A 70,960-nucleotide genomic window follows, 5' to 3' on the forward strand; every position below is an offset into this window, starting at 1 on the left:
TGAGATCAAATAGATGTCTATATGGCATGCTGCTAGATAGCATCTTGGAAAGAAAACGCTACATGAAGCAAGCCGGAGACATACTTTTATGTATCTATATATGGTTCTCTATTTCAGTTTATGCATGCTGCCTCCAAATCTGTGTCTGCTGCAAATCAGCTTTGCGAGGCATGGTTTGAGTTGTAGATGCTCCTGCTACTAAATAATGTTAAATGCTACCTAATGCATTCTCACTTGTCATCATGGATCTTCGAACCATGACCTTAAAAGTGATTCTGCCATTTCCACTTTGACATCCACTTACATTCTTCCGAGATATTAAAATTACGTTCTTGAATTTGAAATGTTCAATATCAAGAGAGAGAGATGGAGAAGATAAAGGAAGGATTGGCCCTTAACTGACAGATACAAGGGCCCAATTATTTGCATCACTTAAATAAGGCCATCTACCAAAATATAAAGGGTAGACCTAAGATTAATGCCCCAACTTTTAATAATTCACGTCCAGCCTCTCAGGTCTTGATTAAGCTATCAATCATCGTAATTGGGTTCTTAAAGTTGTAGATGTTCCTCAATTGAACCCCCCTGTTTATGTCCTTAATTTATTACTTACGTCTAACTTGCACATATTATGCATGGGAAGGTTTTAAAAGACAGACCAAATTGAGAAACGTATGATAGATTGAGGCTTAGCATGTTATCCGTGATTTGAGGCTTAGATTTTGCTGGATTTTAATTAAAAAAAAATATGTGAAGGAAACAAGAAGTCATATATTAGATATAATTAAATGAAAAGGTCTACATGTTTGAATGAGTAGCTTCTTATAGGAATCCAAATGGCGTATATTCCCCAAACACAGCTTATTTTAAACCATAATCATGCGATTAAAACATGTTTAAGTTGATTTAATTGCTTGCTACCCAAGGAAACTAATTGCCATATCCATCCCCACATACGTGTACGTATCCATGTTATCAGGACTGTGACTGTAAATTAAATAAATATGTTTAGTTCTATTGTATGGGAATTGTAGGCAGCGTGTCATAGCTTCCAAACCTCTTTGCAACTCTATAATTGAGAACTTCTATGAATCCTCATTCAAGCTGTGAACACTGAAAACATCATTTTGTATACAAGAGAAAATGAAGCTTTCAAAACTTATGGTTGTAGCTTTATTCTATGCATTTTTGGTTGGAGGGCCATTAGCCTATGGTCAGCTTACTCAAACATTTTATGATGAAACATGTCCATATGTGATCAGTATCATCCGTGGAGTCATTGCAGAGACCTTGATTTTCGATCCCCGGATCGGTGCTAGCCTCATTAGGCTTCACTTCCATGACTGTTTTGTTAATGTAAGTTGAAATATGTATTTTGCTGACCATGATCAAAGGACTTCTAGCAAAACATTTGAATATTCCTGACAGGTTGTTGTTTTTTTTTGCAGGGCTGTGATGGATCTATTTTGTTGGACAAAACTGCTACTATAGACACCGAAAAGGAAGCTTTTGCTAACAATAATTCTGCAAGAGGCTTTGATGTTGTTGATATAATGAAGGAAAGGTTGGAGGGTGTTTGTCCCGGTACTGTGTCCTGTGCTGATATACTAGCCATCGCAGCTGAAGAATCGGTTGTCTTGGTATGCTATATCACAATTGATTTCATAAGAACTCGAAACAATTGCTCTTTAATTTAAATTTTTTTACATGTTGGAACTTAAGTGGCAAGCAAATTAAGGCAAAGGGAGCTGAAATCTCAATTTACATAGATCATTTGTATTTTTATAGCATTTATTTTAACCTTCTTTATGGTTACTGCATGCAGGCAGGAGGTCCATGGTGGCCAATTCCATTAGGAAGAAGAGACAGTCTGACAGCGAACAGAACTGCTGCTAATGCTTTCATCCCAGGTCCCCGTGACACCCTCGAGCGTCTCAGATCCAGATTTACTGTTGTTGGCCTCAACAACAACACCGATCTGGTAGCACTATCTGGTAACAATTGTTTTTTCCCTTCCTCTTGAGAAACATGATCACAAAATATTAAACTGTGATATAATATTCTAAAAATATATTATCTTCTAATTCATTCAAGTAAAAGATTCTTTGATTATTCAAGTTCTGATACCAAATCAAAAACCAATCCAATCTTAAGCTATAAAAATAGTTATATATTACTCTCTACAACTCATCATAAGAAAATTATTTATACCATTATTATTCCTTTGATGACATTTTGGTGTTTTTATTCTTAGGTGCTCACACATTTGGACGAGCTCAGTGTAGAACTTTCATTGATCGATTGTACAACTTCAACAACACAGGCCTTCCTGACCCAACGCTGGACACAACTTACCTAGCAACACTTCAGCAATTATGTCCCCAGGGAGGAAATGGGACTGTGCTAGCTGATCTTGATCCCACAACACCTGATGGCTTTGATAATAACTATTTCTCCAATCTTCAAGCTAATAAAGGCCTACTTCAGAGTGATCAAGAACTGTTTTCGACTCCTGGGGCTGATGATATCATCGAACTTGTTGACATATTCAGTACTGATGAAACAGCTTTCTTCGAAAGCTTTGTTGAGTCCATGATAAGAATGGGGAATCTTAGTCCTTTGACAGGGACAGAAGGTGAGATCAGATTGAGCTGCAGAGCAGTCAATGCAGACTTGGCTGGAAAAGATAGTGTGCTTGTTAGCTCGGTTTGAAAGCCAGACCATGCCAAGAAAAAATTGAAAATAACCTCATGTATGTGTGTAATAAAAATAACTTTGCTGGAAATGAAATGTAATAATCAAAAATTCAGAATAAATATTAAAGTTACAGCTTAGTCTATTTGCCCGGCTGAGTACTCTTCAATGGAATTTCTTTGAACAGGCGTCAGAGAGGCTCTAATTTACTAATATAAATACGCAAATTATATGGCAATAAGAGAGCACTGCATTTTAAATGGCTATGAAGGATAAAGGATCAAACTAATGGAGATTGTTACCAAGATACATCGTATTACTTTGGGGGATCTTGGATCTATATAAGGGCCCAAAGATATCTTACGGAGAACAAACTAGATTTTTAAGAATCATTTTTTTTAGTTTTTTAGTTTGGTATAAAGCTTTCCTTTCTTTCTTTCCTTCTTCTCCTTGTTTATGTACACAAACATTATTTTTTTTTCAGTTAGTCAAGTCTTTCTAGCACTTAGATTTTATATAAAATCTTGATTATTACCACACACAAAAAAGACTCTAATATAAATAAATACGTGTTTAACTAGTTTTGGGATTACTTTATTTTAATAGTGAGTATTCATGATACATCTTAAAAATTATTTGACCTAGTAAGAGATCAACTACTCCTTTCTAATATTCTAAGCTATCAAACCATTTCTCTATATTTTATATATTTTATATTTAGTTTGTGTTTGGTAGTATGGTGGGGTTTAGTTAAAATTATATTTTATTTCAATAATAATTTTTACAAATATTTAATTAATCAACCCATGGCCATATAAGTTGTGAACACTGAAATTAAAATTATTCTTGTAGGAAAAATAATATATGAACATTTTATAAAAAAATATCTTGATTCATATTTAATAAAATATACATTTATAAAATAAAGTGAAATACATAACAAAAAATATTATAAATAAATAAAGTGTTTTATGTTCACACTCTTTGTCATACGGTGATGTCAATTGTATTCCCACAAAATCAAGATGAAAATATATACATTAAGGAAGATTGTGAGTCACTATCTAATAATTTTAAAAAATTAAAAATCTTAAAATAAACAGTAGTTTTAAAGAGTCATGTAAGGGGTTAATTATATATATAAAAAAAAATAACGTCATTCTTATTGCATCATTTCTTATTAAAAGTTATTTTTACTATGTGTTTTCTCTTAAATTTATTTTTTTGATTACTCTTATCATAATATTTCTTAATTTATTTCCAATTTATTTCTATTTACTTGAGAAAACATTGATGATGATGCCCAAAAATAAAAGACACAATGCGCTATTTGCAAAATTTTAGCATCATTCTTTAAAGAAGGAAATTTCCCTTTACATAAAGCTTTAATATTGATCTTAAACAAAGAGACTTATTGAAAAAGGTTAAACCAAAGTTCTAAAATTTTTCTACAAATTTATTTCTAAGATCCTATTTTCTTAAAACAAACACTTATTAGAAAAACAAAATTAGCTCTTTTATTTATTGAGTATGTCAGCTTGATAGTCCTTTTTGATTTTGGCGAGTTATAGTAGAATCAATGAACTTGTTACTAAGTTAAAATATAGATGTATAAATATTTTTTTTTAAGAAAAGAATATTTTTTTCAGATGCTAACACAAAAATAAAAAAAAATTAATTTTAATTTGTTTATGCTAAGATAAATATTCTTATTGAATGCTAAAATGATAAAAAAAAAAAATCTCTTTTTTTTTTTTGGCAAGCAACATAACTAGAAAGAATATGCAAAGAAAATTATTATTATTTTGGAAAGACTTGGAGGTGATGCTAAATATATACCTTTGATGTTATTTTTTATTACATATTTTTTTAATCCTTTTCTTTTTTTCTTGACCATGTATTTACTTAACCCAAACCCACGGATACAACCTACATAATTTAGCCCAAATTAATAAAGCTAAAGCCCAATATTCCATAAAGAAAATCTAAGCCCACAGTCCATCTCACAACCAACGGCCCGTGCTGAAAATGCCTTAGGGCTTTAAGGCCAGCCCGGTACATAAGAAAACGTACGGGCTTTCCAAAGCAGCCCAAACTTCTTTAAACAACAAACGCAAAACTTATATGGATTATTTTTTTTCATTTTTTAAGGAGAAAAGGAATTCTAGATATATCACCTTCTTAACATGTATGGATTTTCTAGTATACAAAGCTATGCTATGTCGCATCAAAAAAAAATTGAATATAATAAAAATTATTAAGATTATAGAATTATTTAGTATTTTTTATTAAAATTGACTCAATATATTAACTGTAAAACTTTTTTATTTTATTTTTCTTGTATTTAAAATTAAATTATTTCAGAATTGTTCTAATATGATCTAGTCAATTTGATTGGTTCAAAGATATCTCATTCAACCGATAAAGTTTAAAAATAAAAATAATAAAATAAAATAAATAGATGAAGTTGAAAAAAAAAAAACCTCAACCCCATGTTTCACTTAAAATTTATGGAAGTTATACTATGACCTAATTAATCCAAAGTTAACTTGGGTTACAAATAAAATGATCTAACTTCAATGAGTTCCCAAGGCCATATATATAAGCTGTGAACAATGAAATTAAAATTATTCTTGTAGGAGAAATTATCCACGGTACGTTTGTAACGAATACCTTGTCTCATATTTAACAAAATATATTCCACAAAATAAAGTGAAATACGTACATGATAAAAAAATATATTATATATTAGAAAATCTTTTATTTTATAGATATAAATATAAATCTTTTGTAGTAATAATACAAAAAATACTTTATTTGTATGCCTCAGCAATTATATAAATAATGTAATTAAATATTTCCTTAACTGACATTTGTTCAAAGAATTTTTAAGGTATATCCAGAATACTTACTATTTAAACAATAGTTTTTTTTCCACTGTATTTTCCTTCCATTAATGTATGGTTAATTAAGGTTGCGTTTATTTTTTGAAAAGTGGTTTTTGGAAAACTATTTTCTATATTTATTTGCTATTAAAAAAGTTAGTCAACAAAAAAACACTTTTCGGTTAATAAAAAATATTTTCCAGTTAATGAAAAACACTTTCCAGTCAAAGAAAAATTTAGCATGGTTTCCAGGAAAGTGTTTTCCTTTTATTTTAGGCAAAAAACACTTTCCGGAAGTTGTGAAAAATTTAGAAATATCATTATTTGTTGATTATATCAAATTTGATCTTTAAACTTTTAATTGCTAAATATATTTTGTTTTAAATATTTATTTTTTAATTTCATCCCTTACAATTTAATTTTTATATTAATTTTGGTACTTATTTTATAATTTTTATTTGTTTTTCCCTTATTATTTTTTAATTGAAATTTTTTATCTATCAGATTTGGTCCTCATTTTTTTTATAATTATTTATTTTATTTGAAATAATTTATGAAATGTTAATTATTATTATTTTAATTTCTTTATCTTTTAATTTTTTTTAATTTTGTAGATTTGATCTCTATTATTTTGATTATTATTTATTTTATTTGATATAATCTATAAAAAAAAAAAAATTTTAATTTTATTTCCATTCAAATTTTTAATTTGTAAGATTCTCTTGAATTTGTAAGATTCTCATTCAAGCAAAATGTCCTTACATTTCTAAACACAATTGGTCCATTAACTGGAAATTGTAAAAGCAGGTTCAAAATATACCAGGAGAATTGCAGTGCCTTGGTTGCCTATCTATATTTTGACACTCACTGTCAGGCCTTCCATTAAGAAAACAATTGAAGGATTTCATCAGACCGTGGTGCAAATATAGGGTATGAATCATCCTTCTACCATTGGTAACCCAATGCCAGAGCATTGCTTGCCTCTCTCTCTCTCTCTCTCCACAGCGCTTTTTTTATTCCCCTTTTTCTCTCTTCAAAACATATTGCTCACCATGAAAATCATTTATTGCATCCACCTTTCCTGGAGGTACGTTATCATTTGAACCATTACTTAATAAAGGGTTATTTTGAGACTTTGAGATAAAGAAAGAACCCCGTTTTTAGACAGAGATTCATTGGGAGCATGAAAAGAAGGTGTTTGGTTGGTGATAAAGAGATGAAGAACTGGTGATGAAGTGAGATCTGAGGGAAGAAAAGTGAAAAAGTAAGGCCAGGAAATGATAGGCTAGGGAAAAAGAAAAATGTGCATGATAGCGAGACAAACGTGAAAACAAAAGCGAAGGGAAAACCTTTTCTTCTTGTTAAAAAGTGAAAACAGGCATTGATGCCTCGGGAGAATTAGTGAGTAGATGGTGTTCTGCTGAAGATACTTGAAGAGTCTGCCCTTGTCAAAAACTAGATTTTTTGTGTGGGGATGGAGAGAGATGTCAGTCCTGTTTAAGAACTTGCGTCAACTCATGCGTGTAATTCTTTCTTCTGAAATTTGTGAACTCAAAATGCAACAATGTGTGGTGCCCCGAAGGGTGGAAGGTAACCATCTCAACAAGCATGAGTTGTAATCTTCCCTTTCTTCTGCTGATCACTCACTTTGGATTAAAATCCTTCCTCAGACCAAAGCTCTAAAGATAAAGAAAGAATTTAACTAGAAACCTGAAGTAATACGAGGTATGATTGATATCAGACTATTGGATCAAGAGCAGAAAGAAACCAGGAACTTTTAATTTATTCAGTTTCTTGTTCATCCAAGTTACAATAAAAATCAAACAGAAGTTACACAAAGGCTTTGTACTTCTGAAAAGTCAGGCCCCGGAAGCCTATGCAGAAGCACATGAAGCATAAGGTTTAGTTGGCATCAAGAGAGACCAATGACCTTGCCCGTGGCAGTGTCGAGATCAATGTCATAAAAGCAAGGCCTTGTGGGAAGCCCTGGCATTGTACTCATAGTCCCAACCAAAGGATAGATGAAACCAGCACCAATGCTTGCCCTCACATCTCTTATTGGTAAAGAAAATCCAGTGGGGGCTCCTTTCTCAGCCGCGTTGTGTGAAAATGAATACTGGGTTTTGGCCATACAGATGGGCAGACCGGAGAACCCTTGCTTACTGTACATCTCAATTTGTTTCTCAGCCTGGTTAGACATAAAGAGATGGTCAAGTCTCTAAACATCCGTCCAAGTTTCATAAATCGCAGCATTGGCAATATGCAAAGAAATTTTACAATCCCGGACGACTAAAATGAGATAGAGGGTGGATTGCTTTGAATTATCTCGCATGGAAAATGAGCTTCATACCAGGAAAAATGCACCAAAAATCTCCCACAACGATTTTTCAACACAAGAAAAGCTTAAAACCATACTCCTCTTAACCATTTCACAATTTGACAAATTGGGTGCAAATGAACTAATCATTTTTGGGTAAGAAGAGAGAAAACGAAAATTTGAGAGTGAAAATTTGAGACTAGAGGCAACTACCAAGTGCACAACTGTGCACATCATGAAATGATCTTCAGATAAAACTTAAAAGAATCATTTTGGAAATTGAAAAAATGAAAGATAATAAGATAACAAGATATGAATGTTATACCTGCTCTGAGTATTCAACACCATTAGCACCGTAGGACCTTGCTATTGCCTCTATTTTCTCTTTAATACTAATATCCAAAGGATATAAGAACTTCAATGGCTGTGTCACATTCTCACATGCCTTTTGAACTGCAATTCCAAGTTCAACCTGAGGAACACAATACAGTAAGTTAACCAATCACTCATTTGAACTAATACAGATACTCAAGAAGTTAAGAGTCAGATATGTGCCACTGTCAAAAGAGGACCATTTACCGGCTTCAATGCAACTAACCAGACAATAAGTTCATACAAGGCAGTGAACTTTTTATCCAGTGGGACATGTATTCCACGATCTGGATCCAAGACGTGATTAGAATTTTTTATTTCTTGTAAGGGATGTAAGCAGATGAGGCAGCCAAGAAGTAAGGCAGAGGATGCAAGATTTCACTTGCATAAAAATCTGCCTCCAAACACCAACGGTAAAAGTATATAGCACATGAAATAAAGTGTGAATAATATATTAGTGCTACGATAGAAGGGAAACTGAGGGACACTACCACTGAATTGATTGAGTAAGATTTAAGAAACAGGGTAACTTTGGTGTTTATATTGAGGCTGAAGTTATAACAAAAAACTTTATAATGGCTGACAGGGAAATATCTTCTGTAAAGCTCAAAACTCGGTAAGCATGGAGTAGTTCTTTCTAGGGAAAAAGCAAGCACCATGCAGCTCTACCTTCACTTATTTGGTTTCACAGAAAGAAGAGCAATGCTGGTTCAATATAGGAATGGACAAACAGGAAGAAGTAACTTACTGCTCCTTTCCCACCATGAGCATGGTGTGTACAGACAACAGCATCATATGCCCCAGCAGCCAAAGCTGCATTTCTGACTGCATTAAGTTCTGCTTCTGAATCAGTTGCAAACATGTTAACAGCGACAACAACATTTACACCATAAGCCTTTGTATTAGAAATATGCCTAGCTAAATTCACACAACCAGCTTCAACCAAAGACACGTTCTCAGTTGTATAGGCACGGTCAAGAGGCTTCCCAGCAACCACTTCTGGCCCACCACCATGCATTTTCAGGGCCCTAATTGTTGCAACAATAACAGCACACTGAGGAGTTAAACTGCTATATCGGCACTTTATGTTCATGAACTTTTCAGTTCCAATATCAGAACCAAAACCTGCTTCTGTGACCACAAACCCACCTGGTCCAGCCAGCTTCAGTGCAATCTTATCAGCCACAATGGAAGAATTTCCATGAGCAATGTTCGCAAAGGGACCAGCATGAACAAGAACAGGAGTTCCTTCAAGAGTCTGCATTAAAGTAGGGTTGATAGCATCCTTCATCAGTACAGTCAAGGCACCTCCAACACCAAGATCATCAGCTGTTACAGGGTCACCAGCCTTGCTATTTCCGATCACCATTTTACCAAGCCTCTCTCTCATATCAGCTAGAGATGTTGTGAGGGCCAAAACTGCCATTATCTCACTAGCTACAGAAATATCGAATCCTGTTTCTCTCACCATCCCCTTTTCTTCAGGACCTTGGCCAACAGTAATCTTTCTCAAGAACCTATCATTGACATCCATTACTCTCCTCCATGTTATGGAAGCTGGGTCAATATCAAGCCTAGCAAGCTTCTTTACTTCTTGTGGTGAGAGTTCCTCGGGCTTGTTCTTGGAGATACCAAGCTTCTTCAGACGCCGAAACATTATGTCACTAAAGCTTCTTTTTCCTTCTTTGTTTGGTGGGCATAAGCGGTTTAAAAGAGCCTTGTCTGACTGGGTAGACTCATGGAAAACCCGGGTATCAATAGCAGCTGCTAGGAGATTATTTGCAGCTGTTATTGCATGAATATCTCCTGTTAGATGAAGATTGAATTCATCCATTGGAATTACTTGACTATAACCACCACCTGCTGCACCTCCTTTTATTCCAAAAGTTGGTCCTTGCGATGGTTGACGAAGGCAGGTAACAACCTAGGCTCAGAAACAGAAAGAATTCCTATCATAACAACAGAGGCGCATCTGGAATTTTGTATCCGTACAATCATTTAAACCAAAGATTAAAAGAAAACAATGACAAAACACCACTGCCTACTGCAAAGAAAAATCCATATCTAGTTTCCTAAACATCCTCATGCACAAAAGGAAACAAGAATTAAAATTTCGACTTTGGCACTGCAGACATTTAACTGGAGATCAGTTTCCTGAGTTGTTGACTAAAAAGCAGCAGAAGAAATGTGATAGCTTTCAAGATTGCAAATTTTGGACTTCTCTTCTTAAGAAATTTGAAAGCTTGAGCCGACTTTACTGCTCTTTTCACCTGTCATTGCAAAGGAGTGCGAGGACAACATACCAAATTTCTAACACAGCTTTATATAAGTTCAGCTGTTTAACATAGGTGCACATATACCAATTACCAGTAAATTGAAGGTGATTGGATGTAACTAATTGGAAGTTTGAATAACAGAATGCAGGAAGTTTTCAATTTGACATTAAAAAACGTTGCAATCTATGGTTCAATTCATCTTTGCAAGCAATTCAAGCCAGAATATGTTGAGTGTTTCAACAAAAAAGTGTGGCTTTCTGATAATCTTTCTGAAACATATTGTAGTTCATGCACATCTCAGACTAGATTAGTTTGTGACACTCTCAGGCTCAGCTCATGAAGGCCCTCGCCAATGAAATGGTGCCAACATCAGATGCTGATATAACTTCTGCCTCTAGAAAGCCATGGCATGACAATGACAACAGCATGAGCCTCAGTATAAAGCAACCAAAAGAAGCAGACTTTGATATACTGAAATGAAAGCTGTATTACATCTACAACTGGTCAAGCTTGGCAAATCTACACAAAGGAATCCTTCGTCGATTGTTAGCCTGTTTCCCATTCAGATTTCAGTGATTTCAATCATACAAAGGTTTAAGACAATCCAGTAATCATTTCATATCCAATATGGTCAAATACATTGTGGCCATCCATTTTTAACTTAAACAGGAGTACCATATAAATTTAAACATGATTAGAGAGTGTGCATAAACACAATATTTAATAACTAGATTGGATGTGGCCAAATGCACAATGACTCAGCAACATCTGTACACTCCATTCTTGCAAAAAAGTGAAAAATGGTAGAAATATCTCCATAGTCATCCATCTGGAACATCGCCTGATGGAACCATAACTTTTGGAGCTGAATTTTTATCTCCTCTCTTATTTCTGTTCCACAGATACTACAAGGCACTTTCCTTGTAATCAGCCAGTACAAAACTCAGTATGAATTCTTGACTACATCATTTTAACAAGATTTTAAACCCATACTAGTAGCTTGAAAATAATGGAATACAAGTTAAAAAAATTTATCGCCCAGATAAAACTCAACAACATTGACCGCACAGAACATGGACAGTAAGAAAGGATGGAATGATAACAGTAAAAAACAAGAAATGGAACAAAACAAAATGCTACCTTTTTATCAAGAAATGCACCCAAGGCTTGACAGAGGCCAACAGTAGTAGTAGACTTTCCTTCTCCAAGTGGTGTAGGAGTAATCCCTCCAACCACCACATAGTACCCATCTCCCGATCCTTCAAGCTCATCGAGCACAGACAACAGCACCTATAAAACAAACCAACAAATCAATTTCCTTGGCTTCTTCTATAAAAACACGAAAATCTAATAACCTTAAAAAAATATATTGAATCTTTCAAAGAAAAAATCTAAAACCATCAAAATAATCAACAAAAAACTACCACAAGACAGCAAGAAAACAATCACTGGATAATAAAATGAATTGGGGTATGAAAAACTAATATAAATCCCATCACAAGAAAGGAAAAAGAAATCACCTTGGCCTTGTATTTTCCATAAAGATCATAATGTTTAGGACTAAGATTCAGGTCTTTAGCAATCTCTGATATGTGAAAAGGTTCAACTGAGTTAGCAATGTCTATGTCTGCAGGTACTGGTGACAACACCTCCACCTTCCTCACTGTTTTTGATGCACTCATTGTTTCCCGTTTCAGTTTTGTGAATTTGATGCCAGAAATTTCAAATCTGTGCACCTGCAATCTATAGCTTACACTAATATATTTATGATTGTGTTATTTACAGAACCAGTTGGAGAAAAATCATTTCACTAATGAAAGAATATATTCTAGTCCCTTAAATTTTGGCATAGTTTCACTTTGGATTATATTGTTTTGGTTTCATCAAATTGTGATCTTAAAATTCGTGAAAAAAATTCAAATTTGACGCTGAAAAAGTTAAGCAACTAAGAAAGTATAAATAATCTTGTAGTTAAATTCTATATCAACTTATAATTATTTATAATAATTTATTTATTCTTTTTAGTTTTCATTAAATAAAATAAGTTCTCACTGAAAACTAAACTAGAATAATTTTACTTATAATGATTTTAGGCTTAATCCTTGTAAATAATTATGGAGTTAATATAGAATCCAACTAACAATCAAAAGTAAAAATAAAAAAAAAAAAATTAAGAAAAAACAATTTTTCAAAGAGGCTCTTGCATCATCAATATTTATAACGTGTATATAATTTTTCTACAAATTAAGGGTCAATGAAAAACATTAAGAGAAGAGGTACTGAATTGTGACTGTTTCTTGATTTTAGGGTCTACGAGATTACTTGAATAAAGAAAATAATCCTTGATTTACGTGTATTGTATTCCTCTTATCTGGCTCAGGCTGTGCCTGAGGAAGTGGATTGCCTAGAGAGAGAGAGATGATAAAATTACAGCTTGGTTTAAGGTTGTGAGCGGGATATGTGCGTTGAATGAGGCGCTATGTGGGTCCCACATAAGGTGGGATTGGCTCTTGATTGGAGCAGTGAGGGAAAGTGCCGTGAGTTTAGAACAGTGTGAATTTAGCGGTTTTCAAGAAAAGGGAAAAAATTAAAAGAATGGAGATGCGGGGTATCGATCCCCGTACCTCTCGCATGCTAAGCGAGCGCTCTACCATCTGAGCTACATCCCCATTGGTGACCCTGCCTTGAAATATTACTAATTATCTCTAATACACAACATTGATTTTAGGTAGACATTATTCAAATATTATTGTATTTAAAAAGTGTTTTACATGAAAAATAAGAATATTTATATATCTATATATAAATCATATTTCTCACATCATCAACTTACAACATATATAGAAAACATTGTAAAGCAGTTTGAACAAGCATAATCAAATATTTGAGCATTAATAAAGAAAAAATAAGGGAAAATTAAAATTTGATGCATTTAGAGTCTGATTTGTGTACTTATAAAAAATGTTTTTTTTTTTTTTTTACTTTTGAGTCATAATTTAAAATATGTTCTCATAAGACAAAAATATGTTAAAATGACTTCAAGTTAGAAAATATTGTTTATTAAAAATTATTCAAATCAATTTTGTTTTTTTTAAAAAAAAAAAAATAGATGTAGTGCAAGTTAGAATTCATGAGTTAAAAGCTTTAAATTTTGATTAAATTAAGATTTTGAACTCAATTTTGTTCAAGCCTTGATTCAAATAAAAAAAAACTAATTATTTCTAACCAAATATATTTATGATTTTTTTTTTAAATCTACTTTTTTAAATCTCTTGAAAAAATCTCACTATAATTTATAACTTTTTAAAATTTATTTTTAAACAAAAATCATAAAATCTACCACTACATTAAATACACTTTAAAAAGAAATTATTATTAAAATTGATAAAATTATTACATAAACTTTTATGGTCTCAAGATAATCATCTTTATGCATGGTAGTTGAATGTATATATTTACATAAGAATTTAATTTGTTCTAATTTAAAAAAAAAAACTATCTCAATTTAAACTTTAAGTTATTAAATAAAGTCCTACAAAATATAATTTGTATTATTTTTTACAAAATTCTCTCCATAAAACTTTTTTGAATTAAAACTTGACCATGTTTATTATTATTTTATATTTAATTATATTAAATAAAAATAAAAATAATAAATATTTAAATTTATGATTACTTCGTTAATAAAAAAAAACTGAAGATTTAATGTTACTAAATTATCACTCTCAATAAGCTCATTAATCAAAGTTTTAAAAATATAATTTTTATTAATGGAGCTTTGACATGTCTAGCATTCCCGTATTGTAAGTGCTAGATTTCTCGTTCACATGTGTAATAATCTAGATTATCAAGTTAGGAGTGACAGGACTTCAATTTCTTGAAGCAAGGGACAGATAACACGACTTCTTGGGTCATGAGTTTGATGAAGTACTCATCTATCATGTGATAAATGAAAAAACAAGCGTCATTTTGATAGAAGACAAAGTCAAACTAAAATTTGGAGATTTTTTTTAAAAATAATAATAAAACATGTTGAAAAAAAAAATTAGAAGCAAAAAAAATTGAAAAAATAACATATTTTTGTTGGAAATTTTATTAGTTACTCCAATTTTTTGTAGCGCAACACTTGCAATAATATAATCAAATTACGCTAGAGAGCAGTGCAACCTTTGAAATTTTTTAAATTTTAAAAGATTATAGTTTAAAAAAAATAATTGAAAAACATATAGAGCAATATAAAATTAATACAAAATTACTTCTATTTTTTTTTATTAGTCTACATTGATAGGTTTTGCTCAGCTAACAGTCAAGCCAGAGTGTGGGGTTAGGTGCACCTCTTGCTTGCTTGATGTAACTTTACTACAGGAGGACAGTTCCTTGTGGTTAAGGTTTTAATCATGTACGGCAAGAACATGAATCTTTGAAGCTAGCAGGAGTTTGTAAAGGGATTTTTCTGCATGTCACATAATATCTACCTTGCTATACTCCAAGTTCAAGGAAGATTCAGGCTGCTGCTACTCGATGACAAATCATCGGAATCCGAAGAGGCCTGTTCTACCTCTGACCTGCACATCTAATCTGTTCTCTCAAGATGATGCAGAGAACATTTTCTACCAGGAATTATCCTGTGGGAATTTTCCTGTTGATAAGAATGGAGAACAATCAATTCCATACTCACCGAGGAAGCCTCGGGCTTGTAAGAAGATCCCTGTTACAGTTACCACATCTGTAAGGCATTCTAAGGTAAGAACTCACACAAATGAATCAAGAGCAAGTTATTGCCTTTAGTATTTGTGTAGAAAGCATCGATTCGGCTCGATTACTGACCAATTTCATTTGCTCTTCTGTTTGGAAATTATCAAACATGGTTTACTGAAACTTTTATGGTGAGGATAGCACTCAGATGGAAGAAAGATGATCAACGAGTATGTAAAAGAGAGGAGGATCAACCAAGGAAGCTATGGTAAAGTGGTAAGCATATATACAACATACAGATTCCGTACTTTCTACTGCTTGCTTTCTATTTAACTTGAGGTAATAACAGAGTTGGTGCAGGTACTCTATCGAAACATTAACAGTGGAACTCCTTATGCTATTAAGGTAAATACACCTCGTTATGGTTAAGGATTACTTGTTAGAATTATCCAGAATTATAATTTTTTTTCAAGCATAAGTATGGTTGAAAAAGAAACTAACCTCAAAACAGTATCGGTGAAGTACTCATCCTCTCCTGTTCATTGCTATGGATTCACTTTCTGCTAGAACAGGGCTTCTGTCCTATTAACAACCAACTAACCAGGAAGTTTTGCGATATATAACAAGATTTGCAATATTGATAGCAATTCCCTTGCTGAATACATGAAATTGATAGGTATATGGCAATATCTTTTATGGATTTTCTGTAAATCAAGATGGTAATAGGGGTGGGGGTGAAATGGCTATTGGACTTGCTCGTGGATACAGCCAGGTTCCATTGATCCTGCACTATGGTGCTTCAATTCGTTGCTTTGAGTTATCAAACATTAACATACCTATCTTCTATGGTTTGATCCCAACCAAAACATTGACATTGATTCTCTTAATATCTTGAACCATGATGAATGACTCTTTCTCTTTATTTAACTGCACATCCATCACCAGGATTCCACTGTTCTTGTAGGTTATTTGCAAGTCTCGTTTGCGCAAATTTCGCATCACAGGATCAGAAACAGCCATGGCTGATGTTCTCAGAGAAGTAAGAACCTGTGTTTCATTGATTTTTTTCTTTGTTTTCATCTGTTCTCAAACTCAAGGCCTACTTTCTATTTTGATCATGCTGTTATGTTGTTTTATTTCTTGTTTCAAGCAATATCCTTCGGTTTTTTTTTAAGATTGTTTAGGCTTTCATCTACTGTGATTCCACATCTTTAGCAGTTACTATCTTGAAGTAGCCAAAGGTTCTGAGTTGTAATAATTCAGTTATGTATTATTCAGACCATCTCTTCAAAGTTCACATCTAACTGACCAAATGACCCTTTTGCACTATACTTTTTCTTTCCCAAAACAGTGAAACACTGCCTGAACAAGGACCATGCTGTGCGATGCTTATAGAATTATGGTCAATAGTGATCTGAAGTTTGCAACAATGGCATCAAACTTAAGGCCTGCCTGTGCCTCTACCATGTAGCAATCATAATTCTTGCTTCTCTTAGTGGCTTTGTTTTTTTGGCAACTGGTTCTGATAATCAGCTGCGTAAAAGTATTTCCACCATTCTGATTTCTGGGTTCAAGTCCATTATTTCATATCTTCTGTTTTTTTTCAATTCTGCTGACTCAATGCAGTCCTTTTTCGGTCTGCCTCTTGTCCATGCATTGGTACTTACACAACCTGCACTCAGTTGTTCCTCTATCTTCTCAAGAGCACATTCTGGATTTGTTACATAAAGATTTCCTCTAGATTCAAGTAGCTTATTTGATGAGCATTTTCATTCTTGGCACTGCAAGTTTTTGACAAGTTCTGATTGTGGCCAGAGCTGCTCACTCGGTTTCATACAAGAACAGCTGATCCCCATATGCAATCTTATTCAGCTGGTCCAATCCCCATATAATTGCTGGCCAGTTGATGCATTCTGAATTTGAGTTCATAATTTAGTAGGCTTCTGAAACTGGATCTTTTTATCACCATTCAATCCATATTCTGGATCTTTTTATCACCATTCAATCCATATTCTGGATCACGCCATGGCCAGTTTGTAGTAGGAAAGTTGATGATTAAATTTTATTTTTTTTCAGGTATCCATATTGAAAACTTTGGACCATCCAAACATAATCAACCTAGTTGAGGTGATTGATGACCAAAAATCAGATTATCTGTATATGGGTACTGATAGCCTCTTCCATTGTTTTGAAGCATTTGTGTCAAGAATGTCACAAGGAGTTTTGTAATGATGCACTTCTGTCTCTCTTTTGTCATGTGGTTGCTATTATCCAGTTCTTGAATATGTGGAAAGCAGTACTGTGAGCAACATTTTGGAGACGAAAGGACGGATTGATGAAACAAGTGCAAGAAGATATTTCAAGGATGTAATTGCTGGTCTCATTTATTTGCATCATCATGTAAGTTACTTATTATAGAACACATCTTTCAGTGATGCTCCCTCCCTCTTGAAGACATGTCCCTGTCTAGCAAAAAGCTGAATCTTTCTCCTTTATTGGTAACAGAATGTTGTGCATGGCGATATCAAGCCAGAAAACCTTTTGGTCACTGCTAGTGGAAGGGTGAAAATAGTTGATTTCAGCTTTGGCCGTGCCTTTGAGGTAATGCTATTCATGATGATTCATCTGCTAATATTTTCATGATTCTTCCTTCTTCTTCTTCTTCTTCTTTTTTTGTCTGTCTTAAAATCATTTTCTTACAGTTCAAGAACTCCACTACCACTAAGTATTAATCTAGAAAATTTCTTTGGTGAAACTATATCTGATGTGTTAGACAACAACAACACTAATCTGCAGACCTACCAATAAAGAGCTACAGCGACCACATTCCGCGTGGACTGGTATTCATTTTTTAAGCTTTTTGTGCATACCTGCAACAAACTATTCTTATTTAGGAATTATAATCTGCAGGATGACAACGATGAGCTATTGAGATGTCCTGGAACTCCAGCTTTCACTGCACCAGAGTGTTGTTCAGGTATGTTCATTATTTCCAATAGCCCCAAGGTCATGTGCTGCATAATTAGTTACAAGTTATGATCATCGCCTATCTTTACGTCTCAAATGCATACGAATATCAGATCGAAAACAACATGTTCACATACTTCCAGAGTTTCAGTAGTGTAGGGTTTTGGAATTCAGGAGCTAGATGATGTAGAGAATTTGGGATGTGTAACCACAAAAATGGGTGTGAAGTGAAACAGAATAAGTTTTTTATTTTCAACAAAAGACGGTAATTCAATACTGTAGAATTATAAAGAAGCAAATCAATCACATTGCTGAGAAACAAGGATTCTTGGATTATACCAGATACAGTTTACCATGGAAAAGCTGCTGATATATGGGCTGTGGGGGTTACCTTATACTCTATGGTGCTCGGTTTCTGCCCTTTTCTTGCTGATAGTGTACCTGAAACTTGTGACAAGGTAATCTCCTCACCTTTTTTTTTTTTTTTTTTCTCGTGTGTTTCTTTTTCTTTTATGTCTACTGAAATATTAGATACCTTTTGACAGATTGTTAATAGTCCTTTACCACTTCCAGAAGAATTAGATTCCGAGCTCAAAGATCTTCTGCAAGGCCTTCTCTGCAAAGGTAACACAGGAAAGCTCATATGGACAATCATTCCTAGTTCTTATGTTCTAACTACCTAAATTCTTATGCAGACTTCTTAGCCTCTTAACAATCTTAAGCAGCAGAATCTTTCCTGCTGTTTATTTTGAATGAATTTGCAGGAATTTCTACAAGTCTTTTAAGTGTAAAAACTTTCCAATTTTAAGTTTCTCTCCTTGCTATCTTTTTGTATGCAGATCCAATGCAGAGAATTACCTTGGATGATGTAGCTGAGCATCCATGGGTGGTCAAAGAGGGTGGTCCAGTCCCTATAAACTGCTTATGCAGCTGCAGGTAGATTAGTTGACAAGAACAAGGGCCCCAGCAAAAATCATTAGTTCACAAGTCCTGTAAATTTCTGAAATTATTCATTTATTTACAAGCCACTGGCAGGCTGGTTAATCTCTGTTATTGTATACAGCAATATGTTAATTCAATCAAAAAAAGAAATCCCATCATCATAGCATAGCTAATAACAGAGAAATTTTCTAGTAGAAACATAAATAAATTACAGTGCTACTTTTAGCTAAGCACTGAATTAAGATCCATAATCATCAAAGATAGAATCTTGGGGGGTGGATGATTTTGAACCGCTTCATAATGGTGATGGGTCACCGCTGCCTAGTGGGATGTCAGAAAGAGCATCCAAGAAACTGCGAATGCTAAGAGAACGAGCAGGTTTGAAGCTGAATGATCTTGTCTTGTTCTTGGAGGAGACATTAGATGACTTTGAAAGTATTAGATACACCAAAACTTGTACAAGCACACACATGGCCAACTTGATCAAGAAATCAGCTAATGATGCCTCCTCCACCTCCATTTCTCAAGTTACAGAATATCCATTGTAGTCTTGTGATATGTGTTATCAGTCTGTGTACGTGTGACAATATTTGATTTTATTTGATCGAGTATCAAGGATATAAAAATTTTAAAAAATAAAAATAGTATCTTTTTATCGAGTTAATACTTGTTTTATATCTCCTTAAGAGTGAGTATATAAAAATTTAAAAAGATAAAAATAGTATTTTTTTTAATTGAGTTAATATTTGTTTTATATCTCCTTGAGAGTGTTTTTCGTATAATTTTGTTCAGAAAAATCTTGAAATTAGATTACATTTGAGGACGTTAATTCAAGCTTATACATATAATTTCTTAAACATACGAGCAAGTAAATTATAAATTAATTCTTTTAATTTAAATATTTAGTTTTAAAAACTAATTAATTAGTTTTTTTATCAGTGTTGTTTATGTTTAATTTAATTACATGTTATTTTAAAAAATATGTTATTTTCTCATCAATTATTTCATATAATCTGATATCTTTTTTTTCAATCTTTTCTCCAAAAACACAAAATCATGTGCCCAATGCCTTTCCTTCTCATCATGGTAATAACACGAAGATCTCTCCAGGCAAGAACCCTCCTCCTAAAACGAAAAATGCACCTCCCTGGGCTGACGGTGACCGTGGCCAGTTGGACCTTCCTCCCTGAAACTTTTGACTTTTTAGCTGAAAACAAGAAAGGAAAAGACAAGTAAATCTGGCTTGATGTGATAACACCAAAAACATCGGCTTATACGAGAAGGACTTTTTTGTATTTATAATACGGATTTCTTTTCCCCTTGTAATTTGGCTTAAATCTCTTCGAAGGCAGAAAAAGGAAGGAAATCTTTTCCTATTTACTTTCATTGTTTTGTGATTTTTTTATATAAAAAATATATTTTTCTCAACTTTTCTCTGAGCCCATAAGTAGTGTATAGTAAGTGGACAAGACAGATATGCTTTCAAGAACTTGTATTTCTTTGCAATTCATTGTCGATGCAGTGGTGGGACTGGATAGATGGCCGCGTTATGTCGGGAGTTAGGCTCAACTTCTTTTTACACTAAAAAAATATATATTAAAACGATCTTAATCTATTAACTAAAATACGGTCTCTAGTATGAGATCGAAAAAAACTTAAGTTAGTTCTTTTTTTTTTTTTTTAATTTGTCAAATGAGGTTTCTAGCCTAGTATTTCTAAATAACTAGGGATGATGTGCTATGCTATTCGCAATATACATACCAAATCAAACCACATCAACTCTAATTTTTTAAAAAAACTCAATACTAACTAAATCTGTTAAGTCCTGAATTATCCCTATTTGATTTTCACATAGTTTAATAAATATGAATAATATATAGCATAATAATAATAATAATAATAATAATCTCTGATATTCCTAGCTTGGCCTCTCCATGTTAGAGAACTCATAGAATCGCACCAAGGGGAAATTAAACTAGCAATCAACCACTCAACAACAAAATCTCCTTTCAATTTGCTTTGGATTCCTTGGATTTTCATCACAAACTTTTATTGCCTCCATAATCACAAAGCCACTAGCCAGGTAGCCAGCAGCCATACATGAATCCAAGAAAGTTGATTTTAATGTCAAAAGCCCAATCAACCTTCTTTTTTTTTTCTTCTCCCTTGACCTTCAACCCACAAAGCAATAAATGTTTAATAACCCAATAAAATTACCTCAATCCCACCATACATAATTGCCACCACCTTTTTTTCAAACCTTTAACGGTCGGAAAAAAAAACAAAACCATTGCGTGAAGGAAATGTCACCCTCGCATTGGGAAATCCAAAGTCGAAGAGAAAATGGGCCAGCACAATATGTCACTATTTAGAGACAAGACAGACCCCATTAATAAATAAGTATCAGACAACCAAAAATAATCTAAATTAATGTCTTTACATGCAAAGCTGTACACTTGCTTCTATCACTAGACATACCTGTCGCCGAGTGAATGAAGGAAATACATGATATATCCTTTATAGCTTCTTCTGTTTTTTCTTATAAAATATCATAATATTTTCTTTAATATATGGTTTATTTTGTGTCATTTTCTCGTAACATTTAAAAAAATATTAAATACTTTATGTTGTTTTATTTTATATCATTTTGAATGAATCCTTAACTTTACGAGAATCATGAATGATTAATTTTTCTCAATTTTATTTATATGCATATTTCAGAAAATATATATTTTTTCTTTATAAAAAAATTCATAACCCTTTTACTGTTAATATTTTTATTTTATGATTAAGATATTCTTAAATTATTTTATTAATTGAAATCATTTATTTTTTCCAAGTAGCTTTGACTCTTGGATGTATCGTGGTTTGCTTCTGATAAATTTTTAGGACACGCAATTTCCGGGCCCTATAATCCCGCTCACTGTGACACATCACTAGTTTCTTTGTTACATATCTTTTTTAATTTCTTTCTCGGTGTCAAATGTTCTGCAATTATTGGAAGCTTAAAGTGGATTGAATATTCAAGATTTTACATTTTGGACCTGGTGTCTTATCAGAGCTGCCACCAATTTTTGGCCAGTTTGCACTGCCTGTTCTCTTTTTTCATGTCTTCGTTGATTGTTTAACAAGTTTATAAGCTCAAATTCTCACCAGGGTGTTGCAGTTCTTGGTTAGATTTTGTTCCATCTGCTACTTTTTTACTGTTATCTTGCTCATTACTGTTGGTTTCTCGAGTTCTTTCATATACATGTGTTGATTGCTTGGTTTATTCAGGTTTATGATTGATAATGTATATCTTGGTTTGAATACATGAACTTGTTTTGACTTGGATTGAGAGCTGAATTGCTTGTTGGTAGTTCGTTCATAGTTTTCATCTGGGTAGTCTTTGTTCTCCTGGAATTTGCTTGAAAATGTACAGTTAACACCATGTTGGAATGTTAGATTTGCTGGAAACTCTGCCATTTCTCCCTTCCATTTTGAGATCGAGTAGTTGAATGCTACAATGGTATTGCAGCTGTTCTTTTGTTTAAGCTATCATCAAACAATTGTATCATGTGAAGTGAGACTGAGACTGGTGTGCAAGTTGCAGGAGCAATTTAACAATTTTGTACCCGAACCTCGCCTTTGCTAGTTGAAGATTCATTGTTTTTTGTTCATACAAGAGGAAACATGATACTGTGTTTTCAGGCCTTTTGCTGTTTTTCTTGATTTTCAGTCCTTGCTGCAAATCCAAGTTATTGTCTAATCTCCCAAGGAGGCAGATTAATTAGCATAGAATCCCTGAAAATAGTAACTTGCAGAAAGTTGATTTTGTGTTAATTATGTTTATCAGGATAGACAATTGAGGGGAGATAAAATTGTGTTCTTCATTTAGATAGAGAGACAGTTTTACTAGCATTGACGATCGAGGGGAATAATACAATGGCCCCAGGAGGCATCATCAACAAGGAAGAGATCGAGTCACGCATTGCGTTCTTGGATCATGATACGGGCCATCCGGCGAGTTCTAATGCTGAGTTAAGAGGCTCCCCTTTTAGAAAAGCTGCAACACCTTCCACTGGGAATCCTGGAAAACAATCAACTAGTAACATGCAAGACCTTCTTGATTGTCCTGTTTGCTTCACCATAATGTATCCTCCAATTTTCCAGGTATGCTCCTGTCAAAATATTATGCCATTTGATCATCAGCATTGCACTTAAAACACCAGAAAATTTCCAATTTAATATTATTATAACGACAAATTTACTAATTTCCTTGCATGTCAGTGTCCAAATGGCCACACTCTATGTTCACACTGCAGGACCAGAGTAAAGAACTCTTGCCCAATCTGCCGAGGAGAACTAGGAAATATAAGGTGCTTGGCTCTGGAGAAAATTGCTGACTCAATAGAACTCCCCTGCAAATACCAAAGTATGGGATGTTGTGACATATTTCCCTACTACAGCAAGCCAAAACACGAAAAGAACTGCAAATATCGCCCATACAACTGCCCTTATGCTGGAGCTGAATGTTCTGTCACCGGCGACATCCCGCTCCTTGTCAAGCATCTCAGAAACGAACACAAAGTTGACATGCATGATGGATGCACCTTCAATCACAGATATGTCAAGTCTGATCCCCGAGAAATCGACAATGCCACATGGATGTTAACTGTAAGATATCTCTAATATTAATACAATCTGATTCTCCTATGTGATTGATCTTTTGAAATTACAAACGATGAGACTAGCCTGAATGATGAGACTAACAAGTTAAAACTCCGAAAACTTTCTATGACTGCAGCAATTCCTTCCCGTTTCATCTTTTGTTTCTCCAGTAAACTCATTTTCAAATAACTATTTTTTGTAATTAAACCATAAGATTATGTGCAAAGTTATCAGGAACGATGCTACTGAATGGCATTGTCTGCCATTTTTCATCTCCCAGCATGCTTAGGTAAAACCATTTGGTAGAGCAATAGACGTTAAACATCTTCGTAGTCTGCCCTGTCTGAACTGCACTTTGATCTGTAAATCCTAATGTTCACTTTCTCCGACAGGTTTTCAATTGTTTCGGCCGACAGTTTTGCTTGCACTTTGAGACATTTCATCTAGGAATGTCACCTGTTTACATGGCCTTCCTGAGATTCATGGGTACAGAAGATGAGGCAAGAGAATTTAGTTACAGTCTTGAAGTAGGTGGAAATGGTAGAAAGCTTACATGGCAAGGAGTTCCGAGAAGCATCCGGGATAGCCATCAGAAAGTTCGAGACAGCCAAGATGGACTGATCATTCAGAGAAACTTGGCACTTTTCTTTTCTGGAGGGGAACGGCAGGAGTTAAAACTGAAAGTTTCTGGACGGATATGGAAAGAACAGTGAGATATAACATAGAAACTTAATGTGCTCGGAAAATAAATGGAAGATAGGAAATTTATATGCACTGTAAATAAGTAGCATAAGTTGCTTACAATTTTAAGAGAATTAAATTCGTCTATATGACAGGTTCAAGTGGGCAGCTATCTTTTTAGATTGATTTTACGTTAGTTTTTCTACTTTGGGGTGGTGTGGAAATTGTTTGAGGATAGGCGATTACAGTAAAAACTAGAAATTCTAATAATATCGAATAAAAAAATAAACTATGAAGAATACTTTTTTTTTGGATTTAAACAAATATCATAAAATGAAAATGAAAAATATATATATTTTCTAAAAAAATCTCATGCGTTAGTTTTCTCGAGTGGGGAGGAATTAATAATTGAGTTCAATTTTTAGTTAAAAATTATTTTTCATTGATAATATTTTTTTTGTGTGATTTCATCATGGTTTCCTGATCTTTTGTTGCATGTCATTTCACCATGGATTTCTAACACAATATTTTTTTTTTTTTTGGATTGACCAATAGTAAATCTTTAACATAACATATTTGTGTCCAAGATTTCGTATAACAACAAGAAACAAAATATTAGTTCCTGAACTTCTTTTTTTTTCCCTGGAGGGAACCCTTACATTCCTTCTTACACAAGCACATTATGTTATGCAAGCTTTTTTTTGTAATCATGGTTGTTCTTTGGCACAAGGCATAGCAAAATAACCATAAAAAATTGTTGGGGTTTGATCAGTAGCGGAGCCAGAATTTTTAAGACCAGGGGGCAAATTAATAAGAAATATTATATGACTTTTTAATATAACTTTTCTTCGAAGTTGATTGAGTTACATAACTTAAAATTTTAAATGATTTTTTATCCTTAAGGTATTTACGCTTGAAATACTTGTCTAGTGATATGTTAATTTTATTTATGAATCTGCTGGGTTTTTTTTATTATTATTAGTGTCTACATAATAATTAACACAACTACACAATAATTCGTTGTTAAACAATAGTCAGTTGAGTTATTCAATAATTCTAGATCTTTCATATGAAATTCATAGCAAAATACACATCAATTCATCAAAACTTATTTCAATTCATATCTATATGCATATAATAAGTATGTTGATTAAATTATACTTAATCATTTCTAGACATTTAAATTATTTATAAACACACACGAAAGTTATATGAACTCACCAAGTCAAATATATGAAACAAGTTTTAATACTATATTCTAGTTTCAAATAAGAGAAAATGCTGAGAGAGAGAAATTATAGCTTATAGAATTTAAACTTGTGCCTCTCCTAACTCCAAGCATCTCATTAACAATTAATTACAAACAAATATGTAATATAAAATGACAATCAATATATGTACATTGTAAATTAAGAGACTTCAATTAATAATTAATCCATGATTATAATGAATTAAGAGATCTCGGTTAAATAATTTCAATAATATACTCTATCAATACACTGAGATGTTAAAAATAATGGTTTTGTATGAATATTAATTTATTCATTTATAATAAAAAAGGAAATATTTAATTAATTAAATTAGTAAATTCAAACATTTATTTTGAATACATTCATATCAAAACCCTTAAATTATTATAAACCCTAATGTTTTTAATGACTAATTATAAAAGAATATAACTAAAATTAGATAATGAAATAAATTAAAAAAAAAAGAAGAAGAAGAAATTTACCTCATAAAGCAAAAAAAAGAAGATAAATTTGCATGGAAGTGAGAGAGGCATTCAATAACAGATCAAAATATAAAGAAGCTCTATGTTAATTAGTGAAAGAAAAAAACAATTTGAGTGAATGAGCTGTACATAAAAATTTTGCGTCAATGAGTTGTACATATATATTATATTAAAATATAATTCAACTATAACTTTCCATTTTTTTTTACTTTTTCATATATCAAACTCTATCAACCTATTATATTAATTTCCTAATATTAAAAAAATTAAGGGGGCAATTGCCCCCTTTTATCCCTACATGGCTCCACCACTGGGTTTGATAACAATAAATGCAAACGTGGGCAAAAAATAAAAGGGTTTGTTACATGTCAAAACCATCAACGGATCAAAAAAAAACACCATAAGTATGAAAGATACAATCAAAATATTTAGTTTTTATTCATTTTTATCTCTACACTTTCTATAGAAAAAACTAGAAAACCCTAATAATACTGAATAAAAAAATACTCCCTTTAAATATAATTTTTTTAAAAGCATCATAATAAATAATAAAAAAATAAAAATTATAAAATTAACTAAAAAAAATATATTTTTTTTTAAAAAGCTCTTACATCAATCTTCTAGAACTAAAGAACCGATCGTTGATTTCAATCTTCAATAAAAACTATTCATTATTAAGAATATATTTTTTATTTAAGAGTCACCTCTATCATAAATTTTTAATATTTTTATGCCGGTCATTCTATTATATTATAAACCTATAATATAATATCTTTGTGTAAAACACCTCATCATAAAATCTCTACCGCAATATATTTATGTGCCCGTCTCATTATAGGTTTCAATAATACAAGATATTTATATGAGTTGTCCCATCAAGAGTTCCTCTTAGACAACATCTTCTGGGTTATTATATCATAAATTTCACTGCCAAGATTTCAAATGACTGCAACTAATGGAAATGAAAACAATACAATAGTTTTCAGAAGTCTTTTTTTCCGATGAAAACCTTCTTATCTTCTCCTGTATAAATTCATGGTGTTCTGCAATCTTTTTAAGTCATGATTATTTTATAGCATATAATAAAGCAAAATAACTATTAATGATCTTTTGAATTCGATACTAATTAACGTTCGATGAAAATGAAGGATAAAGGGAATACAACCAAAATATTTAATTTTATACTCTGCAACATCAAACCCACAAATTGACATGGTATCTGGGTTATGGACTTCCTCGGCATTTGAGGCTCGGATTCGACATTCAATTGGGAATAGTTGACCTGTTTCGCTAGAACAACTCTCAAAAGTCAAAACCCAGCCCCGCCAGAACTTGGGTTGACTGGCCACTGGATTCAATAAGTTTGATAAAATATAAACCTGGGATCGAAAGCAGCTTGAAGAAGTCTTGAATCCTCTAGCCTCTACAAGACAAGGGATTAAGACCAGACTCGATCTTGTTACAATCTGTACCTATTTTACCAATCTGGAAAACATGAACAGACATTAATTCCCCCCTCAAAAATACAGTAAAAGGAATATTTTGGTTTTTTTACTTCAAATTTTAAAGTAAGCATCATGGAAGATTTATTTGTACATATACATTGAATTGATGTAAGGTTGTGCTCTTTAGATCATCTATGAAATATATTCAACACTGATTTAATGTATCATCCAAGGACCTAGGATTATTTGTTAGGGGTGGCCAAAAATAATATAACAATATATAATATTCATTTTAATTTATTATATATGAGTTGTGAAAAAAACCAGCATGATTTAGTTTTATTCAAATAACTTATTACAAATATATAATGTAAAAAGGTTTGGAGCAATATCAAATTAAGTCAAAGTAATGAAGTTAATTTCATCTTCATGATGTATCCATCACTTTAATGTTGTTGATCGTTATACCTATCAGATATAAATATACAAAGTATATAAGAAACATTAGCTTAAAGCGAAGCATTATTTTATGTTTGATAAACTTTGAAATAAAGTAAAAAATAATAAAGAATGATTCTTACATATTATTTTAATTATGTTCGTTGTTCTTTCATAGAATAGAAATCATCGATTATAATATAAATTGTGAATCTCTCAACAATATTTTTTTTTACTATATAGACAATCAAATAATTTGCAAGAAAATCATCCTCCATCCGATTACGAAGTCTTGTTTCAACAATTTTCATCGCTGAGAAAGCTCGTTCAGCTGTCGAAAGAGTTAAAATAAACCGAATCAACCTGTCAACTAGTGGATAAATATTTTTCTTTTTTTTTTTCAAAAAAAAATCAATTTTTCTTATTTTGTTCATGGTTCAACATAAAATCAAAACATATATCGTGAGAAAAAATTGATAATTTTAATGGCTCTTCTAAAAACAAAACAAAAAAAATTTAAGTATAATCAAAACAAACCAATAAAATATGTCTAATTAATCAGAAAAAAAATCATTATCAAGAATTCAAAAAAAACAATTGTTAAAACTAGCCGATTTTAAAAACAAAGAGTAAAAAATAATAAAATTATATTAAAAAACCTCATTAAATTCTTAATAAACATCTAAAAAAATAAAAATATATTTTAAATTTAAGTTATTAATACCCAATTACCTTATTTTGTTTAATAAAAAATAAATAAATTAATCGGTATCCTACTTCAAACTTTCTACAAAAAAATTTTATTTGTAATTTTGTTTTGATCGGGTGCGCTACAGAAATTTATCTTATGGCCAGAAGGAGAGAAAATGCAGCAAAACCACATTGATAACTTTATATTTTTTATTCTTTCCACGTAGGCATATAGGTAGCATAAAATCGAGGCAAAGTTAAAGGAATTCAAAAGTAAAGCAGAAGATAACAAATATATTTACTGTATACAGGACCCATCTTATTAAATAATATGACAGCTCCTCACATTTAATTACCAAATATAATAAAAAAAATATCTTGCAGGGGCCCGGGCCCGGGCCCCTGCTTGCCACCCCTCATTCTGCCCCTGGGTGTTCGGACATACGAGGGAGTTGGTGTTGTCTTCGTGATGCTTTGCTTCCTAACAGAGCGCAGGATTTACAGTGTCAAAAACTGTCTCAAAGGCAGGCTGTCCATGCTTTGAATAAATCTCCGAGCCAAATTGAAAAGAAGAGAACCAAATAACTATTAACGGTTTAATATTTAACTGGTTTGTTTTTATTATTAATAGTTAATTTAAAAAATAAAATAAAAATATATAACAGTTAAATTACACTTTTCATGTTAATATTTATGCTGTTTGGCTTGTCATGGTGACAATGCATTGTAAGATCAACCGAAAAATATTCCTTAAAAACAAACAAGGGAGAACGGGACCCACTTATCTCTGTCATTTATCTCAAACCTAGTGCATGTCATCATTACCTAGTGGCCCAAAAATAAATATTCAGCCTCACTCTTGATGAGCTTCACAAAAAGCTAATATACATTTTGTGTAGATAATGTACATTTTGTTTTTTTCCAACACAAGAAAAATATACAGAGATACTTAAGGCCACGATTTGATGTACATTTTGTATTTAATTTAAAGGCTTAGATAAATTATAAGGTCAATGACATGTGGGGCACTGCCCCATTTCATGCCACGTTATCTCAACAATTATATTTTTTTCGTATATAAAGGAACAGCTAAGGCTTCCTGCCCTCCTCCATACAATCATGATCCATGGCACAAAAACAAAAAACAAAAACAAAAAAACAAAGGGGGTGGGTGACCACTCACCATACCAGCTTAATTGCATTATAATTAGACTGTTTAAGATGAACTTTGTTTAATATAAAAGGGCAATGGAAAAGCCAACCTTTGGCTTTTTATAAAATAAAAATGCAATTCGAGGCAGCTTGGTGATCCCAAGAAGTTACACAATATTAGTTAATTATCCAAGTTGATAAAGTATCTTTTATTTAAAAGTATATTAAATAATATATTTTTTATTTTTTAAAATTTATTTTTATATTAAAATATGTTAAGAAAAAAAAACAACGGCGGAGTCAAACAGCCTTTGACTTAATTAAATTTAATAAACTGAATTAATATAATAATATAATTAAAAAATAAAACATCAAAAAAATCACCACTCACAATGTCTCACTGTTTTGTCTTGTATCGGCATAATCGTGTCATTAATGGCAAAACAAGACATCAGATTGCATACTATTTTATTATCTTGTTGGATTCGGATTCGTGTCTTCAATAATCAATGCATCAGACTTCAATAATGTTGTTGTCGGTATGGGTATGAGTGATTATTTTCTTAGTGATTTTCAGTATTTGATCGGCTGTTTGCGGCGAGCTATAACTTTTATATATATTTATATATATATATATATATATATATATATATATAAAATAAAACTTATTTGTATAAAATAAAATATAAAGCATTCACAAATTAAACACAAAACAAAACTTTTTTTTTTCCAGCTTTCAAAATTAAAAAAAAGGCTTGAAAATCTTGTTATCTAGAGCATAAGATCAAAATAAACCGGGATAAATGAAAAAAAAAAAAAAACAAGAAGCCCAACCCCCCAACAAATCAAAAGCCAGAGAATGAAATCAGGAAAAAAAACTATGATACAAAAAATTATAATTAAAAGAATGAGGTTGAGAATCAAAATAAAAAATAAATTAGAGAGTATAAAAAATTAACATTAGAGTGTTAATTAAATTGAAAAGAAAAAAATTTTAACAAAATAAAAAGGAAATCAAAAGATTTTTTAACAAAAAAACTTAAAGATTGACTTGGATTAACTTGATTTTTTAACAAAAAAAACTTTAACAAAATAAATTAACTTGATTTGAGATAAAAAAAAATAAATTGATTTATGATTTGATTGACTTGGATAAAACTTAAAGATTTTTTTTTAAAAATCAAAATAACATTATGCTAGTCATGACCTGGGTTGAATCTTGGAGAATCTTGGATTTGGTTTTAAAACAATGGTGTAAAAAGTTGATTGTAAAAAGTGGATCTCCAAAGTTAATGTGTCTAAAGTCTAAACACATAAAGTTCATGTACCCAAAATAATATCAAATCTTTCCTTTTTTTTTACTTTTTTTGGGTCATTATTGTTTCATATTATTTTAATGAATAATTTTTAAAGCAAATTATAAAAACAATTAGACGTGTTAAAACTCAAATCTTCCACGTGGCACTTGCCCACATTAGTCCTAGCAAGGAAAAAAAATAATGACCATGTTTTTTTTTAAATTATTAATTAATAAAACAATTCAGTCAATAATAATAGGTCAATTCTAATAATTCTCTCTCTTACATCTAAATACTGCTAGCTTCTATTTTGCAAGAAAGAGAGTGGAACACCAGAACCGGATCGATAATTTTATCCATTGATGGAGGATATGAATTCTGGTTATTTGAGTCCTAAAGAGCCATTGTTGAATGTTAATGAGCGTTGTGGACTGGGTGGAGGTAACTCGTACCACTCACTAAAGACTGGATTTTTATCAAGATTGCCCGATAAGGTTCGGACTGTTCTTGATGTCGAATCTTCTTTTCACTTTAATGTCTCTAAAACTAAAGGGCTTAGCAAAGGTACGTAGTCTTGCACTCCCTTTTTCTTGCTTTCCTTAAAAGTTTTGTTTGGTTGCTGAGCAAGTCTGAGAAAGTGTAAAAAGAGATGGAATCTGTGTTGTTTTTTTACATATAAGATTACTTAAACGTTAAAGGGTTGTTGTGTTTGTGTTATTTTTGTGGATAAAAAGCTAAAAGCTTAAGATTTGTTTGGTTACTGAGAAAGTGAAGGAAAGTGAAAAAAAGAATGGAACTCGCTGTCTCTTTTGTTGTTGAGGTGGCTCCTGAGAAAGAGATAGCTGAAAAGTACGAGGGTTATTGAGCAGATGTGTTTTTATGCATAGTAAAGGTAAAATGTTGAGGACTTGTTTGGCTGTTTGGAAACTAAAGAGAAAATGAAAGGGTAAAGAGGAATTTTGATCAAGTTTTGTTTGGTTTTGATTTTTGCTCTTAAAATGCTGTTTAATTTATTGGAAACCAAATAGGGACAGGTTATATATGTTTGGCAGTGATTGAGTTCTTGTTTGTTGTTTTGGCGTTTGTAGATGAAAAGGAGTACTACGAAAAACAATTTGCGACGTTAAAATCCTTCCAGGATGTTGATACTTTGATGACAACTGATTCGAGCGATGAAGAAGATGATGAAGAACAAGTGCAAGCTGAAAAGGCTATGAAGATCTCTAATTATGCCAACATTGTGCTTTTGGTGTTTAAGGTGACATCACCAATGCTTGTTTTTCAGATAAATCGAACTTGAAAGAAGTCTTTTTTTTTTTTTTTTTTTGCCTTCTTCAATTGCATGTTCTAATGTTTGTTATATTTCTAGTTTTTAAGCTGTTGAGATTGATAATTTGTGTAATGTCCAGGTTTATGCTACAATAAGGACAGGATCCATAGCAATTGCTGCCTCCACATTAGATTCTTTGCTTGATCTCATGGCTGGTGGGATACTCTGGTTCACTCACATATCCATGAAAAACATAAATATCTACAAGTACCCTATTGGAAAATTAAGGATGCAGCCAGTGGGAATAATCATCTTTGCTGCTGTCATGGCCACTCTTGGTAATTTTGTCGTGTTCCATTGATTTTATTTTTTTTTGTCTAATGATTGTAAAATCAATGATTTATGCCAAGTAGAAAAGGGAAATCTAGACCATAGATTATATTGATAATTTTCTTCTTCCATCTATCACAAATCCAAAATCAATTGTTTGTTAACTTTTCTTAATGCTCATAAAGTCTCGGTGGAATAAGAATTTTGGTAACAGTTCACTCCCATAGTAATGGAGTAATTTAGGCTGCTTGAAAATTGGTTTCAGAAAACTATTTTTTAAAATTTTTTTTATATTTATTTATTATTAAAAAAGTTAGTTAATGAAAAATATTTTTCAATCAATAAAAAATTTAACTTGGTTTTCAAGAAAGTATTTTTCTTTTATTTTGGACGGAAAACACTTTCTGAAAAATTATAAAAAAATTAGAATTTAACTTTTATATCAAATTTAATATATTATTTGCTGATTATATCAAATCTAATACTCAAACTTTTAATTGCTATATATATTTTGTTTTGAATATTTTTTTTTCAATTTCATCCCTTAGAATTTAACTTTTATATTAACTTTGGTTCTCATTTTTATAATTGTTATTTGTTTTTTCCTTATCATTTTTTAATTCAATTTTTTTATCTATCAAATTTAGTCCTCATTCTTTTGATTGTTACTTATTTTATTTGAAATAATTTATAAAATGTTTATTGTTATTATTATTTCTTCATCTTTTAATTTTTAATTTTTAAGATTTTATCTCTATTATTTTGATTATTATTTATTTTATTTGAGATAATTTATGAAATTATATATTTTTTCAATTTCATTCTCATTTAAATTTTTAATTTGTAAGATTTCTTCTCATTATTTTAATAAACTTGAAAAATATAAAAAATTAATAAGTTATTTTTCAGTTTATTTTTTATGACATAACCAAACACTAGAAAATGTTTTCCAACTTTATTCTTCATTATACTACCAAACGTTTAAAAATAATTTATTTTTTCAAAATTTATTTTATAAAAAAAATTACTTTCCAACAAACAACGGTAAGAGTTGAACACCTTAGGTTTTCATCAATTTTGCTTCTTTGAGTGTGTTGTGGTGTGGAATCGTAACAATCTTTCTTCACAGGTCTTCAGATACTGATCCAAGCTGCTGAAGAATTAATAAAAGATGAAACACGTAAGAAGATGTCTTCAAATCAACTGTTATGGCTTAACATAATCATGATAAGTGCTACTGTGGTGAAACTGGCACTTTGGATTTACTGTAGAAGCTCAGGAAATAGTATAGTTCGTGCCTATGCAAAGGTTTTTGGCTCTACTTTCTAAATATTTTGCTTTCTATTATTGAGCTGTTAATTATCACTTTCGTAACTTAAACCAATTTTCATGTTCAGGATCACTATTTTGATGTGGTGACGAATGTGGTAGGATTAGCTGCCGCTGTTCTTGGGGATAAATACTACTGGTGGATTGACCCTGCTGGTGCTATTCTTCTTGCTGTTTACACAATTACAAATTGGTCTGAAACTGTCATTGAAAATGCAGGTATCGCTCTTCATTCCTGGTTTTTTGGAAGGAGCGGATTAAGTGATGCACAGATAAGCTTATATCTGCCAACATTTTAAGATGGGCTTCTTGGTGCAGTTTCTCTTGTTGGGCAAACAGCTCCACCTGAAGTCCTGCAGAAATTGACATATCTTGTCACAAGGCACCCTCAAGTCAAGCGTGTAGACACAGTCCGTGCTTATACCTTTGGTGTTCTTTATTTTGTAGAGGTAAGCATGCCTGCTTAGTTTGTGATTAACTAGTTCTTGTTGAGCGAATTATCTTGCAACAAGGGCTTGAAAATAAAAATAAATAAGTCTGCACTGCATGTACAAGCACTAGTTAGGCCTATAAAATTCGATAGTCAATGAATCTTCTTCCACTATTCTGATTTGAACTATGAACACTGAAATTTTTTGTTTGTCACGTCTCATTTTTCCTTACTCAAATCTTGGGAAGCTCACATGCGTGGCTTTAGCACTGCTTTCTGGTCATTTTTATTCAGCAAACATTTGAACGTCTGTTTTACATGCATGATTTAACATGTTGTCCTGCTGTTGACCAATGAGATTTTCTCTTCTATTTCACCCACTCGAAACAGGTTGACATTGAACTTCCAGAGGAACTGCCTCTAAAGGAAGCACATGCTATTGGAGAGACATTGCAGGACAAGATTGAAAAACTCCCGGAGGTTGAGCGGGCATTTGTTCATCTTGATTTCGAATGCGAACACAAACCAGAGCACTCTGTTCTCAGCAGGTTACCCAACAGTTAGCCTTGATCTGTATATAAATATATATAGATAACATCATGTGTAAATTGCGCACTGCTTTTGATTTCATTTACTGTTAAATATTTGGGATCCATTTTGTCATTTTCACTGTGAATCTGTTTAGTCCGAGAGCCCTGGTTTTGTATAAGTGGTACTTGTGGTGTATTAAACAGAGCAACCGTTTGTTTTCTTGCAAGGCAGCTAGGTTGATACATGAAAGTTATGTTGTTGTACATTTTTGGCTGATGGTTGTGGCACTTTCATTGTGCGCTTTGATGCTCTCTGTTTTTTACTTTCTTCAAACAGTACAAGCACAAACTTTGTTATGAAACTAAAAAGCCTACTTTCTTAAGTATACTTTTGTTTGCTTTTGTCATTACCAAACTGTCTCTCTTGGTTAACATCTTAGCTAGTCATTGATGAGCACTTGTCAAAATTTAGATCCTTTTGTGTCAAAACAACGGAAACCACATGGACAGGGACCAGTTTTCAAAGGCTTGATAGTCTAGATTTTTTTTTTTTTTTTTCCATGTGATAAAGAATTCGATGTTGGACTATGGGTCCATGACCTCTTAACATGAACAAGAGCCAAGAGTTCTAGCATAAATAATTTACCAAGCAAAAGACGAACCTCTGATTATAGATGTTTCAGCTGGAACTGGAACCAGTTGTGTAGATCTAAATGGAGGGGAATTCAGGTTCTGGCCCGAAAACACCATTGTTGGTGAGTGAAGAAAAGAGAAGCAGGAGACAGAGTAGAAGGAATTCAGTGAGCTCACTGGGGACTGATTAACGATGAACCTAACTTGCTGAAAAGATTTCTTCAGATCAGTTATTGTGGTTATATGCAATTATGCAAACTGCAATAGCAGTAAAGCTTGCCGTTTAACTGCAGAAGCTCAGGAAACGAGACTGTTCTTGCTTATGCAAGGGTTTTGTTCCTGTACTTGTCACAGACAAGCTTCGTGTCGTTTAGTACTAGACTTCTGGTTATCAATTCTAGCTAAACCAAATGTCAATGCCCAGGATCACTATTTCGAACGTGGTAGGATTGATTGCAGCCGTTCTTGGCGATAAATCCCACTGGTGGATTGACCCTGCAGGAGCCATCCTCCTTGTTGGAGAATATATAAATTCTTGCAGAAAATTGCAGTTTCTAACAATGCTGTCCTCACCGCTTGGAGCAGCTTCACTTGTTGGAGAATATATAAATTCTTGCAGAAAATTGGCATATCTTGTTGCCAGGCACCCTGAAGTCAAGCATATCAACACGATCCGAGCTTATGCTAATCTAATAGAAGAATTATTCATCTACATTGATAAAAAGTTTATTAGTGAATATCAAAATACATATATTTTGCTAAATTAATTTTATCTGAATATCTAAAAAAGTTTCCTTTTTTAGCATGAAAAGGTGCATTTCTTTGTCTTTTTATCATTTAATTAAGTATCTAAAGGAGATGAACATTGAATATCAGCAAAGTAATCAAACAAATTTACATTACCAAGTATAAAACAAATCAAAATAAGTCCACAAAAATAAAAATAGTTAAAAAAAAATCCAATAAGATTTCCCATAAAATTCATGATGAATCCAACCCGTGCAAAGACAAACGACTACTTTTTAAATATCAGGAAATTAAATTAAAAAAATTATGTAACAAGTATTAATTTTTTTTTATGAATTAAAAACAGAAATCATTGAGCCCAGTTAGCCATACATCCCGAGCCCAGCTTGAAATAAACATAAAAAATCTCGTCTCGGTAAGGTATTTACATGCAAAGCCAGAAGAAACCCTAAGGACGGCAGGAGGAAGCAGGAACGATTAGCTTTCCAACAAAACCAGAGAAAAACAAACAAGAAAGCAGGTTATTATCTTGACCAAGACAACAAGAGAGACAAAACACTATAGCGAGGACTCAATAGATGTCTTGTCCATGTCACCCCCCTGCTGCTGTGCAGCCCCAAGGCAAGACTTTCTCTTAAACATCAAAAGTATTTATGACAGTCTTTTTTTTTTTGAAATTAAAGCAGCTTGTGGGTCTTCTGTCTCTGCAGAAGATGTTATGAAGAAATCTATGGTCGTCATGACATTACCTATGAAGAACATGCTCTTTATACCAAACAGATCAACGAAAGTGATGTAAGTTTTGTTTATTCATGTGATTTTCAACACGGTCGACGCAGAAGTACAGAAGAAAAGGAAGTGTCCAAGATATTTGAAATTAAATAGAATTACTGTTAAGAACAGTGGTTTAACAGAACTATTCCATGGTTATTTAAAAAATTATGTCTCTTTGTATTTAATTATCATATATTAACTAAAATTTTATAAAAATTCATGATAAAAAAAAAATGATTCATTGGAAATATATTAGAGTTTTGTTTTCGACGTATCTAAAACCATTAAATTTTTTTTAACAAAATGACTCTAGCTATACCTTAAAAGACCATCAAACATGATAATAATTTATTAAGTATTTTATTCATGGTTAATTACAACCTCATTTAATGTTTAACCTCATTTAATGTTTTTTTAAGGTGCAGTTATAATCAACTCATGAAGATTTTTCTAGCAGTATTATATATGTAAAAAATAGAGCATTTCTCTTCTTTTTTTTTTCTTCTTCATTTCTCTTTCTTGTCTATCATTTTTTTTAAGCTATTAAATCTTGGAATCTCATTTTTTTTACTATCAATTTTTATAAAATTTTAAGTTGAATTTTGTTTAAGTTAATTAATTTTTTAACAAATATGTACTGAATAACTGCTATTTGCTGTCATGTATAAAAAATATTCTAAAATGCAATTGCAATTCTAAATAGTTTTTGTGTATAAAAACAATATTTTAAAATGCAATTATGTTCAAACTAGTTATTTTTCAAATAATTCTTGAACTTGTATTATTGTCCCAAAAATTTTAGTAAACTATATTATATATTTTTTTAAATGCCAAGTTCATAGCCCACTGTCTGTCATCATGGATTAGTTAATGTAATTAGTCACCAAATATGCTCTTCCGTTCATCTCAATGGTTGCTTTGAAAACTCGAAAGTTTTTTTTTTTTTTTTTTTCCGATTTTGTGAACTGTTATTAGACAGTGGTATGTTGGTGGTTCCATTGGTTAGTCTATGTCACTGTCAATCGTTCACCTTTTGACTTTGGTTACGATTCTCCACTGTCCCCTTTCAGATTCAAATGTGTTCATCAAATCTTTTCACTGTTATCTTCATGATTTGCAGAGTTGATTGAGATTTGGAAATTTGAGGAATCTTGACTGAATTTAAGCCTGTTTTCAGAAAAATAATTTTTTAATTTTTTTTTTATAATATTTAATATTGTTAAAGTAAGTTGGAAAATACTTTTTAATATTTGATTATATTATAAAAAAATAAGCTAAAAAAATAGTTTATTAATATTTTTTTTAAGTTTATTAAAATAATAAGAAATAAATCAAATAAATTAAAAAGTTGAATGAGAATGAAATTAAAAAAAAATCTAATTTTATAAATTATATCAAATAAAATAAATAATAATCAAAATAATAGTGATAAAATATAATAGATAAAAAAAATTAAAAGATGATGAAATTAAAACAATTATAATTATAATTTTATAAATTATTTTAAATAAAATAAGTAACGATCAAAATAATAAGAATTAAATTTGATAAATAAAAAATTTTAATTTAAAAAATAATAACAAAAAAGTAAATAACAATCATAAAAATAAAAACTAAAATTAATATAAAAACTAAATTAAATCAAATTTTAAGGGATGAATTTGAAAAAATAAAAGATTCAAAAAAAATATATAGCAATTAAAAAATTTAAGGACTAAATTTGATATGATCAAAAAATAATATGATATTTTTAATTTTTCAAAATATTTTTCTATTTAAAATAAAAGGAAAACACTTTATTAAAAATCAAGTTAAATTTTTTTTTGATAAAAAAATATTTTTCATTGAACAAAAATTATTTTTATTAATCAACTTTTTTTAATAGTAAATAAATAAATACAAGCAAGTTTCAAAAATGTTTTTCCAGAACCATTTTTAAAAAACAAACGCACCAATCATTGGCTGGGTGCTGGGATAATCTGATTCCTGAGATGTGGTGCTCTTTTGTCATAGTCACCCTCTTGTTCTTACATCCCAAGGTCTTGTCAGGAAAATATAAAACCCAGAAATCGTAATTCTGATCTTAATACAGAGGAACCTGGCACTTGCCTATACCTGCAGCAGTTCATGCCATTTCCAGGCCACCAAGCCCTTCTCTGCCCAGGTGACGATGATGCAAGAAGGGTGTCGCATAATATTGCTTTGTGTCTTATACATGGATAAAATGTATCCTCTGCGGTGTGAAGATCATCCATACTCCATGGATTTTGAAAAAAAAATACATCTTCCAAGGTGTCAGGATCACTCCATAAGCCATCAATGCCATGGCAAGCATTAACACAGTTTTAGTTAAAATATTAACAAATTTAATATTTTCAAAACAAATATTGCCATACTGTGTTTTTTTGTGTCCAAATATTATACACCAAAAAATATCTATTAAAAAATATATATAGTACCTGAAAGTTTGAAAACTTCAATTTTTGAAGTTTTAGTTAACAAATAGACAAGTTTTCTGGTTCTTGGCCACCCAAATCCAAGCTTAATTCTTAAACATCTCCACAAAAGAGTGACCAGTGAACTCTTCTTAATCTCCTGGGGAAGGTTAATGAGCAATATAATTGAAAATGTAATCATTACATAGCATGATTTGACCATGAAAATATAACCCTAAGTTACAAAAACTTCAAAAACTGATTAATATCAAGAAAATAAAAAAAAATAAGTAAAAGAACAAAACCAAGAAAAAAAACCAAATTAATCAATTAAAAAATCCTAGAAAGTAAATCGGTTTTGGTTTTAAAAATCTATACAAAAACAAAAGAAAGTATAAATATAAACTTTTCTTCTAACCCTAGAGACTAAATAAAACCCAGCCCCACCTCCTCCAAGCTTTCTCTCAATTTCTGTTTGGTTCTTGAGAAGAAGGATGATTTTCGTAGAAATGAAAGGGTGAAAGTACTTGAAAATGACTTTATTTAATGCTTTTATATTTTTGTTCTTTTATTTATTTTTTTATATCATGAAGGAGAATTGCAAGGTCAAAGAGGAAGCTTGCTGACAATGTAATTTTACCATTGATGAAGCCCAAGTAAAATCTTTGGACTTCTTGTTGATGTTGTGAAAAAGTGCAGCCCTTCTGCCTCTTCATGTTTGGTGTAAAAAATGATGGATGATGGGGTTAACATGGATCTTCTAAACCAATCTCTAGTTTATCCATGTCATGCTAAATCCTGGCAGTGTAGAAATGCTTGACTTTATTATTTAAATCTCGAGCATCTTCATTTTCCAGACAGGCACCATACTGTGGCTAAAGAAGCTGGTCAAAGTTTAGTCCAGTCTTTATTTTTCAAAAATTTCAACAAAGTCCTTAAACTTTGTGATTAAGTTTTGAAAGAAAAAACCAAATCGAATCAATCTGATCTGTTTGAATGATCAGTTCAATTCGGTTCATAATTTTTCAAAGATATAAATTTCAATTTGGATAGCTTTTTTAACCCATAACCAAACCAAACCAAACCAAACCAAAAATACTCACCCCTAACCTAAGTTTAAAAATCAAAGGCACTAAAGAAGTGCAAACTAAGAGCTAAATTTACAGCAAACATCATTAATATTAATCATACACAAAACTGCAATTCTCTTTTGCTGCAGCTAAAGCTCTCTTACTCCAATTTGTACAATTAACATGAGAAACTGAATAGGTCGGGGGGGCGGATCCTTTTTGTTTGTTTTCTTGCTCCCTGCAATTTGATATTTTAAGAAACCGTCCTCCCATAGCACAAACACGCAAGATAGAGGTTCTTGGCCCACTTTTCCTGTACATTAAAATAAAAACTCGGGTGTGATACTGTCTAGTAATTCATTTACCATAACAAAAATCAATGATACAAATTTGTTATGCAAACAGTGTATATAAATTTCATACTGCTCACGTCAGCAGAGGCAGCAGTGACCAAAACTAACACCGGTCAGATATCAAAACATGAGAGATGCACACACAAGCAAGAAATTGTTATGCAAACTTTCATTTCTAGAATTTGTCACAATACAAAATTGCATGCCACAAAAAAAAGAAGAATCATGATGCAAAATTTTTTATAATAGCCAAGACACAATGATCATGCGGTGGAGGAACATCACAATTTTACAGCATTAGTGATGAGAAAATCAGTTTAGACTTGTTTGTTACTGCATAATGATTGTAGCAACCAGGAAGGAAGCTGCAGTCTGCTTCTGCAACAGAGGAGGATTCCAAGTATGTCTTCCATGATAGATATAAAGTACACACCCATATTCAGAGGATTGGAGAACATGGTCAACAGCTCCAAACAGCTCCACAATCAAACAGAATGTATTACCTTAACATGAGTGCTTGGAAATAGAGATGTGCGTAAAGTTTCCTGGGTTTCATCTCCAGGTTTGCGCTTAGGGACACTCAAGATGAGAGCAGCTTGATCAAAGGTTGCAGCAGTTGATGTAATTCTAAAGCCAGTATCCCATCTTCTGTGAATGCCCTCACTTGGATACAGAAAATCAAGCTCCACAACCTATTGAAGCCAGTGGCAAGTGAGACACAGAACCCACTCGAGTCAGAAGCAAAGTTACATGCAAGAACCATTCAACTGTTGCCCAAGAAAACATAAACTTTTTATAAAATGATGATACATACAGAAATAAGGTTTAACTAGAACAATCTACAGAGAACCACAATTTTGCATCAAAATACTTGGGTTTAAAGAAATGGTCAAAGGTCAATCTATTTTAGTACTTTGGTTCTAAATCAATGTCTGTTGGCATCCATAACCATCTAAATAGCATCTATCGAAGAAACACAATTTCTTAATCAATGTTAATTTCCAACTAAATCCGCAATATCACAAATAGAAAGTGAAATCCAGAGGGCATGGCAAAATGGACTTTCAGGCTATGAGGTATTTAACTTAGAATCAACAGTTCAAGTTTAAACAGATTGTATATTTATTTTTAAATCAAGCTTTCATTTGAATAGCAACAATTTTCAAAAAAAATAAAAAAGGAAAACCAAAAACTAAAATGTCCAAGGTGAATAGATCTCATTCAAACCATGGAAAGTTTTGTTGAACTCTAAAAACTCATGGGCACACAAACATGCAAATTTGCGGGAATAGCAGTGGCTGCTGCTTTTTATATATTTGCAATGGACATATCCTATGAGTAGATTTTAATTGTCGAGATCACAAGAAAAATCTGACCTGATCACTGAAGCCTGCATTGCGTGACATGACAACACCCCAGCGGGTTCCAGCAGTAGCCATTGAAGTCACATAAAACCCTTCTCTCCACTTCTTGTTTATCCACTTAAAGGGAAAAGAATCACTTACTTTGTAAGACTGTTGAGTGTATTGAGTGCCTGCATAAATTAAAACATCACTTTGTTTTAGTTGCCAGAAGGAAATTTTGCTAAAAGTTGCACCCCAGCAACACCCAGACCATAGCAAGGCTCAGTTTCAAAGGCAACAACCATAGCTAAGTCATTGCGAACTGTTAAATTGTGGCCCAAAAACTAACAAAGGTTATGCAGTAATACACAGAACTTATGAGATAAAGCAAACCAACCTTTGGACATCACCACGAGAGAGCTTCCATTGTTAGAACCAGCGATGGAACTGATGTAATAGTTCTTCTCCCATTGTTCCATTATCCATTCCTATTATTTGGGATCAATTTTGATTATTGTTTCTATAAAAAATTACTTAAATGATTAGGAAAAGAAAACCTGAGTACAGTAACACATGCATATATAACATATTTCCATGTAGTGTTTTAAGTTTATGTAGTTTACCTTGTGTAAGAAAAAAGGTGATAGTTCATAAACTTGGCTTGTAAAATTAGTTCCAGCATCCATTATTAATGCCCAAAGATTGGAAGAAGATGCAACACAGCTTATAAGCAGACCATCAGCAATTCCTCTCTCCACATGTTGACCCAGCCTTCCATCAGCAACATTATAATGGTACCTATGTAAAGAACAGACATGTCATCAGGCCATGTCAAGGTCAGGAAACCACATTCAAAAGACAGAGGGTATCTCCTCAGAAGATCTGTGCAGTGAAGAAAGGATGGCGCCCAGTATTCTCAGTGTCAAGTTTTTTAAGAACACAGGGGAGAGAGGGAGAGGGGGCAGAAGCCACAGGAGTGCTTCGCCCTTGCACCAATAGCTAAACAAGAGAGCACCAGATCTGAGACCAGGTGGCTGTATAGAGGACCATACAAAGTGTGAGACTCAATGGAGTTATAAAAGGATTGTTTAAACAGACAAATGAAATGTCGATCATTTTCTTCGTAACTTTGCTTGGTTAGGCTTGTAGCAGTCCTTTTAGGAAGCCACTTCACTGTTACAAAACCAAAACTCTTTATTTAAATACCCAGAGTTGCATGATTTCTCGTCGCCTCAAATTAATGAAGGGTAAATTAGCATAAAAAAAAACATTGCAATTTTTTAGAGGGAAAAGAAAGAGAAATAATGAATCAAAACATCGTACCTCTGTTTCATTGGTGGCTTAGCATTGTAAATAGAAATCCATTGCGTAGCAGGAACTCCAAGACGGACTTTCTTCTTAGGTTGCCCATCATCTTCTTCCTCCTCGATATTCAGCCTACCACGTTTTTGACCAACTTGACAAATGATCTGCAAAAGGATATATAATTATTCACATAGTAAGAGAAGATAAAAGTATTACTTCCTCGTGGATTTGAGCTCTACCCCTACCTTTTGAGCACCTTCTGTGTTTATTGGTCTTATAGCTGGATTTGGTCCTATCAAGCTCTCAAACAAAGATATTAACTTTGAATAGTTGGGCTCCTCGTCAAATTTCATATTCACCACGATTTCAAAAAACTGTCTGAAAGCAGGAGGACAGAAGCAGCACAGCATCTCTGGAGATGTTGCCATCTTCTTTTTGCAAACCAAGAAGGACTTATTGTCACCCTAAGGTTTGTTTAACAAGAAAAAGTAATAGAGTTAACATATCATTCTAACAAAGAAAGGCATGAGGATGGCATACTACTCTTTGCAAGCATGTGTGTTTTGCATGTATTTTATATACTCATGTTCATGGTACATGTGCTTGTGTGTATATCCTTGTAGTACCTGGTAGCCCTGCCATGGCAATCTGCCTTTGTGAAGGAAGATGAGTGTATAAGCAAGAGATTCAAGATCATCTCTCCTACTGGCAGTTCTTCCCAAATGAGCATGAACACTAGCATATCGAACAGTTCCCCTAAAGAATCAAGCAGAAAGGTATCATGAATAATGGTCAGGGTCATATTTTGTCCACAAGACTCAAGAAGAAATATGATTAAGTCCCACCTAAACATATCAGGGCGCTGATCATATTCAACATGTTGTCCAGTACTGCTGTCTTTCCACTTTGTTGCTGCAATTTTGGACAATGATAAGACATAAGGATTTTTTTTTTAAATAGCAATAAGAGTACTTCAATGATTAATGACTTTGACTCACCTAATCCAAGGTCAACAAGAAATAACTTCTTCTCTTGATGTGTAGATGGCTGACCAAGTAAAAAGTTTTCAGGCTTTACATCTCCATGCACATAGCTAAAATCGAACAAGGTTGCATAATTCATAAGTTTTTCACAGAGAAAAGTGGAACGAAGAATTAATAAAGCTACCAAATGAATATCCTTATGACATCATAAGTTTTACCAAGAAAACAATTTGATACACAACTAAATAGCATACCCTCTTGAGTGCATCTTCTCCAAAATTGAGAGAGACTCAGCTGCAATACAAGCTACCATTTCTGAGGACATCCTACATCAAAAAGGAATGACAACCAATCAACACATAGAACAAGGAAAGCAAATCAAGACATGTGTCTTGCGGGAAAAAAATGTCAGCTTAGAAATAAAAGAAACACCCTACTCTTCCACAGTCTTTTGGCAAGGAATAAAAGCATAAAGAACAAACCAATTGGATAAAATAATGCATACAGGGAGAAACAATAGATACAATATCAGTTGGCATAACATGATTTGTGGTAAGCATAAAAATAACTCCAAGAGATTTACCACCCAAAACCAATTCCAAGGAAAAGAACATCTAAATCAACACTGTCCATACACACCGAAAATACTGAGAGAGAGGAGGGGGGGGGGCATATATATATGCATGAAATACTCACGTCTGCCCAGAAGAATTCCATACATCCCAGAGGCTAGGGCCCAACATGTCCATAACCTGAAAAACTCATATGCTGAAGTTAAACCAGGAAATATAATGAACAGATTAGAAAGAGTGAGCTTGCAGATCATACCATTACATAATAGTCTCCTTGCCTTCCTTTATAGTGTACTCTTGGCACACCATGACTACCACCAAGTGTGCTGTCAAACAAAAACACATTGCAGAATCACTTAAATATTTATGATAAATCTGAAAGCACCACAACAACAACCTAAATTAGAGGGAAAATTTACGTACTTGTAAACTTGCCATTCATACGGAGGGCCATAATTACAGCCTTTGCTGTTTCTGTGCTCAAATTTCAGGGCCACCTAGAGGAAACACACATAAGGAAACAGAAAATTAAAGCAAGATTAATTTTTTGTATGAAATAACACGAAATAATAGCTAGATTAATTTTACCTCCATGGCACCAGAACCCGTCGCACGTTCATTTCCACCATTAGCACGACGACCAACAAACACCTGACCAAAACCACCTTTCCCCAACTTCCTTTCTATCCTATATAAAGGTGACCCTCCCACTTGAACCTTGGATAAGAAAATAATAAACACTCTATAATTACCACAAAAATAAAAGGCAATATTAGAAGTTGAACATGTTGGAGAATCAATTAAAGTCAACTTCAAAGTAAACAAAGTGTTTTTTTTCATGATTTATAATACCATGCATGCAACAACAAAACAAAGCCATGAAAACAAAGCATCAAATTTCAGCACAGGCTTCTATACTTAAAAATCTTGAACTAATAAATGCATGTACTGAACAATCAGCAACTGTCCTCAACCAATAAAAAAAAACTCAAAACATTTCCAAAAACAGTGTAACATTCCCAAAAAGTAAAAAATTGAAAATCTTCACTCAAGATTTCAGAAACACTAAATAAAATGGATATTAAACCCCCATGAAACCATCCTTTTGTAGCTACAAGAATAAATCACCAACAGCAATTAATCAAAACCAACATTTGAAACCATATTTCAGCAAATACCACCACCCAAATTGAGATAGCATCCAACCAACACAAAATCAAAATCCCCGAAAAAAAAAAACCATTCATTCAGCTGACATACCACTACATCGCCATTACTTCAACAACTTACAACAGCAACAACAGAAACCCGCCATAAAAACCACATTTTCACACAAAAACATCCCATTTTAAACCGAAATGACCAAAATTTGACCCAAACTCCATATATTAGCAATATCACAACAAAATAAAGTAAACCCAGATGACAAAGCATCAAATTTGCCAGAAAATGATTAAAAAAAAAAAACAAAACAAGCATACCTTATCAGGGAAAGGAGCATTGTTCCCCTCCTCTTCTTGGCCAACAGCTTTATTAGCACTTAAACCTCCACTATCATCAGCCATTGGACCTTTCAATCTTTCAACTTTCTCTTCTTCTTCAAGATCAACCAGCAAATTCTTTCCTTTCTTATCGCTCTCTGATATCAAAATTACCCTTTTACCCTCCTCCTCCTCCTCCTCAACTCTTCTATTACTATTCCTATTCCTATTACTATTATCACCTTCTTCTTCCTTCTCTTTCAACCTTTTCGCTTCCAATCTTGTTCTCGGTCTCTTCTTCGCTTCTCTAGCTACAGCAGCACGGGTCTTCACGTATTTTCTCGCAACTGGAGGGTCTGTTTGCTTCTGTTGTTGTTGATTTCGCGCTAACCTTGCGCGATTTCTTCTAAGCTCAGGCATTGCTGATTAAGCCCATGCAATCCGTCCCTTAAAAACCCTAGCACCACTATTTTGATTATCATTATAGTGAAATCGAGCTAGAATCCATGGGTTGCTTCAAAAAAAGGACTGAATAGGGTTTTATGGGGTTTAGATTGCGAAATTGAGGGTCAATTTGATGAAAAAAATGAGAAAAATTAGAGTTTTGAAATTGGGGATTTTTTTAGGGTTATGGTTTGATTGGGAGAAAAGCGGAAAGAGAGAGGGGTGGGGTGGGGGGTGCTGCGAGAGAAAAAGAAATGGTGGAAACGAGTGGGAAGGAAGTTTTGGGTCGGTGGTGGTTCGCTTGTTTGGTATGGACGCGACCGTGTACGCTTTTGAGCCGTGGAGCCACGGTTCGGTTAGTTTAGTGTGAGCCTCCAAGGGTAGGTTCGGATCTCAGATGGCAAACGAAATCTTTTATGAGATGGCATATCTATTTTTAATTATTGTCGTTCATGAGGCTTGGTGTCAAGCGATGAGGTTTATGAGATGATATATTTGTATTTAATTAATCTTATTCATAAAGTGTACTGGCAATTACGATTGTTTTGCTTACAATATTTAATGATATTCAATGAATATAAAATATGATAAAAGAAAAACATTACTTAACTTATTAAAATAATAAAATAAAATTTTTAGTATGTGTTTAAGTAATTATTTATATTCATTTTAGTATGTTTTTATAATGCAGTGTATAATATTTTTATAAAAATATTATTTTTTAATTTAAAATATATTAAAATGTTTTTATTTATTTATGATATCTTTACATATAAAATAATTTAAAAAATAAGTTGACCAATACTATACACTCTTGAAAGTAGACAAATTTATATTTGAATTTATTACTTAACTTAAAATTAGACAAATTTAAAATAAGTTGATATAAATAATTATTTTTCTTGATATTCTAAATTTGAATAATATAATTGTTAATACACTTATATTTTGAAAAAATAATATGTATTTTAGTGGTTTTATTATTATACTATGTAATTTGTTGACAAATTTATTACTTAACTTAATAGTTTTTAATTTCTTTATAAATTTAAATTTATTATTTCATTATGAAAAATAAATATTTATATCAAATAATTCCACCAACGTTCAAAAAACATCCATAGTCCCTCAAATCCCTCCCTAACTCTTGGGAATCCATGATTAATGTTGATTAATGGGGTTTTCCGGGAGGGGATTCTATGCCTTTATTATAAACCAATGCAGTGTAATGTGATGTGATGGTTTTAATAAATGATAGCTTTATTTGACAACAATTTATTAAATATATGTGTGTGTATTTTAATTTTTTTTTACTGAAATAGGTAAAAACAAAAAAGAAGTTACAGTTGAAATTGTTGAAGCATAAATTAAGTTTAATGATTTTCAGTTAATAATTCCTTAATGTTGGGATAGTTTGTTAATGCAGGATATCATTTGAATTAGTCTAAGATTTCTCACCATGTTTTTAGGAAGTAATAACGTGAAGTTTGTTATTTATGTTTCTTTCTGTAAAGGCTTATATATACAGCCATTCGTTATTGAATAAATTAAGCTTTTCATTCTTAAACACCGAGAGTTAACAAGTGGTATCAGAGCCTCCATCACAGGAGCCTGATTGAGTGTTAGAAGAAACTACTGTTTCTTAAACAAGAGTGAGTGAGTGATACTATTATTTCTTAAACAAAAGAGAGTGAGTGATATATAAGACAAAAGGCGGAGTGAAGAATTATGGCAACATAACACAACAGCTTTGTTCAACCGGCGATTCCAAGATTTGATGGTCATTATGATCATTGGGCTATGCTCATGGAGAATTTTCTCAGGTCAAAGGAGTATTGGGATTTGATAGAAAACGAGATCCCTGCAGCAACAAAAGACACAATAGAAATACAACGTAAGCTAATAGCAGATTTGAAACTCAAAGATTTAAAAGTCAAAAACTATCTATTCCAAGCTATAGATAGACATATTATTGAGACCATTCTCAATAAGGAAACTGCAAAGGCTATATGGGATTCAATGAGATTGAAGTATCAAGGCTCTACCAAAGTGAAACGTGCTCAACTGCAGGCTTTAAGAAGGGAATTTGAGATTCTTGGCATGAAAGAGGGTGAGAAGGTCAATGAATATTTTGCCAGAACATTGATCATTGCAAATAAGATGAAAACACATGGAGAAAAAATGGAGCAGAGTGTGATCATTGAAAAAATCTTAAGATCAATGACTCTTAATTCAATTATGTTGTGTGTTCAATTGAAGAGTCTAATGATCTGTCTACCATGACCATAGATGAACTTCATAGCAGTTTATTGGTGTATGAACAGAGAATGCATGGACAAAAGGAGGAAGAGCATGTTCTGAATATCATTAATTCAGAAAATGATAGAGGAAGAGGTGAATACAAGTTTGAAGGAAGAGGAAGAGCTCGTGGGACTTTCAGAGGAAGGAGTCGAAGCAGAGGTGGTAGACAGTTTTTTAATAAAGCTCTTGTGGAATGTTTCAGCTGTCACAAACTTGGTCACTATCAATATGAGTGTCCTCGTTTTAGAAATGCTACAAACTACGGTGAGTTGGATGAAGATGGGGAGATGTTGTTAATGTCATACATCAAGATGAATAATTTAACAGCACAAGAGAATGCATGGTATTTAGACTCAAGGTGCAGTAACCACATGTGTGGTGTTAAGAGTTTTTTCTCAGATCTTGATGAAAAATTCAGATAGTCTATGAAACTTGGAGACAACTCAAAGATGATGGTGATGGGGAAAGGGAAGATTAGGCTGCAAGTGGGTGGCATGACTCAAGTAATTACTGAAGTTTACTTTGCACCCGATTTGAAAAACAATCTTCTGAGTGTTGGCCAACTTCAAGAAAAAGGTCTCACAATTCTTATTCAAAAGGGGATGTGTAATATTTATCATCCACATAAGGGACTTATTATGCAATCCAGAATGTCAACAAATAGAATGTTTGTTGTGTTGGCTTCAACAATGCCTCAAGTTACAACATGCTTTCAAACTGTGACTGAAGACAATTCATATATGTGGCACTGTCGATTTGGACATCTGAGTTTCAAGGGATTGAGAACTCTTATCTACAAGAAAATGGTGAGAGGACTTCCAGATCTCCAAGCTTCATCAAAGGTGTGTTCAGACTGCATGGTTGGAAAACAACATCGTGAGGTTATTCCTAAGACAAGCCTGTGAAGAGCTTCAAAACATCTTCAACTAATTCATGCGGATATTTGTGGACCCATCAAGCCTGAATCACATAGTCATAAAAGGTACTTAATCAACTTTATTAATCAACTTTAGTAGAAAAACCCGGGTTTATTTCTTGTTAGATAAATCTGAGGCATTTGATGTATTTAAGAAGTTCAAAGCACTTGTTGAAAAAGAAACTGGTGATTCTATTTGCTGCTTACGAACTGATAGAGGTGGGGAATTCACCTCGTTGGAATTTAACCAATTTTGCAGCACAAATGGAATCACTAGGCAGCTTACTGCCTCTTATACACCCCAACAAAACGGGGTGGCTAAGAGAAAAAATCGCATTGTCATGAACATGGTACACAACATGCTATCAGGCAAAGAAATTCCTAAGGAGTTTTGGTCTGAGGCTGTCAACTGGGCGACACATATACTGAACAGAAGTCCAACTTCAGCTATCAAGGAGGCGACACCTGAAGAGGCCTGGAGTGGTAACAAACCTTTTGTGCATTATTTTAGAGTTTTTGGATGCATTGCTCATGTTCATATTCCAGATAAACAAAGATCAAAGTTGGATGATAAAAATGAGAAGTGTATTCTGTTAGGAGTAAGTGAGGAGTCCAAAGCATATAGGTTATACAATCCGGTTTCAAAGAAAGTGATAATTAGTAGGAATGTGGTATTTGTCGAAAATGAGAAATGGGACTGGAAAAGAAGCAATGAAGAGACAAAACTTGATGTATTAGAGTGGGGTGATGAAGAAGAAATAAGGATGCAAGAATCTGGAGAAGGTGAAAATGCTGAGATTGAGGAAGCAGACAGAGTAGATGGTGTGAATGCTGAGGCTGAAGAAGTTGTGAATGCTGAGGCTGCAGAAGTAGACAGAGGAGTTTTTAATTCTCCATCTAGAGACTTAAATGCACATGCAGAAGGTTCTTTAAATCCAGCTCAAGGGAGGACCATAAGAGAGCCTGCTTGGATGCAAGATTATGTGTCAGGTGAAGGACTATTAGAGACAAATGAGATTGAAAATTTTGTAATGTTCATTGCTTCAGAAGACCCTGTATGCTTCGAAGATGCTTTTAAAAGTCTGAAGTGGAGAGAAGCAATGAAATTAGAAATCAAAGCCATCGAAGAGAATGAGACCTGGGAATTAACAACATTACCAGCAGACGCAAAGAAGATAGGAGTGAAATGGGTGTATAAGACCAAACTTAACGAGAAGGGTGGGGTTGACAAGTTTAAGGCTCATCTTGTGGCAAAGGGCTACTCACAACAACATGGTATTGATTACAATGAAGTGTTTGCTCCGGTGGCCAGATGGGATACTATCAGAATGGTCCTTGCTCTTGCAGCACAAAAGAGCTTGTGTGTGTATCAATTGGACGTGAAAAGTGCTTTCCTGCATGGAGAATTAAATGAAGACGTATTTGTTGATCAACCACAAGGGTTCACAAAGAAGGGAGAAGAACATAAGGTTTACAAACTCAGAAGAGCCTTGTATGGACTCAAGCAAGCTCCCAGAGCTTGGTATAGCAGAATTGAAGGGTACTTCATTAAAGAGAGTTTTGAGAAATGCTACTGTAAGCACACATTGTTTGTGAAAACCGAAGATGGAGGTAAGATTCTCATTGTAAGCCTGTATGTAGATGATTTGATTTTTACTAGAAACAATGAGGATATGTTTGAGAGATTTAAGGATTCAATGAAGAAAGAATTCGCCATGTCTGATCTTGGAAGAATGAAGTATTTCCTTGGTGTAAAAGTTATACAGGATCATCATGGAATATTTATCAATCAAAAGAAATATGCTTATGAAGTGCTGGAGAGGTTTGGGATGTTGCATAGCAACTCAGTAAAGAATCCAATTGTTCCAGGATCTAGATTGTCGAAAAATGAGGGAGGAGCTGTTATAGATTCAACGATGTTCAAACAAATGATAGGCAGCCTTATGTATCTAACTGCTACCAGGCCATACTTAATGTACTCTATTTGCTTAATCTCTAGATATATGGAGAGGTCTACTGAAATACATTTGCAAGCTGCGAAGAGAATTCTAAGATACTTGAAGGGAACAGCTGAACTGAGAATTGCTTACAAAAGAGGTGGAGAAGAAGAATTGGTGGGGTTTGCTGACAGTGATTATGCAGGCGATATTGATGATAGGAAAAGCACTTCTGGCTACGTCTTCATGCTTGGAACTGGACTAGTTTCTTGGTCCTTAAAGAAGCAACCAGTTGTGACTCTGTCTACTACAGAGGCTGAATTCATTGCAGTAGCACATTGTGCATGCCAGGGAGTTTGGCTGCGACGAGTTCTTGAAAAGCTGGGACATTTCCAGAGCAAATGCACAACCATATTCTGTGACAATAGTTCAGCCATAAAACTGTCAAAGAATCCAGTCATGCATGGGAGGAGCAAACATATAGATATAAAGTTTCATTTCTTACGTGACTTGACAAAAGAAGGAATTGTGGAACTGGTGCATTGCAGCACACAAGATCAACTTTCTGATATAATGACAAAGCCTCTGAAATTGGAAGCATTCCTACAGCTACGTGACAAACTTGGCATGTGTTCAAAGCAAGTAAACTGATTGCAATTCTGCAATTTAGTTTAAGGGAGGATATGTTGAAGCATAAATTAAGTTTAATGATTTTCAGTTAATAATTCCCTACTGTTGGGATAGTTTGTTAGTGCAGGATATCATTTGAATTAGTCTAAGATTTCTCACCACGTTTTTAGGAAGTAATAACGTGAAGTTTGTTATTTCTGTTTCCTTCTGTAAAGGCTTATATATACAGCCATTCATTATTGAATAAATTAAGCTTTTTATTCTTAAACACCGAGAGTTAACAGAAATTACCTTAACTTTTATGTTTACCTTCCCTTTTTGTTCTCCCAGATGCAGAACAAAGCATCAAGTTCGAAAAGTACAAACTAGTAATGTATGTGCTTAATTGCACAGCTTAACCGTTCTCTCTTCACTTCCCTTTTCCTTGTATGCATTGGTGAGTTCTAGTTTATATCTTCTCATTTTATTGAAATTGTTGTAGCTCGGATGATTCCGAAGAGATCGTAAAAGCTAGATGTCACTACACACGGGCAGACGTTGAGGGGATCATCTATGATCTCTATCATGATGCTCATGTCCAAGTGAGTATTCATCTTCTCTTGGTTTCTTGAGTTTATATATATATATATGTTTTAACTCCACCTAAATGATTTTCTTTTTCTACCGTGGCTTATGAGAAGGGCGTTCAGGCACAATTGGAAAATAAATTATTTTTGAAGGATGCAACATCAGATCTACCTGCGGTTAGTTATATTAGTTGTTTATGTTCTTATATTATATTTGCTTAAATTCATGCATTTCACTGTTTAATTCATCTTAACATAGTTAGGTAACCAACAATGAAATGCGGGACGAAATGCCATATGGTGGAACTCCCACGACAGAATTTCAGCGTATGATTCGATTGAAGATATTGAGTGAGTGGCTTTTTATTACTTCAATAAGTTCGTATCTTGATTGTTATGTAAATAAAGATAAAGATAAGTTTGGTTATTATTTTAAGATGGAAGAAATGAAACAATAGAAATAAAAATGTGTTAGATTAAAAAGATAAAAACAGAGATATGGATATAAAAATAAATTTGTTTTTGAAATAATTTTAAAATGAATTTTTATATTTTTTAAAACAAGAGATACAAAAGGAAAATATCTTGAGAGATAATATTTTTTTATTTATAAAATATCCTTGCAAAAAAATTTTAATTTTAAAATTATTCAACTAAGATATGTAAGGATAAAAATAGTTATTATTATATTTTAGAAACTCAACTCGAAAGTCGATACAGGATAAAATAGAGGTCATTAGTCAAAGCCCAAGTCATGAGACGGGTTGACTAGAGTTAACATAAAAATAAAAGTGGTTATTGTTATAGTTTTAAATCCGATTTGGAAGTCGATCTAGTGCAAAGCCTGGGTCATGAATGAAGTTGATCGTTGATCCAAGTTAATGTAAGAATAAAAAATATTTATTATTATAATTTTAAAATTCGATTCATAAATTAACCCGTGATAAGATCCTTGTGATGTGTTAAGGGGGTTAACATAAAATAAAAGTGATTATTATTAAAATTTTAAAAATTATTATTATTATAACTTTAAAACTGGATTTTAGAACCAATTAGGGAAGGTTTGGGTTCAGAGTTAAGAGGATCAATATATAAATAAAAATAATTATTATTATAATTTTAAAACTTAACTTGAAAATTAAACTAATCAAGGTCCCGGTCTCTAAATGAAAGGGTCAATGTAGTTGCAGTTCCTATAGTTAAGGCTCTCACATACGCTTTAGGGAGAGCATTTCAAGGATTTGCTGGCGATGATCCTTTGTTTAGTTTGCCAAAAAAAATTCCCTACGATTATTGAAGATCCTTCCTCATCTGAAGATTAATTGTAAACCATACTTATAAAACACGATTTGGGGTAAAGTCTATCTCACAAGTTTGGAGAATTTGGTTTTATCCTCGTCATTCAAATTAATTTATTTTTATAACTATGATTTTTGACATGGTCAATGCCTTATTATTATTTTTTTTAACCTAAATCAATCTAGATTCAAATCGGTCGAGTCTAGAATTAACCTATTGGGTTCGGTTCACCTAGGTTTATAACCAAGTTGTAAACACTCAGAATAGCTATTTATAACTTCTTTCACTTTCAATTTATTTGTATCAAACAAAGTATCTCTGATTACCCATATACCATTGTTATTCAATTAAAAGGCTCAGATTGTTCACTTGCTTATTTTGAAATCAAAATGAACCATGATGAGGGTCTTCTGCTTTTGCCCTTAATCTTCATATCTCCTAGAACAAACAACTCTGGGACTCCCTCTCATCTCTTGCCATGAAAATGTAGTGCACAATCCATACTGAACCAGTATCTGTCTGGTGTCGAAATTGGAATTAAAGCAGTAGAAGTTTTGCATTTTGCACTATCAAATTAGGCCCGGCCAGGGCCTAAGCCACTGTTACTTGTTTAGAAAAGTCAACTTGGTAAAATTGAAGTGAATTAAAAGTAAACTTACAACTTATATGTTTGAAAGTGACATTTAATTGGATCAACTTCGGATTTTTTTTTAAAAAAACAATATTCTTTTAGTTTATTTTGTTAATATTTTTTTATAATATGATATTGTTTTGTAATAAATCTAAATTAACTCGTTGATTCGTGGATTGATCTACCTTCAACTTATATGTTTATGGAGCGGAACGATGAAGAAGGGGCATTGCCGGTGATGATGATCTCTGGTGAGATCATATCTTACAGCTTCAAGAACAACATGTTGAAGAAGATTTTGAGTTTTCCTCTTAAGCATGCTACCTGCTATGCTTTCAACTACACTGAGACATTATCTTGTGTTTAATGGTGTATATGTTTGTTGTTGTCCCACATCTTTTGAAATTCTTTTCAGCTTCAGTAATGTAGAATTCAGGAAATTAAATGCATGTGTTTTCCTGTTATCATTTTGACACTCAGAAGCAGCAAAAACATGCTTTTACTGCTTTTGATTCTGTCAACCTCCATTCCCAAACGGTGTCTAAACCTTTGATATTGCTTCCATGCTTTTCATGCTTTCAATGGTTGTGACTTGTGAGCATATATTGTACATGTAACTATAGTTGTTAGACCCATTTCGGAACCTAATCTAAAAAACAATGTCACCAAGACAATTCGACTAAATTATTTTTATTAAAATGAAATTGATTTATTTTTTCTAAATAAATTCTTAGAGTTAACTCAATCAAATTTGAACCCAGTTAGCGAGGTAAATCAAGTTGTAGATTAACCCGATTAGATCAAAGATCAACAGGGTTTAGTTAACATTTTTCTATTAACTTATTTACCCGGTACTAACAACTGAGTTTAGTTAAATTGATACATGCCTTCATAAGGGTGCTTTTCTGTCTAATTTTCAACCAGAGTTTACATTCTTTACTTAAAGAAATTTCATCCTTGAAATTCAAGTGACATACCTAAATCTATAAACAATTTAGGAAATTTTTGCCTCATCTCTTATTCTCTTTTCATGTTTCTTTCTCGATTTATGAACTTCGTTATAAAATGAGGATTTTCTTATTACGAAGATTTTGTGAAATTTTACTTACCCCTGTAAGAAAATAGAGTATATATAGGACAAGAGTCAGAAATGCAAATAGTTTTCACCACTAAAATTTAATTCAGTAGTGGATAGTGAGCCCCCCACAACAAACATAAAAGGACGAGAGAATCTATGCATTATATTCTGCCACACACCATTCACTCCTCAAAACTCCCCACTGTTTTGGCTAGGACTTCAAGCAAGGATCATTCATTAAAGAGTTGTTCTTGTACTCATGGCTTCAGCTCCAAGACCAAGACCTCCAAATTTCACCCTCTCAGAGCAATGGGTCCTAATGGCAGCCACTATATTCGTCTGTGGATTCTTGGGTTACGTAGTTTATGATGCAGTAATGGCCACAGCATCTGAGATGCTACAAAGGTTACTGGTCATCTCTCCTTTGATTCTGATCATTTCAGTACACTGGCTCTCTTCAGGCAGCCAGTTTAACATTCCTATTCCAGGGTCCGAGCCTGGTGCCATCCATCGAGCTGGAGGCTCACCTTGGGGTCTAGCTTTTGTGTTGCTGCTTCTTTTCTTTCTCATATCTTACCAACCTTCCTTGCTCGGCCTTTTCTTCTAGTTTTACACTCATGTCCAAGCATAGTTAAGAATGCTTTGAGCTGGGTGCACTGTTCATGTAAGTTAGCTTCGACTAAATATTGGTGTAATCTTATCTGGTTGGTATTAATCTGTGGTTTAATGAAGTAAAAATGCTCTCTTGTTAATTATTTTCACACTACCACAGCAGGAATATAATGAGCTTTCCTTGTTTAGCTGCCAATTTCATGTGAGTCTGCTACCTGGAATTCTTTTTAGCATGTTGTGAAGAAACTAATACTGAAGGGGGTTTCCATTAAAAATCTGAGGTTTAGAACACAACTAGATCATTGATCCTTGTTACGCTGCCGATCGAGTTAAATATTTCTTGATGTTGCTTATGTTTTTATTCTAGTGAAAAAAAAACTTGAACTGTGTGAGGATTGACCCGGTACAAACTAATTAAGTTTATGGATCCAAAAACAATTCATACAACTTGTAAAAACATAATTTGATCAAAAAAAATTTCAAGATAATAGATTTTTTTTAATATTAAGATAATAATATGTTATCAAAATAAGCATAATTCTTAATCAAACCGATGTAAAAGGATGAAATTAAAAAACAAATCAATTAAAAAATAATTTAAAAAAATGACTCAAGTTAATCAGTTAAACCCGCGACCAGAGTTATAAAATTAAAATAATCTTATGAAAAATAAATCAATTAAAAAAATATTTAAATTAATGTAAATCAATCCACAAACATATAATTTAGATAAGATTGAAATAACTTTATATAAATAAAAGTCTTGCAACTCCATGTCAAACTTGCACAACCACCAGATTTTAATGCTTTAATAGTAGAGGATAAAATGAATGAGAAGTGTACATGTCCTTTGAACCACAAGAATGGAAACTTTTTTGACCTCCTCGGGCATGACAGGTCCCTGTCTCTCCCTCTGTAAGTCTTTCCTCTTTCCTTATTAGTTGTTTTTTTAGATTGTGTTTTGTTAGTATATATATAAAAAATAATAATAAAAAACGTGTTTGTTTGTTTGAAGGGATAAAAACATATAATAAATTTATTTTTATAACAATTTTAAATAAATTTATATCATTTTAAAATAGAAATGCTAAGCCTACGATATGATATGGGACTCGATGTGGCAAAATTAACTCTGCCTAGCTGGTTTCTCTATCTCATGTTATTTGAAGTAGACTATAGATTTGATTGTGTAAATAAGTTAAAGAAGTACTTCATCTTTTTGAGTGTGACCAGCCTTTATATGGTACACAGAGGTACCAATAATTCATTTTTTTTTAAAAAAAGGAGTGCCAATAAAGGGTAATGGAGGAGAGGACCTCCCTGTCGTACAATCAAATTCACACCTGCCTCACCCTCAATCAATCCAAATAATACAAGAATTAAGATCTCAAGCACCTGTAAAAATTAGATGTTTATTCAGTGTAAAAATGTGATTAATGCTGAGTGTTTGAATTATCTATCACATTGTTTATTCATTGGTAACCATTGTTTTAAAACTTGATTCGGATTATTATTATGTTAATTTAAAAGTTGATCTATTCAAGTTTTGGGTCGGTCTAAATTAAAAAAACAAAAAAAAATAAAAAAAATTAGTTGGTTTGATAAAAATTTTGTATCAACTCGGTTAAAAAATAACTACCAACTTATTGATTTTTTTAAAAATTTATTTGTTGGAGTTGACATTTTTTATACGTGATGTAATTTTAAGATTATGATGATAATTATTTTATTCAATTAGCCAAAAAGCTTGTGTTTTGAGTTGTGGTATTATAACTCTAATGTATTTTAAAGTTTCATTATTTTTTCAACCATGAATATTTGAGAATATTTGAGGTTATTATTATTCATTGCATTTATACTTCTTAAAGTATATTGATGATTATTAGTTGAGTGTCATAAATAATATCTTACTTTCCTCTCTAATCTCTTACATTTAAATTAGCATCAATGATTATGGATGGGATGAAAATCAAAACTTTTAGTGAACAATCATGGATGGATGTAATTCTAAAAAAGAAAAAAAAATGTATGTGAATGGTTTATCAAAAACTGAGAAAATGTTATGCTCCTTAAAATAAAAAATAAAAATAAAAATTATCAGTGGCAGTCACACAATAGTGTCCCTTCTCTTTTCTTTTTTGAGATAACATATATAATATGAATATCAATTGAGTTATGGATTTCTTTAGCTATAAAACTATAGTTCTTTTTTTTTTTTTAATTTGTTTCAAGTACTGTCGTAAGATATGACAAATTGGAAGGTAAGATTGGATCACTAGGCATCTAAAATATAGAGATATTCAGCAATTTAGGAGAGAGTAAGATCTGCTCTGGAATGTTCTCCTAAGTTAAAGCACTATTTATATTATATAAAATTAATGCATGATTCGAATAAAATCATTTAATATACACATCAAGATCTTGAAAACCACTACCAAATTACTAAATGAATTAACCTCAAAGAAAAAGGTCGTACAAGTTTGTAACATTTAATTACTATTTCAAGATAAAAAAAAAGATACAATCAAAATAAATTAATAAAATATGTTCGTCTATATATATTTCATGTTTTAAAAATATAAAAATTCACTTGAAAACTATCATAAAAATAGATAAATTTAGTTTGCATCTTTATTTTCATCTTTTTAAACAAACAATTTTTTTGTCTATAATGTTTTCATCTCTTCTATTCTAAAATAAAAGCCAGGATATAAATATTAGTTAAGCTACAAACTCATTATATATATATATATATAAACACCACAATTAAGATGAAATTACTGGTAGTATGAACTCATAAAGTGAATCATTTCATTACAAATTAGTAATACAGTAACATATCAACACCACAAAATCAGGAAGACTCGAGAATAATTATAGTGTCTTCCAATAATATGACAAAAGCACTTGAGAAACAAGAATACAGAAGCAGGAGCAAGTCTTGCACAACAAAATGAACAAGGCAAGCCAGCTCTCGCTATTACACGACACCCCCTCTTGATCATATAACATCACTTTGTATATAAAGGGAACCACCGTTCATGAAAAGAAGACTGGTAAGAGATCATGAAAAGGAGGAACACAAGCAAAAGAGCAACTCCCCATGGAGACCCTCCTGCTCTATGAAGCGAATCTCTCTCAGGAAATGGCATCAGAATCGGGAAATTACTTGATAAGCAGTGGACAACAAGGAGTAAAACTAGAGGAGAAAGCATGAGGAGCAATTTTACTTGGTTTATCAACTCCTCAAGCTTGTTCTCATAGTTTATGTACCATGAGAAACATAGTATGGAGAAGAGTATGGAGATAAAGAAGAACAGGTGAAGAGGCATGGAGAAGTAGGAAATATAGTCTAAGTAGGAGTGGTGGTTGTAGTACCTAGCCATGCTTAGAGAAGAATATCACAAAAATCTCTTGAAAGAGATAATGGAGGAAATGTGGGGATTTATTACGTGGGAAAGGTGTGACTTAAGAGAGAAGGATAATTTTTTAGTGTATTTTCTAGAGTGGACTGGATTTTGCTTCAAGAAGGAAGGTGGGCAGTGACCTCGGTTTTTATAGCGAGGAGATGAGGGATTCTTTTTGATGATTTTTAATATTTTGGAGATGGTGTATACCCCATACGTCCTTGCAAAGAGAGTGAGAAAACTCTCTGACCCTTCACATTAAGAAATGGAATTCTTTTCTCTTTTGCTTGAATAAACGAGTGTAAAATCTTTAGAAGGTCCACTAGGAAAAAGTGTTGTCAATTCACATCCGAAACTATAAAGCATTAGCAACATTCCAAAGCACTTGTTTTGCGCTCTCTCTCTCTCTGTTTTTTCTTTATTATTATTATTATTATTATTAATGAAGAAAAGATTTTGAAGTATTTTCCCTAGCCATTTTGTTTTTTTAAATATTTGTTTTGCTTGCATAAAAGAGCATTTTAGAGGGGGAAATAATGAAAAAAAAAACAAGGTTTTCACGGTATTAACCCTATATAATTTTGAATCGAGTCATTAAAATTTTAATTTAGTTAGATTAATCAAGTTTTGTCTAATTTAATTAAATCTCCATCTAAATTAAGTTCTTGATTTTAAAGTTTTGAAATATACCAACACGATCGGATAATGTTTAACACCTATCTATCAATTTAACAAATTTTTTAATTTTTATCTTGAGAAGTGTAGATTAATTAGTTAAGATATGAGTTTGATCTCTAGAGATCATTAGTTCGAGTCTTACAAACCTTAAAGTCACTGGAGGCTTATATGATCATTAACTTCAGGATCCATGAGATTAGTCAAGATACACGCAAGTTAAGCAAAACATCCACGTTAATCAAAAAAATAAAAAACAAATTCTTTAATTCTTTAATGTTCAAAGTTGTATCAAATTAATAATCTGCTAGAAAATTATTATGTGGATAATTAAAACAGGAGAGTGCCTAACACCGCCCTTGGGAACTTATTATATATAAAAGATCGACAAGCAACTTCATTTACAGGTAATAAAAGGGTCATCAAAAACCATAAAAAAAAATTGAAAAAAAAAGTGTGCATGTGTACGTAGCTCTGCTTGAATCATAGGGATTCTCTCTTTTTGCCTACCCATCGAGATAATACCAAGGACGGTTTGTATTTTTTCATGGCAGAGATTCTCAGTCTTGAAGGTCTGAACCAATTGGAAAGTGCCACCTACTACCGACCATGGACCATAACGTGGGTTGATCAGAAAAATAATGAAGCAAAAGCATAGAATTTAGAGAAGCAGAAACGAAAAAGGAACATATTATTGGGAAAGTTGCGTGTAGCCATGGTGGTCCAAATCAGCTTTGATAGCTTTATCTATCCTCTTTAAATTCTTAGTAGTAAGGAAAGGGATGTGGATATTCCTAGTTTATGAGCTTGTATTCTTTAATATGCTAGCTAGATGAAGTAGGATATCTCCTCCTCTTTATGGGTTTTTGCGTTAGGTTTTAAGTGTTTTTTAAAATATTTTTATCTTATTAATATTTTTTTTTATATACTTCCATGTTTTTTTAAAATGTTTTTATAAGAACAAAAATGCATCAAAACATTAATTTGATATATTTTCATATAAAAACATTATTTTTTTCTAATATGAATTACTAAACATTCATTTAACATTCTAGTTTGATTCTTATATATCATTCATTGAAGATGAATCATGATATCAATACATGAATACATTATAATAATGTTTTATACCCTAATAATTTACATTTTTGTGATATTAATTTGAAGATCCCTTGGCAATTAAAAATAATAATTTAATATTGAAATGAACCCATGACTCTAGATCCTTTCAGCATCATCATCAACATGATTAATGAAGTGATGGTCAGATGAATCTTTATGTACATTTTACATGGCATTCCCATTTGGTGTCCTCCCATTTGCAAGCATGTAACAAATATTATTTTTGAAGGCCCACATGAGATTTTTTTTCCCAAAATATTCCAAGCGGCTCTTGAGCCAGACTCCACTAAAGGTCAATAATGAAGTTCAATTTGTAACTAGAACTTTCAAGATGACCAATTTATTCTATCTTTATCTCCATAAAGAAAAAAGAAAATGGATTGTTCCAAATATTTCCTAAATCTTCTTGAAGTGCTTCGTCCCCCTTGGGTCTTAGGCAATGATTTGCATCTCAATCTCTATTATCACATGATAATTATATATGATCTAATAATTCAACTTTCTTGAAGATGGATTCTCTGCTAAAAATTCATGATACTTTATGTTGGTCTTTATATGGGATTTATTATAGGCTGCTGTGTGCTGGATTCGCAGGAGCTTGAAGCTAAAAAATTATGTTTTCCAAGCTGTGTGATCTTTGATTCTGAGTAGACCTTGAAGAATCCAATTCAACGGGGCTTAAAGTGAGATCGAAATAAGTTAATTTGGTCGGCCAAGTCTTCGATCCAACAAGATGGGATCCAGCTTGAACCTTATTAATAGGCCTGATCGAGGCCCATAATGTTCATGCATGATGTTAAATGCAATGTCAATTAAGCGAAAACAAGGTGTAATTTATAAACCCCTTTTGTGATTGAGGGTGAGTAAAGAAGAATAATCTCTTTACTTAAAAAGTTTTGAAGTATGCCTACTATGACTTGTTTTATTTTATCTGGATGGTTAGTGATCCACGTGTTGACGAATCTTATCAAGACATATCTAGACACAGAGACTTTTTAACTGCATGATTTTTGTACTGGAAAGCAAAGACATGTATAATAGGAGATTTGAATTTTTGATAATTCTCAAGGAAAATTAAAGGGTAAATACATAATTAGGACTGAGAAATATTGATTTCTAAATAAATTGCCCGAAACGAAGGCAATTACACCAGCAGCATGGAAGTAAGCATCGAAAGAGGTCAACATTATTGAAAATAGATTGTCGAACCTCGTAAATTAAAGCAATTATAATCAAATAAAAACCAAGCAAAAGAGGTAAGAAAAGGACCCAGTCATCAATAATGAAAAACGTAGACATTATACTCAACCGTAGCATCTCTTGTCTTGAGATCAACCATGTGAGTTCTTGCCTGAACATAACCTCTAGCAAACCGGAAAAGTCCACTTCCTCCGATCACTGGCATCTCTCTCACCGTCGAGAACACGTCGTTCCTCCCTAGAACAGTGATAGTGCTACCATTATACTTTCCTTCAATAAAAGCAAAGTTCATGGCCATTAACAAGCCAAGATCTTGTTGTGATGCCTGTGCATAAAACCCTTGCGCCTTTCCTACCAACCTTGAGCTCATTTCTGGCCCTAAGGTTAAAGGGTTATCGATCATTCTCACAAACCCAAAAGCTGTTATTGAAGTGTTCAATGGTGGCACAACTTGGATGGAACTAGGGTTAGGGCCTGTAAGGATGTCATGCCAATATAATTTGAAATGACTGAGCTTTTCTTTCTTGAGCCCTAATAGCTTCCGGTCCATGCTCCTCACAAATTCGTGATCTTGATCTCCATTGACCAAAATTGTGGCAAAGGAAAAGATGAGTGAGAGAATGATGAATTTGGGAGCAAAGATGGGAACTCTAGCCATGGAGTGAGATATGGGAATTGAAATTTTTTTGGAAAATATTTTAGTGGGGTGATGATGGAGAGGACTTTAACTTGTGTATGCCAAAAACTTCTTCTATATATAGTGGATTTTGCATTAAATCATCTAGAATTAGTTAACCTATTGTGCCTATTATATTTTACTCTGTCATCATTTATTGTTACCAACCACAAACTCCCAGTGATTTTCACTTCAATTAATGTTGATGTCTTGACGATGTCAAAAAAACAAAAAAAAAGAAGAAGAAGAAGAAGAAAGTGGACTAGTTGGTTTTTGTCCATTGTAAAGGATTTGTCAAGTATGCACTCCAATTTAATGGAGTGTTATTGAGATCCGTGAAGACAATAGCTAGTGCCAATGGCTTCTTGGTTTGGTAAAAACTTTCAATCTCATATCCCTAATGCTTAGATTGATCAAGTTCTTTCAATCCACTTGATTGCAAACAATACAATGACCTCTCTCTATAAGGTAATTAAAAAAAATTAATCACAGTTTGTTCACAATATTATAACCCACTTGGATTTAGATGATGAAAAGGCAACGAATACAGGATAAATTTGACAAGGGATTATATTTTCTGAACTGACAGCCGTAGGGGCTAAATTGGCTGATGGGTGGATTGCAGAGATGTATATGGCTCGTTTCCACCAAACATTCCGATGTGGGGTTAAAGCTGAAGAAACGTACTAGAATGTGGCGTTATAGTAAAATAGATCGATGTTGCAATAAAAGCAGATCTTGGTTCATCTAGTCTCAAGAAAGTAAAAAAAACTCAACCTATCCTATGCTTCCTCAGCCAAATTGCCTGTGTTGTTTTACTGTACACATCTTTCTTGTTTCCTTTCTCATGTTTCACTGTGGATTGTAATATTGAGGTTTTTGAAAAAAAATTATTTGATACTCAAATTTTGTTTTAGCTCAATTAATCTCAAATTAAAACCTCACTTTTTTTTTTTTTTTTAACGGGTGAGGGTTGAATTGAAAGACATGAAACTGAAATACAAAATGATGGTAACCGATAGAATAATCAAAATAGGAATCATTGAACCATCTAGGTGGTGGCCCAGTTGTAAGAGCTTGGGACCAAGAGGTTTGTTCCCTTTGTGGTCTCAGGTTCGAGCTCTAGGTTGCTCATATGATGGCCACTGGAGGCTTACATGGTCGTTAACTTCAACGCTCGTGGAATTAGTTGAGATACGCGCAAGCTGGGCTGGACATCCACATAAAAAAAAAATAGGAATCATTGATGTATGTTCTACTTTTTGTTGCCGGATTACGCTTGCATTAAAAATTTAGCTCCACTGACAGATTCGACAATGATACATCGTAGTAGGAGCCACTGGCATACTATTCAGAGATAAGATGTTGCATCTTTGGTGAGTGGAGAAAACTACCTTTCAATCAATTTCACTAATTTCTTTCTTATTTAATAGTTCCTTTCAGAACGATCTTGATGTTTGTATGCGAGAGGAGCTACACATAAACTATAACATGATGTTTTCTTCCTGGAAATGCCAGAAGGCACCTGATTGCCTCGGGCATAAGTTCATGTATGAATTCCCTGGCTAGTTGGGGCATGTAGTTTAGTCAGCTTTGGCGTTCTTATCACGAGATCCTACTGGATGTCCCAAGTCACTGTCCTCTTCTCTATTTCTTGTCCTAAACCCACTATTCAACATCCCATTAATTCAACTTTGATTACCTTGCGCGAGTCATCAGATTGATAATTACTAGGATCAGATGAGTTCGTGGAGCTGATATGGACAACTTGATCAGTGATCTAAGGCCCCTACTTAATAAAAAGGTCCAAAAATCAGTAAGATATATTTATTAATTATGTTTTATAAAATGATAATTGCTCCCGTTTAATAAAAGGCTCTAAATACAAAATAAAAATTACTCTAGACCTCACTTGTTACATATATATAAAAAATTATATATTTTTAAATATTTTAAATATTTTCATTTATAAATCTGTCCAAAACTCTATTCCTCTTAAATCAACTCTAGATCATGAAAGGAAATATTAAGTAATTTGGACTCAGATTTTAACATATTAGAAAAATAAATACTTTTATAGAGAGCAATAATCCTAGATATGATTGAAGAGTTTACTTTGAGGGAGTTATAGCTTATGACCAGTGTTATTAAACCCGGACCGGCACAGCGGGTTGACCCAGGATCCGGCTGATTAGGGGCTGGACTGGTCCGGGTTTGTCAAAATACCAGTCAATTCAACGACTCGGTCAAACTCAGTCAACCCGGCTGATCAACTCGTGACCCGGGTGAGACCCGTTTTTTTTTTATGTGGGATTTGAAACCCATTGGTATATATACCCTATGTTCCCAGGAAAAAAATTATGTATTTTCAATGTGGGATAAAAAAATCTTTTGGTTTAAATACTTCAACTTAAAAGGATAACATAGTATATTTTTAATGTGGGATTTGAAACCCAGTAGTATATACTATATATACTTAATATTCACAAGAAAAAAATTATGTTTTTTCAATGTAGAATTTGAAACCCAGTAGTATATATACTCTATGTTCCCAAGAACAAAGTTATCCTTTTACAATGTGAGATTTGAAACATATTAGTTTATATACTCTATATTCAATATGAGATAAGAAACTTTTTTTGTTTAAATACTTCAACTTAAAAGCTTAATAAAATATCTTTTTAATATAGGATAAAAAAATTTTTTTTTTTTTTTTAAAACTTCATTATTTACAATATGTATAGCCTATATCTATATGGATTTTTTTTTTAATTTTTTTCATATAAAATATTAAACTTTAATTTTTCCGGGTTGACTCAAGTCGACCCATGAAACCGGGACCCGATCCCTTGACCGGGTTAATTTCGGGTTGGGTTTAATAACAATGCTTAGGACATGAAGAAGTGGGGGAGGAAGAGTCCAAAGAGAAAATTAAATAAATAAATAAATAAATAATAAAGGAGAAGCGGGAAGAGACTCGCAGAGGCTGAAGAAAACAAAGGGGCTGCTGTGTTGATCTCGACCTGGTGGGTATGGATGGTGGGGAAGGGATAGATGAGGGGCGGCTGCTGGAAGTTTTGAAGAGAAAGGGTTTTTTTTTTTTTTTTTAAAGGTAATATTTATATTTACATGAAAATATAAAAATAAAAAATAAAATCACAAGCTTACTTGATTTTACTGATTTTACTTGATTTTGATTTAATTTTATTGGTTTTTAAAATTTTAAAGTTGTTTTTCACATTAAATATACAAGTTATAATTTTAACAAAACTTTTGCAAATGCTCAAGATATACAATGAGTGAAGGAACTTGATGACTTGATGCATTTCAAGTGGTGAGTTTCTTCAAGAGTTTACAGCTTGAATCAATCAATCTGTCATTGTAGGTAGCATTCTGGGAATTCTGATACCTTTGGGAAGACCAAAGACCAAGACTTTTCTAGTTTTTTGAAATGTCCAAGGACATTATTGTGCATTAAAGCTCAAGAAACTTACTAGAATGTGGGCCAAAGTAGATCGATCGATATTGCCCACATAATAAAAGCAGGTCTTGGTTCATCTAGTCCCAAGAAAGTAAGAGCTCCATCCTCTCCGATATGCTTCCTCAGCCAAATACAATAAATAAGTAGGACCTGCATGGAAGTTCCCATCAGGCAACAATGGTTCTGCTGCCTGACCCTACCTGAGCTTGCATAATTTGTTATCGGAAATTCGGTGTGAAGCCGTGGAGATTACGTTAGAAGAGCAAAAAGGCCCGGAGCAAACTGAGGGAGGACACCGTAAGGGAGTCGAAAGTCAGGCCTTCCGGAGAGACTTCCTAGCAATTATCCATCATAATAATACTACTTTTGACATGTTTATTGCCTTCTTTTTTAACCATTATAGTATTCCGTAATAAATGTGCATAGATTATTGGAAAAAAAAAAAAACTTTAGTTGACTTGACTAACAAATTAATTTAAAGAAAATAGAAAGTATTTTGAATTAAATTTATTGTCACAAGACTATATACATGCTTGTTTAGTAATATGATGGAGGTTTTTTTTGTAAAATTATTTTTAATAAAAAAATCAATTGAATAATTTTAAGAATTTTTTTAATAATTTTGATATTCATACATCAAAATCATTTAACAATAATTAAAAAATAATGATAATTTTATGATCTCAACGCATTCTCAAAACTACTTTTAACTGTTTACAATCAGATTACCAAATGGAACCTAAACCTTTTTCTTCTTGATCGGATCTTAAACAATTTATTCATATTTTGGATTTGAAAAGCTGGCAAAATAAATTTTTTTTCTTTTCTGAGATAGTGTTTCATCTTGAATTTAAATCTCAAACAATAACATAGAAGGTAAATATAGTTACCGTGTAAACTAAGATGTCAAATTGTGACACGCATGTCCTAAAGCTTCGAGAGTAATAATACTAGTCGCCCTGCTGTACTTGGTGGGAATTGAACCAAAAGCCGAAGCATGCTTGCAAAAGTCATTGCGAAGTAATGTATGACTGTGTCGTTTGTTGCTGAAAAAAATAAGGCAAAAGGTAAACACAACAGCATCCATGTAATTCAGGGTGGTAGATTTTTGCGGCAGAAGTTTTGCGGTAGAATTTTTACTTTCTCATTATATATTCAAACGTGAATATTTTGAGCTTCTAATATTAAAATCAAGCGACTCAAAAACTCAAATTCATCTACACATGTAGGATTACAACTTTCATGAAGGATTGAAGGTGAGATAAAATCGTTTTTACAGAACAGAATCTGGCAGCAATCTGGTTAGTAAAAAAGGATCTCTTGATCTGATTCAAAAACTGACAAATAACGAGCATCCTGATATGACTAAGAGTATAACTTATGAATAATGACCAGCAAAATCATGATGGAAAGCAGAGCCTTTAGTGCAAAATTCGGGTCAGAATCCTGCTTGCGACAGACTTCTCTACTTTCACTTTGAAATATTCAAATAGGGATATCTTAAGTTTCTGATATTAAAATCAAGCGATTTAAAAACTAAAATTCATCTACACGTACATGACTACAACTTTTATAAGGGATTAAGAATGAGATAAATTCATTTTGAAATATAGAAATTGGTTGCAACCTAGTTGGTCAAAAAGGATCTCCTGATTTAAATCAGGAAATTGACAATGCCAAGCCTCTTACTTTGACTGAAAGTCTACCATAAAAATGGCGAGCCCTATGACCCAATAAAGGTGTAGGTTAATTCTTCAACATGTTATGAGTAACAAAATATAGCTAGAATGGTCGGATATTGCACGAAACCAAATCAAAATCAAAGCTTAAATTGGAACAAAAAATTGCGACAACAGCAAAATCAGTTTTTCAGTGCAACTTTTGAGTGATTTATCCAACCTTAGGAACCAGATAACAAACAAATGAAATTAGCATTTTAAAGACTCCAAATTAGCCTAAAAATCCTGATAATTTCAGCAGCAAGAGGAAAGGATAATGAGAACAGATACCAGTTGAAACATGGTCCGAAAAACATTTCCTTCTCCTTTATTTTTGTCAGATTCCCAGTACCCTTGAACTAAACTCCTTTGTTCTAAATATTTCATAAATATTCTTGAAGTTCTTCGTCCCCCTTGGGTCTTAGGCAATGATTTGCATCTCAATCTCTATTATTACATGATAATTATATGTGATCTAATAATTCAACTTTCTTGAAGATGGATTCTTTGCTAAAAATTCATGATACTTGATGCTGGTCTTTATATTGCATATGAGATTTATTATGGGCTACTGTGTGCTGGATTTGCAGGAGCTTGAAGCTAAAAACTTATGTTTTCCAAGCTGTGTGATCTTTTATTCTGAGTAGACCTTGAAGAATCCAATTCAACAGCGCTTAAAGTGAGATCGAAATAAGTTAATTTGGGCTCTCAAGTCTTCGATCCAGCAAGATGGGATCCAGCTTGAACCTTATTAATAGGCCTAATCGAGGCCCATAATTGAGGCCCATAATGTTCACGCAAGATGTTAAATGCAATGTCAATTAAGCGAATCCAAGGCGTTTTGTGATTGAGACTTGAGCTTAAAGTAAAGCCCGTGACTAAGATAAAAAAAATGCCCCCAATAATTCCTTTTTCCAGGAGCTTTCCACTCCACTCGTTCATGATCATGCCCGACAAAAACAAAATGGTGAGCTTTCCTTAAGAAGGGCATCTATTATTTTAATAATTGCTATTCAACTAATCAATTTGATGATTTATCAATTTAAAATATAGATTTGGGATGAGTTTGGTTAAACTTGCTTGAAAAAAAAAATTTTGAATTTTTATATTAAAATCATATTTTTTTTAACTTTTTTTTAAAAAATCTTCAAATAACATTAATTTTTATTGATCCAACCAACTCAAGTTGTTTTAATACCAAACTTATGATACAAGTCTTTAATCAAGTTATGAACTAGGATTTTATAATTATACTTTCACCTCAAGACTAAATGTGATAATAAAAACTTGAAAGTTAAGATAAGACATGATTATATATTTGCTTTAGGTGCCTGAATTGGATTTGAAATTGTTAAATAAAATATATTTGTATAAGAACGATTTTTTAAAATATTTCTATATGATTTTAATGTGAATATTTTAAAATTATATTAATTTTTTTTATTCTC

The 70,960-nt window shown here is 32.7% G+C and overlaps 6 protein-coding genes, 1 non-coding gene and 1 pseudogene across 8 annotated transcripts; 4 read left to right on the forward strand and 4 right to left on the reverse strand.

Annotated features, from left to right (window-relative positions):
* Positions 1 to 2,839, forward strand: part of LOC118059342 (uncharacterized) — a 9,946-nt pseudogene extending 7,107 nt beyond the window's left edge.
* Positions 2,840 to 7,337: 4,498 nt separating this feature from the next.
* LOC118059288 (formate--tetrahydrofolate ligase) lies at positions 7,338 to 12,318 on the reverse strand. The gene is made up of 5 exons (XM_035072126.2): positions 12,065 to 12,318; positions 11,685 to 11,834; positions 9,017 to 10,192; positions 8,222 to 8,368; positions 7,338 to 7,767 (listed from the first exon to the last, which is right to left on the reverse strand). Exons 1-5 carry the CDS (start codon positions 12,224 to 12,226, stop codon positions 7,492 to 7,494), a joined length of 1,911 nt encoding a protein of 636 aa, XP_034928017.1. The 5' UTR covers positions 12,227 to 12,318; the 3' UTR covers positions 7,338 to 7,491.
* An 822-nt stretch (positions 12,319 to 13,140) lies between these two features.
* TRNAA-AGC (transfer RNA alanine (anticodon AGC)) lies at positions 13,141 to 13,213 on the reverse strand. Its single transcript has one exon. It is a non-coding gene; the product is annotated as a tRNA-Ala (tRNA).
* A 1,640-nt stretch (positions 13,214 to 14,853) lies between these two features.
* Positions 14,854 to 19,301, forward strand: LOC118059337 (serine/threonine-protein kinase GRIK1). The gene is made up of 11 exons (XM_035072189.2): positions 14,854 to 15,287; positions 15,441 to 15,515; positions 15,600 to 15,644; positions 16,204 to 16,278; positions 17,316 to 17,403; positions 17,515 to 17,639; positions 17,745 to 17,840; positions 18,150 to 18,216; positions 18,549 to 18,664; positions 18,752 to 18,830; positions 19,046 to 19,301. The coding sequence occupies exons 1-11, from the start codon at positions 15,066 to 15,068 to the stop codon at positions 19,144 to 19,146; spliced, it is 1,089 nt and encodes a 362-aa protein (XP_034928080.1). The 5' UTR covers positions 14,854 to 15,065; the 3' UTR covers positions 19,147 to 19,301.
* Positions 19,302 to 21,929: 2,628 nt separating this feature from the next.
* On the forward strand, positions 21,930 to 24,626 carry LOC118059339 (E3 ubiquitin-protein ligase SINAT2). Its single transcript, XM_035072191.2, has 4 exons — positions 21,930 to 22,320; positions 22,984 to 23,300; positions 23,418 to 23,804; positions 24,191 to 24,626. The coding sequence occupies exons 2-4, from the start codon at positions 23,073 to 23,075 to the stop codon at positions 24,509 to 24,511; spliced, it is 936 nt and encodes a 311-aa protein (XP_034928082.1). The 5' UTR covers positions 21,930 to 22,320; positions 22,984 to 23,072; the 3' UTR covers positions 24,512 to 24,626.
* Positions 24,627 to 31,512: 6,886 nt separating this feature from the next.
* On the forward strand, positions 31,513 to 35,387 carry LOC118059338 (metal tolerance protein 4). The gene is made up of 7 exons (XM_035072190.2): positions 31,513 to 31,798; positions 32,323 to 32,492; positions 32,644 to 32,842; positions 33,964 to 34,142; positions 34,232 to 34,382; positions 34,482 to 34,612; positions 34,984 to 35,387. The coding sequence occupies exons 1-7, from the start codon at positions 31,597 to 31,599 to the stop codon at positions 35,155 to 35,157; spliced, it is 1,206 nt and encodes a 401-aa protein (XP_034928081.1). The 5' UTR covers positions 31,513 to 31,596; the 3' UTR covers positions 35,158 to 35,387.
* Positions 35,388 to 40,827: 5,440 nt separating this feature from the next.
* Positions 40,828 to 47,622, reverse strand: LOC118059289 (casein kinase 1-like protein HD16). Of its 2 annotated transcripts, none has more exons than XM_035072127.2 (16): positions 46,820 to 47,622; positions 45,927 to 46,055; positions 45,762 to 45,835; positions 45,595 to 45,664; positions 45,463 to 45,518; positions 45,021 to 45,092; positions 44,782 to 44,876; positions 44,629 to 44,695; positions 44,410 to 44,539; positions 44,029 to 44,247; positions 43,802 to 43,947; positions 43,102 to 43,276; positions 42,876 to 42,966; positions 42,512 to 42,669; positions 41,639 to 41,827; positions 40,828 to 41,095 (listed from the first exon to the last, which is right to left on the reverse strand). In XM_035072127.2, the coding sequence occupies exons 1-16, from the start codon at positions 47,237 to 47,239 to the stop codon at positions 41,036 to 41,038; spliced, it is 2,151 nt and encodes a 716-aa protein (XP_034928018.1). In that variant the 5' UTR covers positions 47,240 to 47,622; the 3' UTR covers positions 40,828 to 41,035. The 2 variants fall into 2 exon arrangements, with proteins under 2 accessions (XP_034928018.1, XP_034928019.1); XM_035072128.2 differs by having other exon boundaries at positions 45,927 to 46,080; positions 46,820 to 46,987.
* Positions 47,623 to 63,468: 15,846 nt separating this feature from the next.
* LOC118059292 (dirigent protein 22) lies at positions 63,469 to 64,379 on the reverse strand. Its single transcript, XM_035072129.2, has one exon. It carries the CDS (start codon positions 64,293 to 64,295, stop codon positions 63,714 to 63,716), a length of 582 nt encoding a protein of 193 aa, XP_034928020.1. The 5' UTR covers positions 64,296 to 64,379; the 3' UTR covers positions 63,469 to 63,713.
* Positions 64,380 to 70,960: the final 6,581 nt, after the last annotated feature.

Source organism: Populus alba, chromosome 14, assembly GCF_005239225.2.
Source record: "Populus alba chromosome 14, ASM523922v2, whole genome shotgun sequence".
In the NCBI taxonomy this organism is placed as follows: domain Eukaryota; kingdom Viridiplantae; phylum Streptophyta; class Magnoliopsida; order Malpighiales; family Salicaceae; genus Populus; species Populus alba.

Excerpts from the sequence above, each read along its gene's own strand:
- LOC118059338 (XM_035072190.2), top strand. The coding sequence starts at position 31,597 with ATGGAGGATATGAATTCTGGTTATTTGAGTCCTAAAGAGCCATTGTTG. Across the intron at positions 31,799-32,322 it reads AACTAAAGGGCTTAGCAAAG|ATGAAAAGGAGTACTACGAA; the intron begins GTACGTAGTCTT and ends TGGCGTTTGTAG. Across the intron at positions 34,613-34,983 it reads GTGTTCTTTATTTTGTAGAG|GTTGACATTGAACTTCCAGA; the intron begins GTAAGCATGCCT and ends CACTCGAAACAG.
- LOC118059289 (XM_035072127.2), bottom strand. The coding sequence starts at position 47,239 with ATGCCTGAGCTTAGAAGAAATCGCGCAAGGTTAGCGCGAAATCAACAA. Across the intron at positions 45,519-45,594 it reads AAGGAGACTATTATGTAATG|GTTATGGACATGTTGGGCCC; the intron begins GTATGATCTGCA and ends TGAGTTTTTCAG. Across the intron at positions 42,967-43,101 it reads CACCTTTTTTCTTACACAAG|GAATGGATAATGGAACAATG; the intron begins GTAAACTACATA and ends CCCAAATAATAG.
- LOC118059292 (XM_035072129.2), bottom strand. The coding sequence starts at position 64,295 with ATGGCTAGAGTTCCCATCTTTGCTCCCAAATTCATCATTCTCTCACTC.
- LOC118059339 (XM_035072191.2), top strand. The coding sequence starts at position 23,073 with ATGGCCCCAGGAGGCATCATCAACAAGGAAGAGATCGAGTCACGCATT. Across the intron at positions 23,301-23,417 it reads TGTATCCTCCAATTTTCCAG|TGTCCAAATGGCCACACTCT; the intron begins GTATGCTCCTGT and ends CTTGCATGTCAG. Across the intron at positions 23,805-24,190 it reads ATGCCACATGGATGTTAACT|GTTTTCAATTGTTTCGGCCG; the intron begins GTAAGATATCTC and ends TTTCTCCGACAG.
- LOC118059288 (XM_035072126.2), bottom strand. The coding sequence starts at position 12,226 with ATGAGTGCATCAAAAACAGTGAGGAAGGTGGAGGTGTTGTCACCAGTA. Across the intron at positions 10,193-11,684 it reads GTGCATTTCTTGATAAAAAG|GTTGTTACCTGCCTTCGTCA; the intron begins GTAGCATTTTGT and ends TTCTGAGCCTAG. Across the intron at positions 7,768-8,221 it reads GTGTTGAATACTCAGAGCAG|GCTGAGAAACAAATTGAGAT; the intron begins GTATAACATTCA and ends ATGTCTAACCAG.
- LOC118059337 (XM_035072189.2), top strand. The coding sequence starts at position 15,066 with ATGACAAATCATCGGAATCCGAAGAGGCCTGTTCTACCTCTGACCTGC. Across the intron at positions 16,279-17,315 it reads TGGCTGATGTTCTCAGAGAA|GTATCCATATTGAAAACTTT; the intron begins GTAAGAACCTGT and ends ATTTTTTTTCAG. Across the intron at positions 17,640-17,744 it reads TCATTTATTTGCATCATCAT|AATGTTGTGCATGGCGATAT; the intron begins GTAAGTTACTTA and ends TATTGGTAACAG.